This window comes from Monodelphis domestica, chromosome 3 (assembly GCF_027887165.1).
Source record: "Monodelphis domestica isolate mMonDom1 chromosome 3, mMonDom1.pri, whole genome shotgun sequence".
NCBI lineage: Eukaryota > Metazoa > Chordata > Mammalia > Didelphimorphia > Didelphidae > Monodelphis > Monodelphis domestica.
The window spans coordinates 94,885,565-94,940,414 of NC_077229.1; the positions used below are offsets into that span (position 1 = coordinate 94,885,565).

The 54,850-nt window shown below is 47.0% G+C and overlaps 2 protein-coding genes and 1 non-coding gene across 16 annotated transcripts; 2 read left to right on the top strand and 1 right to left on the bottom strand.

Moving 5' to 3' along the window:
- The first annotated feature begins 5,953 nt into the window (after window positions 1-5,953).
- On the top strand, window positions 5,954-41,126 carry RFX1 (regulatory factor X1). Of its 11 annotated transcripts, XM_056822605.1 has the most exons (23): window positions 5,954-7,257; window positions 10,900-10,989; window positions 21,269-21,684; window positions 27,689-27,798; window positions 28,106-28,189; window positions 29,665-29,757; window positions 30,723-30,890; window positions 31,216-31,311; window positions 31,625-32,026; window positions 32,470-32,564; window positions 33,517-33,817; window positions 34,220-34,401; window positions 35,355-35,474; window positions 35,582-35,697; window positions 35,983-36,101; window positions 36,206-36,315; window positions 36,533-36,684; window positions 36,772-36,869; window positions 37,812-37,961; window positions 38,215-38,423; window positions 38,504-38,657; window positions 38,772-38,817; window positions 39,012-41,126. In XM_056822605.1, the coding sequence occupies exons 3-23, from the start codon at window positions 21,318-21,320 to the stop codon at window positions 39,176-39,178; spliced, it is 3,339 nt and encodes a 1,112-aa protein (XP_056678583.1). In that variant the 5' UTR covers window positions 5,954-7,257; window positions 10,900-10,989; window positions 21,269-21,317; the 3' UTR covers window positions 39,179-41,126. The 11 variants fall into 11 exon arrangements, with proteins under 11 accessions (XP_056678583.1, XP_056678582.1, XP_056678584.1 ...); XM_056822604.1 differs by lacking the exon at window positions 10,900-10,989; XM_056822606.1 differs by lacking the exon at window positions 10,900-10,989 and having other exon boundaries at window positions 31,625-31,990.
- MIR12342 (microRNA mir-12342) lies at window positions 38,442-38,503 on the top strand. Its single transcript, NR_162891.1, has one exon. It is a non-coding gene; the product is annotated as a microRNA mir-12342 (primary transcript).
- Window positions 41,127-41,335: 209 nt separating the features above from the next.
- DCAF15 (DDB1 and CUL4 associated factor 15) lies at window positions 41,336-50,159 on the bottom strand. 4 transcript variants are annotated; one of them, XM_001366452.4, is made up of 13 exons: window positions 49,746-50,150; window positions 47,232-47,329; window positions 46,955-47,090; window positions 46,570-46,676; window positions 46,317-46,456; window positions 45,736-45,906; window positions 44,549-44,974; window positions 44,353-44,444; window positions 44,128-44,256; window positions 43,590-43,675; window positions 43,087-43,191; window positions 42,892-43,007; window positions 41,336-41,967 (listed from the first exon to the last, which is right to left on the bottom strand). In XM_001366452.4, exons 1-13 carry the CDS (start codon window positions 50,097-50,099, stop codon window positions 41,912-41,914), a joined length of 2,016 nt encoding a protein of 671 aa, XP_001366489.2. In that variant the 5' UTR covers window positions 50,100-50,150; the 3' UTR covers window positions 41,336-41,911. The 4 variants fall into 4 exon arrangements, with proteins under 4 accessions (XP_001366489.2, XP_007489135.1, XP_056678594.1 ...); XM_007489073.3 differs by having other exon boundaries at window positions 41,336-43,007; window positions 49,746-50,152; XM_056822616.1 differs by lacking the exon at window positions 45,736-45,906 and having other exon boundaries at window positions 41,336-43,007; window positions 49,746-50,158.
- Window positions 50,160-54,850: the final 4,691 nt, after the last annotated feature.

The window sequence follows — 54,850 nt, forward strand, 5'->3', positions numbered from 1 at the left end:
TGTATTCTTTTCTAAGTTTTCTAATCCCCCCCTTTTTTTAAACCCTTACACTTTCATCTTAGAATCAATACTGTTTATTTCTTCCAAGGCAGATGAGTAGTAAGGGCTTGGCAATGGGGGTTAAATGACCAGGGTCACACAGCTAGTAAATATATGAATCCAGATTTGAATCCAGAACCTCCCATCTTTGGGCCCAGCTTTCAATCCACTTAGCCACCTATTTGCCCTCTTCTGTTTTCTTTAGCAAGTAGCCAGATAGCATCAATGGGCTGTAGTTAAGAAAAGCCAAGAAAAGCCAAGTTCAAAACTAGTCTCACTTACTAGCTGTATGACCCTGATCAAGTCACTTAACTTCTGTTGAATTCAGTTTCCTCAACTATAAAATGAAGATTAAAAAACAGGACTTAACCACCACCACCACCACCACCACTCCCCCCCCCCCCCCGGATTTTGTAAGGATCCCAAATGAGATATTTCTAAAAACTCTTAGCACAGTCTGACTCAGTCTGATAGTAGACACTCAATGCTTGTTTCCTTCCAGGCTAATACTTCAAATTCTTCAACAAATCTTCTGGCCATCCTGGTTAACTTTTCCTGAATCCCCTTTGTTTGTCTAAGTTTTTCCCCAAACTGAGCAAAGTGTTCCAGATGTGGCCTGACCAGAGGATGTATATTTGGTAAAATATATTTTCCTCCCCCTTTCTAGACAATGGTATAACTACTCTATCCAGTCTAGAGTAAAAACAGCTCTGTTGGCTGCCCTCTCATCCTGATGATTCACTTGTGATGTTCCTAAAGTCCCTAGATTTCCTTTGATCTTCCCAGAGTACATAGAAACCGACTTTTATCTCTATTAAATGTCATCTTATTTGACCTGTTGGTTTGAACATGTTTTGAATCTGGTGTCTATCATCCACTAAGCTAGTTAATCCTCCAAAAGCTCTACTTCCATCTGCAAATGACCCACATATTGCTTACCTCTTGTCTCCATAAAGTTGGATGCACCTAGTAGAAAAGCTCCTTAAGACATCGATCATCTCCAATTAACAGGCACTTAATACTTGAAGGTCAATAAAAATAGCAAAAGACTCCCTGGGGTACTATTTGACACTAGAGACCGTTCTCTAAGGTGACCAATACTGACTCAATAATGACTCTATCACTAAATCAGTTCCAAACCTATTAAAGAGTTCCATCTGTATACTGTATCATCTAGGATAAAGATAGCTTCTCTATTTTATCTACAAACACAGCATGGAATTTTTGGCTCAATACTTTGTTAAAATCTATAGTTTTCCTGGCAAATGAGGAGGGCGGGGAAAAAAGAAATGCAAAAGTTGTCAAGTATGACATACCCAAGGTAGGCTTTAGTGATCACTGCCCTCCCTAAATGCTCACAAACCAACTCCCTAATAGTGTTTTCTATGATTTTTCCAAAAATAGAAGTTGAGTTTACCAGTCAATAATAGTTTACAGGCCCCACCCCTTTCCCTTTTTTGAAAATTATAATATTTTCCCTTCTCCAGTCCTGCAAGCACATTTCTTATTCTCCAAGTCCTCCAGGATTAAAGCAATGACAAAAAGAGAAATAGTCCTTGATTATGAAGCTTATAGTCTACTGGGAATCAGGGAAGATTAATGATTGAGGAACAGAGGGATACAAACAAGTCAGACATTTGAGAAACCCATTCCAAAGAAAAAAGAAGGCAAGAAGAGAATAGGGGATGATGAGAGGTGACAAACGTGAAACCCACTGGCACCTGTCAGTGTCAGTGTCAGCAATCACATCTGCTCAATTGATTAAGCTGTAGTTTGTTCAGGTCTGGTGATTTTAAATGAAGGCAAGCTACTTTATAACACCAGAGACTAGATATAGCTTTCCCTTTATCTTGATGATTTCCATTCCCTGCCAACCATTTTTGCAAGATCCTCATCCCAAATTGATATTTTACTCTAATGCAACACCATACTACTTGACTTGTGATACATGAAAGTAACATAGCACTTGGTCTTGGGAATTAAGATTGGATCAACAGATGTTGAAGATAATATATGATGATCACTATTTTTTGGATCATCAGACCCACCTGTAGTGGGAATTTGGGAGGTGGGTGGTATAGGTATCTGAAATTCTGTGCAAATAAAATTTCCCACTGAATTAAATGGAATTGATTCTTAGTTACATGTGAGGGGTGATGCAAGAAATGCTGGGGCATGCTCTCTGCCTTCATGGAGTTTATCATCTATAGAGAGATAAGCCACATGCACAGATGCGATCCAATGATCAAAATGATAATTGTTGCTCTTCTCCAAAACTCTTGCACTACTTTCTTAGATTACCAGGTGAGATTATCAGGATATATAAGTTTGCACTTTATATTATATAGGAATAGGGGACTCCGAAGATTTTTGAGCAGAGATAAATAAGTGTTATGTTGGGAAGATTCTTTTTTTTAAAAACCCTTACCTTCCACCTTAGAATCAATACTAGGTATTGATTGCTTCCAAGGCAGAAGAGTGGTAAGAGCTAGGCAATGGGGGTTAAGTGACTATCTACTGGGCTACTCAGCTGTCCCGGGGAAGATTGAGTCAAGGATGTGTGCAAGATAAATTTGAGAAGGAAAATACTGGCTTGGAGGTGAGGTGACCAGTTACTGGCTATTTTATTTAGTCATTTCAGTCAAGTCCAATTCTTTGTGACCTCCTTCATGATTTTCTTGGCAAAGACATTGGAGAGGTTTTACCAGTTTCTTCTCTAGTTCATTTTACTTTACAGATGAGGAAACCGAAGCTAACAGCATTAAGTGACTTTGCCCAGGGTCACATGAGTAGGAAGTGTCTGAGTCTAGATTTGATATGATCTTCCTGACTCCAAATCCAGGAGTTGAACCAGTTAGGAAACTCAAGTAAGAGGTGAGGAAAGGTTGAATTAGAGTGAAGGAAAAGGCACATAGATTAGGAGGTCATGAATTGAGAGCAGAGACTGACAAGAAGTACTATAATTCAAATAAGAGATGATGGATGAGGGCCTGAACTAGGGGTTTATGTAGACCTGGTAGTGCTTGAAGAGAGGGATTCTATGCAGAGGTGAAGGAGTGAGTGCATGCCAGATGAGTCTTCTCTTGCACATATTTGAGTATGAGATATCACACTGAGATATCTAGTTTGAAATGTCCAAGAAGGGTTGTAAAGAATGCAGGGAGATTCTGGGTATGGTATTGATCCATGTGAAAGATATAAATCTGCATAAACAGTTCAAATTCTAGTTCTGATTTTTATATGTCAGAAACTACATTAGTTGATGTTAGAAGAGTATAGGGGGAGCTTGGTAGTTCAGTGGACAGAGAGTCAGGCCTGGAGACAGGAAGTTCTGAGTTCAAATCTAGTCTCAGATACTTTCCTACCTGTGTGATCCCGGGGGCAAGTCAGTTAACCTCAATTGCCTTGACTTTACAGTTCTTTTTGCCTTGGTATTCATACTTAGTATCAATTCTAAGACAGAAGGTAATATTAAAAAAAAAAACTTTTTAAAGAAAGGTGGCCTACGACAAAAAGAGGAGCACCCACTGAGGGCAACATAATAATGATTTAGCAAAGAAGACCAAGAAAATATCAACCAGTCAAACAGGTTGGAAGAGAAATAGTATCATGAAAATTCAACATAGTATCCAGGGGCTTTTAGTGGGGGAGTCAACAACAATGTCAAAAGCTTCAGAGAGATCAAGAAGATGAGAACTGAGAAATTCCAGGTTTGACAAGAGATCTTCGGTAATTTTGGAAAGAAGAGTTAACTTCAGATAGCAGAGTTTAAAGAGAGGAAAGGAAGTGAAGGCAACATAATTATTTGCATGTTGTCTTCTCCAATCATTAAATTGTAGGAATTCCTTGAGAATAGGGACTCGGTTGTATTTTTGTTTTGTTTTTGTCAGTGCTCTAAGATAGCAACACAGTAGCAGGAACTTAAAATATTATTTTTAAAGGAGTTTATCAGAAGGAACAGAGGATGATAGCTAGAAGGTTTTTAAGGATGGGGCATTGGAGCTGTTTGACTAGTGGGGAAGGAAACAGTTCAGAGAGCTTGAATTTTGGAGAGAGAATGGAGATAATGGAAGCTACAGTCTGCTGGAGAAGAAAGGAAGCACTGGGATTCAAGGACCACTGTGAAGAGTTGGCTTACTTGGCCAGGTGACTGTAGGAAAGGAATGTTAGGGGATAATGTCAAGGTATTTTGAGTATGAGAGAGAGCTCACACATAAAATGGCCTCAGATTTCTCAATAGATATGATAGGTTCAACTGAGAAAGGAGGGAAAAGTGTAGGTTTGAAGAGAGAAGAAAAGGTTTGAAATAGTTTCTGAGGAAATGAGATATTCAATTAGAGAAGAACAAAAGAACTACCTTGTAGTAAGGGCTTGAAGTTAGATGACATGATTTAAAAAAAAACACACAACATAATTTGTATCTATTTCTACCCCACAGGTTTGTTTTGAGAAAAATGTCATAGAAACTGCTGGGAGCAGAGATTAGAGCCTATGGAGCTTCAGAGAGAGAAACTGAAGCAACATGATACCTATTGTTTAAAGAATTCAAAGTTATGTCAGAATGTCTCTTCCAGGAGACATTTGACTTTCCTAATCTCTTCTGGTGGTAAAGGTATTCCCCCCAACCCTAAAAATTACTTTGTAATTTTTATTGTATACATTTTGTACTTACTTATACATTTGGTACATTGTTTCTCCTCTGCTATTTATAAGATCATTTCATTTTTGCCTTTGTGTTAGGAGTCCTATCACCGGTGCTCTTGCATATGTTTTTTGAATTGAAGGCCATCTAACAGAGTCATCATTTTATAGAAGGGCCCAGAAAGAGAAAGTGACTAGGGGAGACACATAGTTAAGAACAGCAATCAAGGGCTTTGACTCTGAGCAGGACAATCAACATCTTCAAAGAACTGAAGTTCTACCATTATCCAAAATATTTATTGAAAGTAGAGTATGAACTGCAGAGTAGGGTGAGTACAGGCTTCAGCCCCTCCCAACCTAGCTTAAGTTCCAGTTTAGCATCCAATGCCATTAAAGTTCACTAACAATAGGAGGTACAAGAATCAGAGGAGTTCACAGCATCTTTTGGAGAAGAAAACCTCTCTTCAGATATAGGGCTTTGGCTGGTTTTGAAATGTTTACCAGGAGAAACTCAGTAAATTATACTTCTCCAATTTTAGAGGCAAAAGGGACCCCAAGAGAGATCTCAGACTGCTAAGAAGCTGGAAAAGTAGAAGAAGAAAAAAGAACTCTTATCTAGTGTAAAATTAACACTCTGTAACCCATAAATCAAAGCAAAGGGATGACCATGATATCAGGAGATATTCTGGTTCTCAGATTAGGTTCTCTCCATGTTTTGATATAAGGGAAGAAAGAGCAGTATGGAGAAATCTGTATTTTTTTTTTTGTTAAGGATTTTGAAATACAGTTCCATATATAATAGCTAACACTGATATAGGGTTTACTATGTGCCAAGGATTGTTCTAAGAGCTTTACAATTATTATTCTCAAATAACAAATGTTTCTCACAACAACTTTAGGAGGTTGGTGCTATTATTAACCCCATTACTGATAAGGAAACTGAGGCAAACAGTATTAAATTGCCTTGCCCAGAGTCACATAGTCAGGAAGTCTCTGAAGTCAAATTCGAATTTAGGTCTTCCTGACTCCAAGCCCAACTCTTTCTAACCACCTAGCTGCTCCAATAGTGGGGTCCAAACTTATCTTAGTATGAAACCATTAAAAGGCTCATTTATAGCCTTAAGAGCTGGAATAGACGTCCTTAAAACTAGGTAGTACAAACCCATGTGCACATATGGGGAAAGTGACCTTTGCTCACGATCTCCTACAAAAGCCTACAAAGGCAAGGATTTCAAAGTTAAAAAAAAAAAACAACTGGAACTCTGGATTCCAAAGGCAAGGGCAATAGGTCGGGGAGACACTGCACTTTATTCTACCACCTCTGGAGTATATAAGGAAGGCTTCTCAGAGGCGCCCCGCTGGCAAACTGACCCCAGAGCTGTCTCTAGGGCTGGGGGCAGCTGAGGGCGCAGACAGACAGGCCAGCGGGTTCCAGCAGTAAACTTTGCTTATCTCTCTTCATTACCGAATCCACTAATTAAGTCCCCCGCCCATTCGGAAGACCTTTCGGGAGCCGGAAAAATCGCCGCCTGCGAGGACCAGATATCAGCAGACGCGGCCTGACAGCCTTGACCTTTCCTGCCCGCCTGCCAGCCACGGTGGCTCAGCCCCGCGGGGCGAGGGAGAAGTACGCAGTGGGGCAAAAAAACCAAGATCCAAAGTCCCGGTTCCGCAGAACGAAGAGCCGGCGTCCCCCCGCCCCCACTTTTACCCGGCTAGCGCATTGTGACGTCACGAAGCCCCTCCCCGCAATTCGGCCGCTAACGACACAGCCCCCCTGCCTGTGACGTCACGAATCGGAGAAGGATGATGACGACAGAGGTGCAAGGCTGGCTTCTGGTCGCGTAGGAAGGGTGAAAGTAGAAACTCTGAGCCGCAGGAACGGACTACGGTTCCCGCCTGTCCCTGCGAGTCGCGCACGCGCACTACCCTTCCAGCCCACAGGCATGGCCCACTCCTTACTATCTCCTCTAGAGGGGGGGAGGGGGGGAATGCTCTCTTCCTCACCCCACCCACTTTGGGATGATTGACAGACAGCCTAGTCCAATAAGAAGACGTAATCTCAGCAGTAGTCCAATCGCAACCTTATCCATTCCATCTCTTCTACACCCAGCCGACTTCCAGGCTTTCTCGCGGGAGTGATGGGCTCCACTTCCAGTCGAAGTTCCGCTTGATGGGCGTGGGTGCGGCTGAATCGGGGCGCCGGGCGTTCGAGCGGGCACTGAAGAGCGTGCCTATAAGCCAATAGTGTTGAGATTCTGAAAAACGAGCAGCAACACCACCCAATCGCTTCCCGGGCCGCTTCCAATCAGCGCAGGCACCGCCCTCCCATGCCTGACGTAAGTAGGGTGGGTAGCAACAGTTGCCCCGGTGAAGGAAACGGAGGCGCCATAGCCACGGTAGTCGTGGCGACCAAGCAACCCGGCAACGCGAGTCAACAACAACAACCGCCCCGGCCGACCCCCCCCACCCCCCCCAGCCCGGCTTCGGGACCCTGGCAAATTCCACCCCCCAAAAAAATCTTCTCCGAGGGCCCCCGGAAACCTCCTCGGCGGACAGAAGAGGGGGAAAGCTGAGGTAACAGGGGCGGCCCCTGGGGCTGTGGGTCGGGCCGTGGGCGGAAGGACAGACGAGGTCTATCAGAAGGGGGTCCTACTGTAATTACAGTCCGGAGTGGGGGGAAAGGGGGCGGGCGGTCAAAATGGCGGCTGCGGCGCCCCGGCTGCGGCTTGTTGGGGCTGTGCCGTGGGGGAGGGGGGCAAGAGACAGCGGCAGCGGCTGCAAGGGCGCTGAGCTGGAGGGCGGACAACACCCCTTCCCCCTTCCCCCCTCCCCCCCTCCGCCCCATTGGGCCCGACCCCTCCCGGAAGGGAGGGCACTACCCGCCTCTCAGTGGAGACTGGCAGGGCGGGGCGGGGGCTTTTATGTCGGGAGGTGGGAATGGGCGGGGCCCTATAGGTTGAGCCAATAGGAGCGAGGGAGTGGTATGGAGGCGGGGCTATGGTCGGAGGGTGGGGCTTCCTGTCAGGTGTGGGCGGAGCCAATAGGGAAGTTGGTTGCTTGTGGGGGCGTAGTGGGGAAGTGTGGCGAGCTGAAGAGGAAGCCTAGGCAGAAGTTGGGTTGGCTCCTAGAGCAGTTGAAGTTCTCGCCTCCGGGCTCACTTGACCCAATGCTAGTCAACGAAGAGAATGAAACCCTTCTGGAAAATTGGCCTTGGCATTTCTAGTGACCCTCTAATTTGCTGCCCTTTAGTTCCAAATAGCCAACTATTCAAATTTCAAACTCTGAACTTAGGCAACGCTTTGCTAAGTCCCTGGGCCTCAGTTTCCCCCTCTGTAAAATGGATTAAATAATTCCTTTTCCCCTTCCCCCTTTCCATATATCCACCCTGTTGGTTTCTATCCCTCATACACAGTGGTTTTTCTCACGTTCGTTTTAAAAAACTAGTTTTCTGTTGTTTGCTTAAATTGTGTTGCCTGTGTATCCTCCTCTTAAATACTGGTCTCAGCTAAGACCTTTATGCTCTGGTATGTTTTTCTAGAGTAACATACTCTAGAAGGCCTTGAGAAGGTTAGTTGAGTTGTCATTGAGAGTTAGTTGTTGACCAAGAAAGGTGGTGAAAGGGACTTGGAGTTGGCTTAAAGGACTGGTGCAGTTCCAAGCAGGCCAGATGTAGTTTACTTTGCTTCCAGGGTAGAGAGGGAATGTTTCTAAAGCAAGAGAAGGTAAATTACTGGATACCTCTTCTGTTTTGTCATTGGTAAGACTGTATGCAGATGTGATGACTAATAGATGTGTCATTTGGAAACTACCTGCCTTCTAGCTTTCCCCATTCCTCCACCTTTTCAGAAATGAGTACTGAGTATTAAGTAATGCAGTATTATCCTGAAATTTCTGAGAGTCCTTGAGCTGCTTCTCATATCCAGACATAAGTTTTTTTGGTGTCAGTCAAGCTCCAGCCAATGTCAGCTAGGCCATTTTAAGCTAGTCACATGTCCCAGAAGAAGTGCCAGCTGTCAGTATCATATGTGCAGCTGTGGTAAAGACAGATTAGCCCAAAAAGTGAATTCAAACTCCTGCATTTTATGAAACCAGTTTCTTTCTGCCTCTCGGATTAGAAATAAAATATGTGAGTGCAGTATTTTGGTCTAGGAATTAATAACTCCTTTGGTTGGTGTGAATTACATTTGTTAAAGCAACAGAGATCCCTATAGCATTGTAGCATTGTATTTCTGATCACTTTGGGGCTCTTTATCAGAGATTAAGGTTGTTTCATTTAAGATGTGAGTTCCAGTTTGCTGTTTGTCTTATAAAAAATTAAACATTCATTAAACAGAACCTGACTAAAACTGTTTCAGCTCCAGTTTTTTTTTTTCCCCAAACAGAATTTGAATTTGGGATCTGAACTTTGTAAAGATTACCTTTAAAAGGGAAATAAAATGTACTTGATATAAGTTGACTCTGTCTGGAGCAAAAGACAAACCTAATAGATAGATGACAATTAAACAGGAAATGTATTTATATCTAGGAAAACCAAAAGGCCAAGGTGGCCATAGCATTTCTTGAAAGTGTAAACCTGAGTCCAAAATCCTGATGTTGCAGCATTAGCAGATATTGTATTTTGAGCTCATCATGACCTTACCAATTCAGTCTTCAATTTACAAGAGAACTTGGCTTGGGTAAAGCCAATATTATCAATAGCACATCTCTTAGAATTGTATTGTTTGGCATTTTTCTTTTTTAATTTGGGAATGCAACATCCTAAAGTAAAATTAATTGGTGATCATTTGATTTTAAAGGCGTTAGGGTGAAAATTAAGATGTATATGCTATATGCAAGGGAGAGAACTGGCATTTAGGCTATTCAGACTCGTGAAAGGTTGGCCACAGAATCTCAAGAGTTGAACACAGAAGCTCTGTGACCCAATTTGTCCCCGAACAGGAATCTCCTCTACTACATCTGCAATAAATAGCCCATCAGTCAGCCTCTGCTTAAAGACCTCTATAGTGATGCCTCCCAGAGTAGCTCAATCTACTTTTAGAAAGCTCTAATTGTTAAGATTTCACTTACATAGAACTTTTCTGCAACCTCCCACTGTTATTTCTAGTTCTGTCCCCTGAAGCCAAGTAGAATTCTCAAATTCTTTGGTGACATCTCTTCAACTACTTGAAGATAACTATGATATCCCTGTGCCTTTTATCTCTAAGCTAAGCATTCTCTTTCCTTCAACTGATCTTTATAGTTCTCCTGGATACATTCTAGTTTTTTCAATGTTTTTCAATTCAACAAAAATCATTTGAGCTCTTGCTATGTACAAAGTACTATGTTAAGAGCTGGGGTTACAAAGTTGTTTAGTTGTTTCAGTCTTGCCTGAATCTTCAATGACCTCATTTGAGGTTTTCTTGGCAGCAATACTGGAATGGTTTTTTTTGGTCTTCAACTTATTTTACAGATGAGGAAACTGAGGCAAACAGGGTGAAGTGACTTGCCCTGGATCACTTAACCTGTATCTGAGGTCAAATTTGAACTCAGGTTGTCCTGCCTCCAGGCCCAGCACCCTATCCACTGCACAACTAGCTGCCCCAGGGTTACAAAGACAAGAACTAACAGTGTCTAATTTAATAGCATTTGTCTTCAGACTTCTTAAAAGTTGCCAAACAAAACTGAACATAGTCACTAGAGATACATGGTCAGATCAGGGCAGATTTCAGAACTCATTCTGGAAAAGAGAACATTTATGAATATTGCCTAATGAATGTGGAAATTTCCCTTAACTTTCAGTATTAAGAACATGTTAATTCCCTTAACTCCTTCCTCCACCTTTAGAAAATAGAAATTTACCCTAGGAAAGTAGAGAAGGGTTTTTCCTCCCTATACTTTGGTTCCCAGGATGCTAAACAACTTGCTCGAGTGAAGAAGGTACAGAACCTATCTATACTATGCTTTGGGCTTTTCAAGATTCATCCTTGAGACACACATGATACCCAATGGAATTGCATGTCAGCTATCGTCAGCTAGGAGAGGGGTGGCGGGAGGGGAGGGAGGAAAAGAAAATGGTTTTTGTATTCAATGAATAATGTTTGAAATTGACCAAATAAAATGTTTAATTTTTTAAAAATCATCCTTGAGTTAGTAACAAAAGCAAAGCTGCTCAGGAAAACACTGGTAGGACCTGTCATCCTTACTCCCTTCCTTTGAACCACCCTGATTCCTGTGTAGGAGGAGGAAGAGGCAGGGCAGAACCACACCAGAGACTCCCAAGGATGTCAGACTCCTACAGATACTCCAGAATATTACCTTATAGAGACAGTAAGTGGTTTTCCCCAGAGCTCTTACCTAGGCACCTACTGTTTTTGGTTGCTTAGTTGTGACTGGCTCTTTGAGATCCCATTTGGAGTTTTCTTGCCAGAGATTCTGGAGTAGTTTACCATTTTCTTCTCCAGATCATTTACAGATGGGAAAAGTAAATCAGATAGGGTTAATTGACTTGCCTAGGATCACACAGCCAGTAAATGTCTGTGGTCAGATGTGAACTCAGGTCCTCCTGACTTGAGGACTAGAACTCTATCCACTGTGTCACCTCACTGCCCCAGGCATCTGCTATTAGAAACCTTTATTTATCCAGCCCAGCAATATAAGTCTGCGTGCCAGTTGCTCTGTAACCCAGTTATTGATATCAAGGAAGTTAGTCACCAATTCTGTCTGGGACTTAACTATCTCAGGCAGAAGAGCCCCAAGCACTAACTAGATGCCATTTGGTTCAGATGAAGACAGAGAGGGGCTACCAGAGAAAAACAACATGGCTGGCTTTCTGGAGCTGTTGTCCACCCAAAAACAATTTTAGCTCTAGAAGGTCAAGGTTTTTCATCTTAGGAGCTCCTCTAAAAATTCACCCATAAGATTCCCGTATTATGGAAATAAGACAGCTTTTAAATAGTGTTTGTCATATGCCTCTCTTTGTTGAAGTTTAGCTTTGGCAAAGTAGACCTATGTTCTCCTTTGCTAGACCATATCTTCCTATTATACCATCCATAGTATTCTCTCAGATTTTCCTAGAGGGAAGAGTTACTAGGGCAATGGATACTTCTATTACTGACTTTCCTCCCACTTTGTTTCCCCTTACTCACAACTCCCTTTCCTGGGTCCTGATGCCCTTCAAACTCATGCTTCCAAAAGAAAGCAAGGGATGGATGAAATATCTAAAAGCCTTTTGAGGTCAGTGCATTTGAGAAATCACTAAAATCATTGATTGAGGCTAATTTGCTGGTGAGCTGGAATTGCCTAAAGGTCAGATTCCTGGGCCAGCCAACATGACTTAGAAAGCCTGATTCATCTCCCTCTAAAAACAGCCATGCTTGTTTTCTGTGTTCCAAACCAACCAACCAAGCTCCCAGGAACTGTCAGAATGTGGCCTGTTCTGTGACATAGACAGATGGTGGACCAAGGAACAGAGCCTTCCTGTATGTGGGCAGAGGGTATCTCATTTCTGTGAGACTAACGGCTGGCCCCAAGAGAAAGCTTTTTCCCTGTGCCCAATGAATGCCAGACCATTTTGTTCTACCTGTACTAGAATCCATCATATAAAATAGATCACATTTATAAAGCCCTTAGCACAGTGCCTGCCACATGGTAGACACTATATAAATGCTTATTCCCTTACCTTCTGTTCCCCTTTATAGAACCCACCTTGAACCTTGGCTATTGCTCTAGTCTCCTCAAGGGAACAATTTGAGTAGAACTGGGAAGACTTCAAACTTCCCATATTTCCCTATCCACCCCCTTCTGGCCTATCACAACTATGTAAGGAGTATTTCCATATTTGAAACAAGGGATAGTGTGGTATAGTAAGAAAACAACTATATTTGGAATTAGACCAAGGTTTCCCATGTACTACCTATAGGACCTTGAAGGCTTTACTTCATATCTTTAAATCTTAATTTCCTAATTTGTAAAATGATGCTGCTGAATCAGATAATCTCTAAAGTTTCTTTCAATTCTCTTTTTATGACCCCATAAGAAGTATGTCCTCTTAGCTTCCCTCAGGACTCTGCTCAAAGTTCACATTCTTGATCCACCCCCTCCTTCCCTCCAGCTAATAAATAAGCCTTACTCTTTTACTCTCTTTCAGGCATGGCCCTAGTTGTTTGTGTGTCTCTCCAATAGAATGTAAGCACCTGGGCTGGAGCTGGTTTTTGCTTTTCTTTGTACCCTCAGGAACATGGACTCCTGAAATGGAATCAAAATGTTTGATAAGTGGTAAACTGGAGTGAGTCCTCAGATTAGAAATTTACAGTTGTTATTTTAAAATTTTAGACCTTCCAGATAGGAAAATCCTCCTCATCCTCATATCTATCAGTCTTCCACCAGAGGTGATGAAAGTTCTTGCTTTTTTCTCTGAGCATTTCCCCACTTAAAAGCATTTTCCTTCTATTCAAAGGCATTTTAACCAAGTTGAATTAAAGTCCTTGGAAGACAAACCTTTCTGTTTCTTTGGACTTAGCTATCATAATATTATGTTATATATTATATTATATATTGCTTCTACCCTTCACTTAATGACCAGCTTCAGGAAGAGAATAGAGTAATGGGTCACATTGGATTAAGCACATATGCTTTCCCAGATTTCTTTGCCCTGTGGCCCCAAAGAAATGGTTCAAGGTTGTTCTCTGTGACAAAATCTTAAAGTCCTGTCTGTCCCAACTTCTCTCTTTAGCCTTTTCTAGCACAGATGTAGACAAACCCTTCCTATTTCCTGTCAATCCCCCCTTTTTGGGAGCCCTAGATACATGGAGATATTTTCCACCTTTGAAAGGAAGGTCTCCTTTTGGTGATGAATTTTCCTAGTTAAATTTTCAAAGAATTCCTATAACCAAATCCATGGCTGCCTGCCTACATTTGTTCTGGTTCTGATCAAACCCCCACCCACCACCACCACCTAGCTCACCTTTTGCCTTTGCTAGCTGAAGAGTTCTTGTTTCTATAGTTAATCCTCAGGTGTCAGTCACTGCCCTACCTTCTATGATTCCTTCATTTTTTTGTGTTGCTATACTCTGGGTCTTCTCTACTTTCAGTCTCCCTAGATGGATGGGGCAACAGAATTTTAGGTGTGGATACACCATCGTTTTACATAAAGGTAGAAGCATGTTTTCTTATTTTCAAAAATCTTTCTTGATGATGCTCAACATTTTCTTGACTTTTTTGACAATAGCAGCACACTAAGTTAGGTCAGTGATCTCCCACTCTATTAATATTAACAAGCTGCTCTTTATACTAAATCTCTTCAACCTCTTTCCATCTTGTTGAGCTCTCTTCAGAAAACATATCTCTGGTGACTCCCTCCAGTATTAGTTGCTGCTCTCACATTCCCTAATATTCTGGGCTGGAAGGATGAATTCTCCAACTCTTTTCTTGTCAATGCCACTTTCAGACCCTCCTTCTGCCACCACTACTTAGAAAACCCTCTTCATTTAAGATTTACTCCATCTAGATTATCCAGCCCAAATTCTTGTTGCTTTGATTTACCAGTCTCATTATAGGATCACTTTTTAAGGATGAGGCAGACCTAAATATGATGTAGGTGCTGACAAAGGGGCCAAGAAGGAATGATGGATGGGATAAACTGGAGGAGAAGATGGGAAGGGAAAAGATTTTTTTCTTTGAGAATATGCACAAGTATTCTCAAATAATTTATACCAGGCTCATTCAATCTCTCTCTCCCTTTCTCTCTCTCTCTCTCTCTCTCTCTCTCTCTCTCTCTCTGGCATATGCATGCTCTCTCATAGTCTATATTATATTCTAAGTTCTTTATATTTCTATATTCTACATGTCTATTCTAGATATTTTTCTATATTATTCTATATCGTATGATAGTAGATGTTACTATAATTCTAAAATAATAATATTTTTTAAATTGTATTTAATTAATTTAGAGCATTTTCCTAGGATTACAAAAATCATGTTCTTTCCCTCCCTCAGCCCCCTCCCATATCCAATGCACAATTCCACTGGGTTTTGCATTTGTTTTTGGTCAAGACCTATTTCCATATTATTGATATTTGCACTGGGGTGATCATTTAGGGTTTATAATCCCAATCATATCCCCATTGACACATGTGATCAAGCAGTTGTTTTCCATCACCAACAGATACCACAGATACCACAATTTGTTCAACCATTCCCCAATAGAAGGACATCCCCTCTTTTTCCAAGAAAATAATAATATTAACTAATGTTCTCACTTTAATTCAATTTTATAAGCATTTATGCAGTACCAACTATGTGCCAAAGCAGCAGAGTTAGCATAATAGATGGAGAGTTGACCTTGGAGCCAAGAAGGACTGACTTCCATTCCTGCCTCTGACACATAATATCTAGGCAACTAAGCAAGTCACTTAACCTCAGTTCTATAGAAACTCTCCAAGCCTATAAGTAATAGAAAAGGTTCTGATCTACATGGGAATTCCCTATACCAAAATACAAGGAAAACTGAGGCAGGAGAGAACATTAACAAGTAGCAAACTCAGAAGGTGCCATGTAAGTTGAGCTTGGAAGAAAGCAGAGGTGAGGAGGGAATACATTCTAGCCTTGAGGATCCACATCCAGAACTCTGCCATCTTTGTGACACTGAATTCTAAAATTACTTGTTTCCAGTCATAAAACCTCCTTCCATCCATCTCTCCTTTGGCTTCACCACAGCATCCAACAAATATCCATCCTCTTCATCCCTCCTTGGTCTCCAGTCCATTACTCCCTATTGTGGCCTGTTTTGGGCTGGTTCTTGTTTGGCCTTTCTCTGTAGACATATAGCACAGTGCCTGGAACATGGGTGCTTAACAAGGGTAACCTTGACCTGACTGTAGAGTTGACCAGTTCAATTATGTTTTGTTTTCTACTCTGGAGTGCTTTGCCCCTTTGTAATACTGCTGTTCATTCCCTGCCAATCCCCAACCCTGAGCCACTCTTTCTGTCTGCCTTCTCCATTCATACTCCAGAACCACTGTCCACCACTGCAGAATGTTCTATCACAATGCCAACTTTGGATCTTTTACAAATTAGTCAACAAGCATTTTTTAAGCAGCTGCTATGTGCTGAAACTAATATTATCTAATTTCATCTGGGACTTTACTACTACTCAGCTATCCCTATATTCTTTCTTGATTAACTATCCTGCTCCTTTTAAAGCATATTCTAAATCTTCTCTCTTTCTTCCAACTCCTAAAACCACCCCTTCTGTCAGCAGATACAATTGCCTCTTCCTTTTCTGAGAATACCAAGGCTGTCTGTCATGATCTCCCACTTCTCCCCTACTAGATTCCTCAAAACGCTTCTACACTTTCGCTCATTCTTACCTTGTGTAATCTGGTCTGTGAGGAAGATATGGTTCTTGTCAAGGCCAGTTTTTAAATTGCCCTTCCCCTATATTCTTCCAGGAGTGCTCCCCATCCATCATTCCTTCTTTTTTGTCTTCATTGTCTTCCTATTTACTTGCTCCTTCCTTGGTGTCCATATAGTACTTAGGTCTGCCTCATCCTCAACCCTCATTTAATCCTTCCATCCCTTCAAAATTACCACCTCAGGGCAGCTAGGTGGCTTAGTGGATAGAAAGGCCAGGGATGGGTTCAAATCTGGCCTCAGATACTTCCTAGCTGTGTGACCTTGGGCAAATCACTTAACTCAGATTGCTTAGCCCTCATCACTTCTGCCTTGGAACCAAGACTTGGAATCAATTCTAAGATGTAAGGTAAGAGTTTTTGGAAGAAAAAAATGCTAAATAGAGGATGCAGGGAAGGCAGTTTTGCAAAACTAACCAATACTTCAACTGATTTTGACAGTGTAGGCAATGTTCCACACCCATAGTTCCCCATATTTACAAAGAAAGGAAGTACATCTTCTCTCTTCCTAGGGGCCAAGCTTGATCTCTCATGGACCTTTAGCTGCTAAATCTCATGGTCTTTTTCTTAGCTTTCCGTCTTCTTTTATATTTCTACATTTTTGACACCAGAACACACCCTCTTTCTGGATATTTTTCCCCTTGACTTCGTGAAGCCACACTTTCCTGGTTCTCTAATTTATTCTACTATTTTTTGTCAGTCCCTTTTGGTGGCCCATCATGTCTCCTGACTCCTTATTTTGGGTGTATATCAAGGCTCTATCCTGGGCTTTCTTCTTCTGTGTTCTCTCTATACCCTCTTCCCTGATGCTTAGTAATCTTATCTGCCTTCATGTTTCATTTTTGGGCAGATGACTCCCACATCTATATGTGTTGCCTCTAAGCTTGAAATTTCAACTTCAGGCCAACAATACAAAGCACCTGTTAAACATTTCCAGGGTGTCCTTTAGTTATCTTCAAAATAGAACTCATCTTCCCCTAAAACTCACCCCTCCCAGCTTCCCTATTTCCATCGTAGGTACTATCCTACACCTGTTCATCCAGGGTCATGTTGTATCCTTCCCTGTCCTCCATTCCCCAGAACCAGGCATTTGCCATGTCTTGCCATTTCTGCTTCCACATCTCTCATATCTATTCCTTCTCCTCCAGTTGGTCAACATTACACCCCTCCTAGGGTCCAGGAACTGTAAGTACTAGTGATACCAAGAAAGGCCAACAAGGCTCTCTGGGAGCTCACATTCTAATGGGATGATTTATAATATCACATAAATAAATGGAGTTCCTATTTCTAGATCAGACCTCAGTGCCTTTGCTGGACTATCATGATTAACTGGTTTCCCTCTTTTCTTCCCTCCCTTCTCTTATGCATCCTCATCCTTCTGCTAATATATTGCTTTTCTGTCCCTCAGAACCCTCTCATATTCCCCACTCCCTCTGAGAGAAAATACAAACTTTCCATTATGGCCGGTGCCTGCCTACCCACCTTTTTTACCTTACTTCAAACTTTTGTACTTTATTAATTTGACATTCTAGCCAAATCAGGTTTCTCTTCTCTTCTCCCCAAGCTCAGTATGTCTATCACTTGACTCTGTCTCTGCACTTGCACAAGTAATACTTGGACCCAGATACCTAGAATGAACTGCTTCCTCCTCAATGCCATCAGACTTTGAGGCTCCTTGATAAAGCCTTACCCAATTTCCCTCCTCCACCCTCTCCCCTCTCTCCAGGCATTAATATTTTTTCCTCTTCAATTAGTTTGCATCATAGTTATTTTTGTACATATATCATTCCAATAAAATGAAGACAGACTTCTGAAAGGCAGGGACTATTTCATGTCTGTCTTTATATCCTCATGGCCTTTGGCATTTAATAAACGTTTGAATTAAGTTGTTAAGGAACAGGTCACATGGCTCCAATACCCCTTTCCTGAATTCTATGGATAACTCTGAGAGTCTAAATGAATCCTTTGAATTTTGGAGAAGAGAAGCTGATTTTTTCTGTAACTGCCCCCAAGGCAACTTTGGAAGCTGCCTTCACCTTCAACCATCTCATTGGACTTTGACCGAATATCAAGTACTTTGTTCTTTTATTGGTGCCACGTTTTGAGATGGATCAAGAGAACTTCAGAAGAAAGTAGCTAACAAAGGGAAAGGTCTAGAAACTATATCATATAAGACAGAGTTGAAAGAAGTAGGATCTTTAATCAAGAAAAGGGAAAGCCAAGGGAAATATAACAAAAGCCTCCAGATCCATCAAAGGTCATGTCATATCAAATATGAAATGGGATTGTTTCATGCTGTTCCATAAGGCAAGACAAGAGAAGTGGATGTTACAGGAAACAATAGAATGCCTCCATAAAGGATAACCTAGTCGCTGGAAGCATACAGCCTAGGGTTAAATGATCTCTGTTGTTGTAGGGAAAAAATCCAATTTTGGAGAGATATTGACATAGGTAACATTTAAGTTCACTTCCATTTTTAAGAGTGGATTCTCTGACTACTTTTCCCCACCTCTAGGCTCAGAAGAATAACTAACAGATGCTTTCTGGGCTGTGGGTACTGCTGCCTCCTTAGATGGGGATTGATGGATGAATAGAGATTGAAGGAGTTGTATGTGAGCAAGCCTGCTCCACCATTTTTAGAGGGAACATATAAGAACAATCTGACCATGGATGCTAAATTAGAGGGTCAAAGAGGTACAGGTATACCTCCTCAGGAGAAATAAGAAAGGAAAAGGTGATAGTTTTACAGGCCTGGAGTCTAGGCCTGCTGGAAACAGAAATGGAATGTAGGAAATAGGCAGCTCTTAGCCAAAGACAAGACGGAACAGATGTGACTGACTAGCTCTATCCCTAATGGCAGCAAGTAGTAGGGGATCAAATTAATGGCCTTCTTCCAAACTAGAGTCTGATTTGGGAGGTCAGACACTTTCTTTTACCTTTTAGTCACAAATTTTCTTTCCCTTTCAGCCCAATACTTATCGAAACTGTAACCGAACCTCCCCTCATTTCCCACTCCATTCAGAATCAGAATGATGTGTTACAGGTTATCATCTTAGATGCAGGAAGAAACAGAATTTCTAAGTGACCTTTCCATAGGAGAAGCAGAATGAAATTAGAAAGCACTTTTAGCCACTGAGTGGGAAAGTCAGACTGGGAGAGCTAGGTGTGTCCCCCCATACACACACACACCATCACCACCACACACACCACACATACACATACAATGTTAGGCTTCAAACTATCTTCTAGTTTGTAATTGGTCCTATAGAAAAAGGAGCCAGTAAGTTGCAAGAACCTTCCCATCAGCAGTTAATGGGCCTCTTTTGTACTAGGAAGTCAACACCAAGATGATTGGCCACTCTCTATTCATAATGAAAAAAAGCCAGGTTCTAGCAGGTATCAATGAAAAGCTTTCCAGCAATCTCAGAGTAGCTATGTAGACTTGTGACTTGGAATTGGCAAGTCTCATTTCAGACTTGGGACAATAGAGGCCAAAGAAAAGTGCTTGATATCTAGGTTAAGATAAATAGTACCTTGGCATCCTCTTACATCTTTCTAGTTCATGGTGATTCATATGTGCTCTTTTGCCCTACTGTCCTCTGGGGAAGGTTAGGCTAGGGAACTTTATTGAGATAGAGCAATAAAGAAATTATTTTCTCTTTGTAACAGTGGGAAAATGAATTACAGTGAGCTGCTCATAGCCTTACCCCTGTGGACTTCAGTGTCATAATTGGGAATTGGTTCCAAGACTCCTGTTTCTAAATCCTGTGATTCTGGATAGCTAAGAGTCAAGAAGACTTGACCTTGCCTAGGCAATTGCCAGGAATACAAGAGGTGTGCAATGTTCCCATTTCAGGAGAGTAATGGCTAGAGAAGAGTTGCTGGTCAGAGTAAGAACAAGAGAATTTATTTTGTGGTAGAGACCACTGCTACAGACAATATCTCTTTTTCCCCATCAAACCTAGAGGTGTAACATCTGTCCCCTTTCAGAAAACGGTAGAAAATGGGGCTCTTGATCATATGCCCCTTTAATTTCTGCACTTCAAGCATTTCCTTGACCAAATATCCTGCTATAGCCTCAGGACCAGAATCCTGCCTATTTAGTAAATGGGAAAACTTGAGGTTCCAGATGGGCAGTGGCCTTGTGGCCCTATGAGTAGGGTCCAGAGAGGTTTTCCTCAGATATAGGAGCAGGTTTTTCCTCTAGCCATTAGGAAACTGCCTTCTAGAAATGGCCTCACATCTTGTTGCTAACAAGTCAGAGCTTTTGTCAATTAACAAATCAGTTTGAGTAAGGAACAGAGACTTATAATATTTTCTTTGGCCCTTCCAACCTGCCTTGCTGTCAAATGCCTTAGGAGGCAAACTGACACAGTGTAAGGAGTACTCAATGTCTCAGAGGATGTGGGCCTAAGTTCCACCATGGGCACTGTCAATGGGACATTAGAAAAATCCTTCAGCCTCTCCAGCTAGAAAATGATGAGATTGAATTAGATGGCCTCTGAGGATCCTTCCATCTTCAGAGCTATGACTCTGTGCACTTATGCAGCTACCATGGCCTTGACAATTTTACAGGTTGAATTGACTCTTTTTCCCTATCTGAAGTCACCTGGAAATAGTAATAAACCAGGAGTGCAACAGATGTTCCCAGGATGCAAATGAAGAGGACTCTGCTGTGGAAATGTCTCAGCCTTTTTCCAAAAGGAAAACTCAAAAAAACCCTTTGTCATGGGGAAATAGGGTGGCAAGGACCTCTTGGTATATAGAAGGCAAGAAAGGCAGGACTCCATCAAACATTTGTCTGCCAAGGAGGACTCAGAGGTGGTAGAATATGGACTAACTAGGTCTCCCTGGGCAGCAGTGGCCACCAAGTTTCAAAGGACCTAGAAGGCCAAGGCTAGATACAAATGTAGGATCCTGGCTAGAGTCCTAGTCAGTAGAGGATTGGCTGAAAACAAAAGATTGGCCTTAGGGACCTTAGAAGAATCAGTTCCTGGTATAGTTTTGATAATGAATTCACCCATGGTCCCCACCATGCACCCATACTATAATGGACTCTAAATGGTTATGGGAAATGGGGTCTAATTAAGTTAGTGGCAAACCCAAATGACTTCTGGGAGCTATATGATGTCTCTGATTTGCTCTACTGTGGATTAATTCTTGTTTTTCCTTCTTTTGTTTTTTTTCCTCTTCCCAAGGAAGCAAAAAAAAAAAGCCTTATTTATTATCATTTTCCCCACTGTTGGCATGGCAACACAGGCCTACGTTACTGAGCTTCAGGCAGCCCCTCAACCACCACAGCCTCAACAAGCCCCTCCTCAGGCTCAGCCCCAGCCACCACCACCACCACCACCACCACCACCACCACCACCACCAGCGGCCCCTCAGCAGCCAACACCACCACCACCACCACCACCACCACCACCACCACCACCACCTGCTGCTGCCACCTCCCAGCCACAGTATGTTAGTGAACTGCAGAGCCCACAGCCCCAACCTGCCAACCAGAAACAGTATGTGACTGAGATCCCAGCCCCCCCAGCACAGTCACAGCCCAGTGGCCAGCCTGCCCCAGCCCCGGCCCCCCAGCAGTTTATCGTGGTGACAGTCTCTGGTAAGTACAAGAAAGAAAAACCTGGCCTTCTAGTCCTTATATAAGTTGGTTGTCCTTGGAGTATCTGTGAACATCTCACCTATGAAAACCATTTGGGATTAAGCTCTCACCTAGCAAAAGTTTCAAGGTTCCACATATTTAAGATATCTGGTTCTAATGCCCCATAATCTGTGATTTGGGGGGCAGTTAGGTGGCACAGTGCTGGGCTCGGAGTCAGGAAGACGCAAGTTCAAATCAGGCTTCATACTTGTATTGGCTGTATGATCCTGGGCAAGTCACTTGTGTCCCAATTTCCTCTCTTATGAAATGGGGTTACCTCCTAAGGTTGTCTTGGTGACAAATGTGATAACATATGAGGTGCTTTGCAAACCTTAAAGTGCTATATAAATGCTAGTTACTATTATTATTTTATTATCTTTTTTTAGTTGTTTTTAATCATAATAGTAGCAGTAGCAATAGGTCAACCCTGATACCTCCTCATGCTATGGAAGTGATATTAGTTTTTCAAAGGCTGTGCCAGAAGGCAAGCTGGAGTAACACCAAGTGTAGGTCTGGTGATATATCCTGCGGCATTCATTTAAGGACCAACCCAACTAAGTTTGGAGGATCTTTCCACCAGAGGATCAGCTATCGGGTGATGAATTATTTTGGGCACAGCAACTCACAAAGCCTTCCTAAACAAGAGAAGCCTTAGGATGAACATTATCATTGGCCTAAAACGTTTGAAGAGTTCTTATTTGGAAGAGAGATTCCATATGTACTGCCTGGCTCCAAAAAATAGAACTAAGACTAATGGGTAAAAGCTACAAGGAGGCAGATTTTGGAATTTCATTTCTTTTGACATCTCTGTCAGCTTTGATTTGGTACAACCCAAATTCAAGTGTTACTGAGTAGTGAACTTGCACCCCAATAATACCCCACTGTAGGTGTTACTGAGTTCACCCCACCATAAGTGGTTGTTAATATTGCTTGGTTGAGTGCCTCCTTGGAAATTATCGTTGACTGTTCCAGTCAGCATTGTTATCATATCATTGTTATTACTGACTAGGATGAGGGTCTAGATGGTTTGAAATGAAGTTGTAGATAGGCTGACTATAATAATATAAAAATAATGATGTTCAATAGGGAGAAAGTCCTACATGTTTTTTTTCCCAAAAATCAGTTACATAAGTGATCAAGGGAACTATAAGGTAGACTTGGACCAAGCTCTGTGCAAATCCACTATAATAGCCAAAAATACAAAGATTGGCCTCAGGGATCTCAGCACCTCGGGTTGCATTACCAGGCAAAGAGTCCAGGAGTAGAGGGCAGATGATGCCCCTGGCCTCTTCCCTGGTTAGACCACATATATAGTAAGGGATAAATGGAACAAGGAGAGTTATCATAATGGTGAGAGAGCTCATAACCATGCTGGCCAAGGGTTGATTAAAGGATCCCTTTCCTTAAGAACTCAAAGGCTTTAATTGGAAATCTAATCCATCCTCATAACCTTCCTTCACTGCAGGAGTCATTCCTTATATTCACATAAGGCACCAGGGGTCCATCTAGGGCACACAGTAGATCAATGGGAAAGCTAAAGCAAGAAGACTCCTTAATATTGAGTGAGAAGAAATCCAGTGCAGTATACTATTGTGACAGTCAGTACACTAGTTAGAACTTCAAGACTTGAGGAATCTTGGTGGAAGTCCTTTCCCACAAACCTCTATCCATATTCTTTTGTACACAGGAACAGAACAATATAGATAGACTTCCCAGACACATATACATAAAGGAATATGAAACCCCAGAGTATGTACAAGAATACATAACTATAGACCACAGAATTGCAGAATCTCATATTTGGAATGAACCTCAGAGTCAGAGACATAATACCTGAAGAGGAATTCTTTCTCCTATTTCTGACCAAGAATCATGCAGTCTCTACCCAAAATCTTCCAGCTATAAGGAACCCACTAGTGCAAAATAATCTTCCTAGTGCAAAATAATCTCCTTTTGAACTGCTGTAACCACTAATAAGTTTTTATTTTCATCGGACTAGACTACTCTGCAGATGCAGAACAAATGATGGCTTCTTGTTCTGACCTCTGTGGCCAAGCAGGATAAGTCTGATCTTTCTTCCATATGACAGCTCAGCAATCTTGGGAAGTTTGAGCACTGATGTGAATATTCACAGAGCTAGCGGTCTACAAGGGAGGGGTCAGGAGACTGAGAAGAAATACCCTGCCTACCCCAAACCCATCTCCATGGTTCTAGCAAAGATATTCAAACTATCCATACACACTCACAAAGCCCCAGAAACATACATCAGAACAAAGAAGGATGGAGTCACATATCCATGGCCACAGAGGCAGACACACACACACACAGGCATCCTCCCAAGCACAGCCACACAGATACCTTATGCACACATGTACAAACTAAAAAGCCCGAAGTTATTAGGAAGTTCACTTACTGAGTGGTGGCTTCTCATGTGGGGGCTTTTTAGTACTGCTAAAAAAAACAAACCAATTATAGCTTCAGCCCAGGCCTAAGGACTCTGGCCATCAGCCTGGCAGCAGTGAGTATTCCCTTCCTGTGCGCCTTCACTGAGGCCTTGTGAGAAAAATGACAGTTTCTGATAACGTTGGATCTTGCTTGAGGGTCCCTCTTGTTAAAACTCTTCATGCCACCAGCCAAGGCACAATATTGATCAGAGCCAGAACTCCATCTCTCTCTGTATCTCCATCTCCCAACTCCAGTGGTTCAGCTTAGTCGATGTCTCATCCTTTAAGTGGGGACACAGTTTGGTTACAAACTGGATACAGTTTGGTTACACAGTTACTCAGCTTAGGTTACCCACACACCTAAGTGTGTTAGGAGCATCACATGGCATGGTCCTTTCTCAGGTTGCTCTTAGCTTTCCCAGTTGGGCTGGAGTCATTTAATGCCTCCTCCCTTGAGGCCCCACAAGGATGCCAAGGGAGGTCCAAATTAAATCCAAGAGAAAATAGTTAAGTTAAACCCAGAAATTGATGACTTTGTATGCTATGCTGAGGACTCTGGCTGCCAGAATTATTTCAATAAGCATTGCCTGGCATCATCATCCCCTGGAGAGAATACCCCTCCCTTACCACTGAGCAACACTGGGGTTTGACTGCTCCCTTTCTCCTCCGATCAGTATGCAAACTATCTTGGAATCAATATTGTGTCTAATTGGCTAGGACTCAGCTTTGCAACAGCTTCCCAAAGTATTATTCTCAGAGGTCCTAGTTATGCCAGAAGCTAGAAGGGCAAGTCCAAAGATCCTGAACTTTTCAATTTCTTCAGACTCTTCAAAGGCTTTAGCTGTGGACAATACATATTGACCCTGCGCTGGGCACTTTTATCCTGTCTCTCTCAGGAAAATGATCAGGGAATGATACCTACCTCACTGTCCCTTCAGCAGGTTCATGGTCCTTTTATTCCTATCTATTGCTCCTACAAAGAGCAGATAGAATGCTTTTGGCCTCATTTTACCTCAAAACAAAATGTCCCCTCCTTCCCCTACCCCTGCCCGCTTGCCCTCCAAGCCTTCATCCTGCTGAAGGCTGCATCTTGCAAAAGAGCATCTTCGCTGTGGATTCTAGCTTATTTCCCTGAAGTAGTTGGGGCCAGAAGTGCCATCAGCACGTGGGGACAGATGCCTTTTAAGGCATCCCACAGGACTTGTTCAGAGGGTTGGGGGGGGGGGAGGGCCCCTCCTCCTGTTCCTCACCTCATAGAGACTGCACGAAACTTGGCCTCCTTCCTGATAGCATCTCCCCAGCCCAGGTGCTGACCTCTTCGTGTTCTGCAGAGGCCCCTCCTTGTTTTGTACCTACCATGAGGGGGTGTTTATTCAGAGAGAGCCCACAGGAGCTTTGGAGCAAACTGGAGGGGATTAGTTCACCAAGGCTGCTGGTATAAAAGCTGCCCTTGTTCCCACCTGCTCCTGCAGAGAGGCGTCACCAGGAGCTGGCCAGGCAGGCCATCCCTGGGCTGCATCATGTTCTATGATTGCCTCTTCACAGCTCCCAGCCATCGTGAGTACCCCCTCTCCCCACCCCTTTGTGCTGAGATGCACACTGCCCACTGAAGGACTGTAGAAGGGAGTTGGGTGAGATTGAATGGAAAGGAGGTTGGGAGAGAGATGGCCTAAACAAAGGATTTTGAGAGGAGGGGATAGCATACATAGATCTGTTGCCTTCTGTTTTTTCACATGCAAAATAGAGAAGCTAGTCTTCAGAGTGCCCTAATGAGCATAGTGAGAATCATTAGTAAATTGTGCTCCCTTTGGAAGTGAGACCAAAGGTACACCCCCCAGCAAATCTCCATCCTAGTCAGAGAAAAAGTCTACATGCACACTTGTTTCTATCTTGGGTCAAGGAAGGTCTCACCCTCCTGCCTTTCCATGGGGTCTCTGAAGCAGATGTGGTAAAAATTCAAATCAGCCTAGTCAGGGGAACAAGTATAGTGATGGATGTCGAGAACATTCAGGAGAAAGATAGAATAAGAAGACTGCAGATTAGATTATATGAGAAAATAAAATTTTTAACCCTTACCTTCCATCTTAGAATCAGTACTGTATATTAATTCCAAGGCAGAAAAGTGATAAGGGGCTAGGCCAGTATTGGGGAATGTTTTTGAGTTCGAGTACCCAGGGGCAAATTTTAAATGTTTGTGAGCCCCCTCTTCCTCCCAATTTTACCCAAGAGAGCGGATGGAGGGAGCTTTGGACAGCTGGACAGAAGAGGGGTGGGGCATGCAAAAATGTCCTTGGGTTCTGGGAAGAGGTGGGGAATGGAGCAGCTCCCTGAGAGCTGGCTGGGCATAAGTGCCAATATTTCACCAATGCTGGGCTAGGCAGTGGGGGTTAAGTGACTTGCCCAGGGCCATACAACTAGGAAGTATCTGAGGTCAAATTTGAACCCAGGACCTCCCATCTCTAGGCCTGGCTCTCAATCCACTAAGCCACTTTTTGCTGCCCCCTGTAAATAATTATCAAACCTAGAAAAGGGAAGACTGAGTAAGGACATAATGGCTTATATTTCATTATTTAAATTTAAAGAGTAATTGTATAGAAGATGGCTTAGATTTGTTCTGCTTGACCCTGGGGGACATAATTAGGAGGGGAAGTACTATAGGGAAGTTGCTGGGTTTATGTTAACAGTATAAAAGGAAAAACTTAAAATGTCCCCCAAATTTACTAACACTTGTCTAAAAATGAATTTTACTTCCTCAGGACGTAGTGTGAGTTCCTCATCACTGGAGGTCTTTCAGATTGGAGATTGAGTGATTTTTGTCATTCCTTGTAGAGAAAATTCTTGCTCAGAGTTTAGACTAATGACCTTCCACCTCTGGCATTCAGAGCTTCTGAGCTAGCCATCCTCCATTAAAGGAGAGGTTGCTGGGGCCTGGTGTAAAGGGAGAGGGGAAGGGCATTGGAGTTTGAGCCTCAAGCTCCTGTTTTCCTTCAGAGCCAATAAGTTCAAGAATTTGTCTCATGAGACCTTCATTGCTCTGATTCTCTTTAGGCTTCCCTCCAGCCTTCTCTCTCTCTTTGCCCATGTCTCACTAGACTTTATTTAGAATCCTTCTTTCATGCTAGTCACAACACCACACAGCCACAGCTAGCCACAGCTTTCCCCTGGAAATGAAGCTAGGTGGAAGAGTCAACAGAGGGGATAGTTGAGCTGAGCCTTAGGGGTCCTAGATTCCATTGCTGTCCACACAACCACTCCATTCCTACAGGTTCCACACACATGCAGTTGACCTGGGAGGTGATCCCAGCCACATTCAGAAAGACAATCTATAGCAGTAAGTGTAGACCCTCCTGGAGTGCTGGTGCTACTCACATCTATCCCCAAATATCTCTGTCCTCTTACTAGCACTTTAGACTTCCTCAGACCCTCAAACTAAGCCCAGGTCCTAAGCTGCTGCCTCCTAGCACCCTAAGGACAGTGCTTGCTGCACAGGGTGCCTGATCCTGCCCCCTTCCTCCCTACAGAAGGGGCCATGAGGGCCAGTGATACCGTCTCAGAAGCCAGCCCAGGCTCCACTGCCAGCCAGTCTGGAGTGCCAACACAGGTGGTCCAACAGGTCCAGGCCACACCGCAGGTATGGGGCTCCCAAGGTAAGGGTTCCTGGGTCCAAGAGAGGCTATCTCCAGCCATTGGGGGTTTGAGTCTTTCACCCCCTTAGAGATGAATGTGGACTGCTGCACTGTGCCTTCTCTGCTCCCTCCCCCACGGCTGTCCTTTAGCTCTGCCCCTCACCATCTGCCGGAGCCATCTGTTTGCCTTCTCTTATCAAGATGCTTTGCTCCATTCTGCTCAGCTTTCTTTCCATCCTCCCCTTCCCTTATCCCACAGTTTTGGGGGTCAGGGCCAGCCCCCCTTCACCTCACTGGGCTTTGTTCCAACAGCGGCTGCTGGTCCAGGCAAGTGTGCAGGCCAAGCCTGGTGCTGTGTCCCCTCTGCAGCTTACCAGCATCCAAGTGCCCCAGCAGGTAAGGCTGACCTGCCCAAGGGGTGAATATCATCTTTTCTGGGACCTCACAGGTCCCACCATCTCTAGCCATGAAAACCCTGAGATTCCCCCAAGGGGACAGTAACATCTCCTTTACTAACATATCTCCCTGTTGCCTGCCCACTGAAATATTTTCTGGACTGCCCAGGTCCTGTCTATTTCTAATCAGGGAAATCAGAGCTGCTAGACTGTTGGCTATCCTTTTGGTCAGGGATCTCCACTGGGAAGAGCTACACTAGTTAGTCTGGTTTTTTACCTCTCCAGAAGATCCTGGTCTCGGGGAAGAAACACTAGCCCTGGGAGTCAAGATCCCTGTGTCTCTATTCCCACGTTAGTGTAGTCTTGAGGCAGTCACCTGAAACCTCCTTGGATCATAACATCTAGCACTAGAAAGGACCTTAGAGATCCTCACGCCCTGATGCTCAGAGAACTAGCTTAGGAGGCAGACATCCTGGGTTCCAATCCCCCTTTACTGCTTACCTACTGTCACCTCAGCAAAGTCCCTTCCCTTTTCTGGGTCTTGGCTTTTTCACCTGTGGATGAGGATTGGACTAGGTGATCCTGAAGACTCTTTGAGCTCTAAAAAGTCCTCAGAACCCTCTGAAGGTTAAGGGAAATCGAGGCTTTTTCTCATTCTACTTGGCTGCCTCTTGAGTAGCAAGCCTCTGAGATTAGGATTCCTCTGACTCCAATCCAGAGGCCCAGGCTTCTCTTTGCGTACTCTACAGAAAGGAGGTTACCAATTCTACCCAGAGATCTTAAATCAAAGCAAGTGCAACAGGAGTGAGAGACAGCTCAGAAACCATGGAAAGAAGGGAGATTCCTGGTCTTGCCCTGGTTCCCTCCATCAGGCCTCCATTACAGAGAAACCTTCAGGGTTTACATAGAACCCAACTCCACCAGCCTGGGGCATAAAGCATGGACTATGGGGGCAAATCCATACTTCCCACCCATCAGGGTGAGCTAATAAAAATGAATCCCACTGCCAAACAGCTCTTCTAGCCACATGGCAAGCATGCTGGAAATAGGCCCCCAACAGGTAGCTAATGGATAGAGAGCCAGGCCTGGAGATGGGAGGCCCTGGGTTCAAATGTGGCCTCAGATATTTAAGACAAGTCACTTACCCCCTCTGCCTAGCCCTTACTGTACTTCTGCCTGGGAACTGATACTTAATATCCATTCTAAGATAGAAGGTAAGGGTTTAAGAAACAGACTCCCAAGAAGCTTAAAGTAGTGGGGAAAGCAATGAACTTTGAGCCAAACAACTGGGGTTTGCGGCATAGTTCCCCATTCCCCCCACTGGGTCTTGGATTTCTCACTGCACAATGATGGGGTTGGATTGAATGGTCTCAGAAGATCCTTCTAACTCTAATTCGCCTTGACTGTAAAAGGCTAGCCCCTGGGATCTCTGGGATTGGGTCATGCTCCTCCTAATCACAAGCATTCCTCATGCAGCGACTTGTGGTGCAGAGCTCAGCTCAGGCCAGCAAAGGGGGCCCAGCCTCGCTCACTGTCCATAGTGTCCAGCAGGCGCACTCCCCCCCAGAGGTAAGTGCAACTCCCAGCTCTCCTGCCCATTTTGGCCATCTTTCTGTCTTTCAACTGTTTCTCTGCACCTCTCTCTTCCCTTGCCTCCGGCTCTCAGACCCAGGCTTCTGCAGGTGACATTTAATGAGGTCAGGGTGGCCTCCCGCCAAGGTTAGCAGCAAAGGCTTTTTATCAGGGCACAGAGGATGTCTTAGCCCAGCCCCAGCTTTAGCAGAGCCCAGGCTTAGAGCCTGGGAGGCTGGATATTGCATTTCCTCCCTGCTGGGTTGCTGTGTGTTGTTTGAACCCCACCCCACCCCCCTCAGTCTCATTCCCCAGAGCCAGCTTCACTTTAGAGCTCAAAGCAAGTTCCCATGCCGACCCTCACTCCAGGATTTACAGGGATTCTCCAGTCTTGGAGTAGAGGACAGGTAAGACCTGGGGGGCTTTATAAACTAAGGCATTGGAAGTAAGGGCCTAGGCCACTCAGAGGGCATCACTCCACCACCCAACCCACCCCTCCCCCCCAGACTGGTGCCCATAAGAGAACCAAGCTGTATTCCTGGATGCCCTAGAGTAAAAGCCCTGCAAGGAGAAGACAAGATTTCAACCTCCCTTTGCTGTCTTGTAATTATCCTTCTAACAACATCCGTCTGCTCCATCCCAGCATTTCAGTGCCAGGCCAGGGCTGTTGAGTGGCTGAGGACAAGTCCCAGGAGCTGGCCTGAGAAATACTGAGTAGGACTTTAGAGGACTCCTTTGAAGAGAGGTTTGGGGGCAGCCTTTTCTAGGGACACCTTTTTACGAGAGAGCCAGCCAGGGCTGGGAAGCAGACAAAAAGTTCAGGACTTCTCTTTCCACTACAGTCTGCCCTTCAGCAGATAAGGGGAGCTGCTGGGAGGGAGTCCTAAGAAAAAGCCTACCCGGGACCCATCCTGGCCATCCCTGCTGTGTGTCTAAGCCTGTCCTGGCTTCTCTCCTGACAGCGTTCACCAGGACAGGGGAACAGCTCCACCAGCAAAGCTGGCTCCGTGCAGCAGCTCCAGGTGCACAGCGTCCAGGCGGTCCCTGCCCCACAAGAGGTACCCGAGCAGGGAGGCGCCCGGGAAGTTCCACCTCCAAAGGCCCCGAAACAGGCTGAGATCTATAACCATGTTAGCATCCAACTAGCACTGACCCTGTATGAGATTTGTAGTGGAACCCCAGACTCCAAGTCTTCCCTTTGCCAACTCCCTGTGAGACCTTGGGCAAGTTCTCCAGCCTCTTTGGGCCTCAGATCCTCATCCTTTCTGGTTCTCAAGTTCAGTGATTTACCCAAGGCCACACAGCTTGAAAACAGGTCTATCAGAATGGCCAGCCCCAAGAACGAGATCACCAGGCCATTGCCCTTCCACTTGCCCCACACTGGCTCACTCCTTGTAAGAACAAGCAGTGTCCCAGCTCTTTTCAGTAACTTTGGGTGATCTGTGTCCCCCCTAGAGATCTGTGGTACAGACTGCTCCGCAGACATCCAAATCAGGCTCAGTGCAGCAGCTGACAGTGCAAGGGTTGCAACCGGTCCACGTCACCCAAGAGGTCTGTGCTTTCTGGGCCACTGACTCTTCTTTTTCCTTCCACCCCTCTGAAGTTTTCCCTGCCCCAGCTGTGACCTGGATGGCAGTTTTCTGGGCACCAAGGCCTCAGAGTGAGGGGGCTGAGCCCGATGCCCCCTAGATCCCTCCAGGCCGTCACCCCCTGCCTCCCCACTTTCCTAGCGGAGACCCGCCCCCAGCAAACCCCGCTCTCCCGCCACCCCCACCCCCAGCCAGCTCCCCGGGCCGGTGGGAGGTCCCGCCCCGCCCCCTGCCGGGCCGCGGGTGATGGGCCAGTGTCTCTGTTTGTCCTCCAGTGCTCAGGCAGTCAGTTCCCCGCTAGGAAGGGAGAGCAGCAGGAGCCAGCAGCAGAGCCGCCCGGGGTGCGGGCCGAGCCGGGCGAGCGGGCCGGAGAGGCGCCCCTGTTGTTAGAGTGCAGTAGCGAGGCCCCGCAGTTAGGCAGCGGCAGCCCGGAGCCCCGGCTCCATTACCTGCCGGCGGCAGCGGCGGCAGCGGCGGCGGCGGCAGCGGCCGAGCCGGGCTCCGAGCAGTGGGTGGAGCTGGTGCGCGTGCTCCCCCAGCAGCTGCTCCTGCCCCAGCAGAAAGTGGTGATCGAGCCCCTGCCGGGGCTCTCCTCCCGGGCCAGCCCCGACCAGAGAGTCAGGATCCAGAGAGTCCCCCAGGTGCTAGTGTTCGGCACTGCAGCCACAGCCCTGAAAGTAGGTGGGGAGAAGGGGGCGGGGCGGGGCTGCCTCCTCCTGCCCAGAGCCTGCCCCAGGGCCCGCCTCTAGAGGGCTGTTCCCTTGGCCTGGGCCCCTCTCCTGCCCCCTCCCCGGGCTCCCCCCGGCTCCCCCACACTCGCACTCGGGCTTCCAGCCCCCGACCTGACTTTATTCTGAACAAGAGTTCTGGGGGGCCAGAGCTGGAACAGATTCTTGTTGGGCACCAGCCAGCCCTCCCGCCTTGCTGGGCTCTGAGGGTCCAGGAGAGCCAAGTTCTTTCAGGAAGATGCCTGGCTTCCCTGGCCTTTAGAAACTCGGCCCTGGACCAGTCAGAAGCCGGAGAACAGCCCAGGCCCAGGGGTCCCTGCCCTTTTGTAGCCTCCTCTCCAGCTCCAGCCCAGGTTCGAGGCCTCCCCATAACCTTTGGTCTCTTGCCCCAGGTGCAACAGCTCCAGCAGGTGCCTGTGCAGCATGTGTACCCTGGCCAGGTGCAGTATGTGGAGGGCGGTGATGCCAGCTACACAGCCAGCACCATGTGAGTACATCTGGGAGCAGATCCCATCCTTCATCCTGGCTCCCCTGATGCCCCAACTCCAGAAGCAAGCAGGGCTGCCTGCACTGTAGATGGGTGAAACCTTCACAGGCCCGGCTGGCCTCTAGCCATCACAGGATCATTTCTATAGGCAGGAGCTGCTGAAGGCCACCTAATCAGAACAGTTCTGGCCAGCAGAGAGTGGGGACAGTCAGGTTAATTGTGGTCACAGAGGAGGTGACTAGGGTTCAAATGGGCCACAAGAGGGAAGGAGGGCATCTTGGGTGGGGGAGAGGGGAATCTGGCATTGTAGGAGAGACCCAGCCTCCTGGCCCCAAAGGAGTGAGACCAGATTGTTGAAATCAGGCTCCTGTAGAGCTATGGGCACTTTTGACCTGGGGAGGAATGGCATCAGAGCTGGGCTTCAGGGAATTTCATTGTGGTAAGATGGAGGGGAAAGGCTTGAAGTGGGAAGGTTTTCATCAAGGAGACAAGAATTCAGGTGGGAAATGTAGGACTGTGAGAATGGAAAGGAGGAAAGAAATCAGGCCTTGACAACTGATTGGTTCTACAGGATGGGGAGATAGAGTCGAGAAGACCTACTCTGAGCCTAGAGTGACTAGGAAGATGACTGGGCCGTGATAGAAGTTGTAATATTGTAAAGAATCTTCCCCAAGCTTCCCTGTTAGCTTTTCAGTGCCATTTCAAGGGGAAGCGTGACATTCAGCTTGGGCCCCAATTGGACCAAAGCAATTGGGCAGCACTGGTGGGAGAAGCTCTTAGACACTGAGCGTCCCCTCTAAGGCAGAAGAAAACACTGACTCTTGGGACAGCCGCCCTCATGGCTTGTGACACTGACTATCTGAGCCCCTCCCAGAAATAGTTCTGGGAATTCCCATCAGCTCTGCCACAGAAATGGCCACCCAGCCCTTCTTGTTCCCTGCTTCCCTTACAGCCGCTCAGGTACCTACCCCTACACAGAGACACCACTATACACCCAGAATGCGGGCACCAGCTACTATGAGTCCCAGGGCACAACCGCGCAGGTCAGCACACCTGCCACCTCACAGGCTGTGGCGAGTAGTGGCTCAGTGCCCATGTATGTGTCGGGTGGCCAGATCGTCACCAACTCTAGTGGCTCAAGCAGTGGAGGGGGCGGCGGGGGCGGCGCCGGCACCTACGTGATCCAGGGCGGCTACATGTTGGGCAGCTCCAGCCAGTCGTACTCACATACCACCCGTGCCTCACCAGCCACTGTAAGTGCCCCTGTGCCCTTCCCCCAAAGAGAAGGGGTGGGGAAGAGGAACATCACTTGGGGCAGAAACAAGACTAGAGCCTGGGGAAGAGTTTCTACAACCCAGTTCTGTCTCCTGCCCTCTAGTGACTACCCTGGGTAGTGACTGCCCAGGTGAGGGATACTGGCCAAAAGGATCAGAATGGGGGGGTGGGGAGGTGCAGCTAAGGACATTTCATATCCCCTGCCCAGGGGCATCTGCACTGGTGCCTGTCCACTGAGACCAAGCAGAAGGCACCAAGAAGCTTTAGCTCTGGGACCTCCTTTCCATACAGGAATGTTGAGCTAGGATCTTAACCTAGGTGGGGGCTGGCCCCTGGGTTGGTTCCCTTTCTTCTCCCCCCCCAACTTCTCTTCCCCCTAGGTCCAGTGGCTGCTGGATAACTATGAGACGGCTGAGGGGGTAAGCTTGCCCCGCAGCACCCTCTATTGCCACTACCTCCTGCACTGCCAGGAGCAGAAGCTAGAGCCCGTCAATGCTGCCTCTTTTGGCAAGCTCATTCGCTCTGTTTTCATGGGCCTCCGCACTCGCCGACTTGGCACGAGGTATGCCTGCCTGATATCTTGGGGTGTTGCTCCTGCCCCCCCTAACCTCGGGGATGCTCACTCCTAGAACAGAGCCCTCAGACTCACTGGGACCCTCCCTCCTTTCTTCCTATAACTTGACCTGCTTAGAGCCAGAGCTGGCCCAGAAATAGTAATTATTAAGACAAAGCCTCACCTACATCCAGGCAAGTGAAGAATTTCTTCTCTTTATCTGGTCCTCTTAGGTGGTAGGTCACTTTTTAGTGATATCCTTAGTTCTTTCTTTGAAACCTCCCTCCCAACCATATTTACTGTGAGGTAGATTCACACACACACACACACACACACACACACACATATACACACTTTCTCTCTCTCTCTCTCTCTCTCTCTCTCTCTCTCTCTCTCTCTCTCTCTCTCTCTCTCTCTCATTAAAAAGAGTTCACATCATTTAATAGATAGAGTCAGCTCAGAATCAGGAAGGTCCACTTCTGACACCTGAGATCTTGGCCAAGTCATTTAACCTCTCACTGTGCCCTGGGCAACTCTCAGATAACAAATGGCAGAGCAGAGGCTAGAATGCATGACCAGATGGAGGGAGGCCCACATGGTATCACCTGGGCCTGGGGTCCTTCAGTTAAAAAGCAGAATGAACTCACTGTTTCCCACATCTTCACCTCCCCAAGCCCTTGGAATTTCCCAGAATACTTTTTTTATATGCTCTAGTGCATTTATCACATGATGTCCATTCTAATGGTCTTAGCACAGTCTCTCTACTAGACTGTGAGCTTCACGAGGACTATTTCTTCTCCAAACTTTGTACTAAACACACTACATACTCTGCAAATAACAGGCAACAAATAAACATTGTTCAAATGAGCGAATGAATCCCTCCAAGGTAATACTGGGGACAGCCCTAGCCTGAACCACCCCATCTCTCACTTTCCTCTTTTTTTTCCGGCTCTCCTTTCTAGGGGGAACTCCAAATACCATTACTATGGCCTGCGTATCAAAGCCAACTCTCCACTGCTACGCCTGATGGAGGACCAGCAACATATGGCCATGCGGGGCCAGCCCTTCTCTCAGAAGCAGAGGTAGAGATGCTCTGCTGGCTGGCTTAGGGTCTCTGGCTGGCAGAGCACTAGGGAGGGAAGACATCTTCTCAACCTGGGCTCTCTCCTTCCTTCCCCTGCCTCCCTAGACTTAAACCAATCCAGAAGATGGAGGGTATGACCAACGGTGTGGCAGTAGGACAGCAGCAGGCAGCAGGCCTGTCTGACATCAGTGCCCAAGTCCAGCAGTACCAGCAGTTCTTGGGTAAGGACCTGTTCCCATGCAACCTCTCTAGGAGGATGGGCAGGGCATGGGAGAATCTAGGGAGGCCCTGAGACCTGCAAAGCTCTGGATGGAGACCCTGAAAGCCTGTGCTCTAGGCCTGGCCCTGCTATGGTTAGCATGTGACTTTGGCCATCTCATTCAGTGGCCCTGGGCATCAGTTCTCTCAGCTCTAAAATGACATATTGAAATTAGATGATTTCTAAAGTCCCTTCTTAGAAATACTATATCCCTCTGGTCCATCCTGGCTCCTTTCTACCCCCATAGATGCCTCAAGGAGCCTGCCAGAATTCACTGAGCTGGATCTCCAGGGCAAGGTGCTACCTGAGGGGATTGGGCCCGAAGACATCAAGGCCTTCCAGGTCCTGTACCGGGAGCATTGTGAGGTATGGAGCCAGGCCGAGAGTCGGCAGGAACCTTGGGGGGAGGCTCACTCTTTCTCTGTCTCTCACCCTGTTCAGTCTGGGTCACTCTCTTCCCTCCTTGCCAGGCCATTGTGGATGTCATGATTAACCTACAGTTTACGCTGGTAGAGACCCTGTGGAAGACTTTCTGGAGGTACAACCTCAATCAGCCCAGCGAGGCCACCCCCCTGGCTGTGTGAGTATGGCAGGGAGCCCCAGGCAGCCCTAGCAAGGGAACCCTGAGGAAGGGGCCCTCACTTCTGTCCGGGTGTAACTGTCTCTATTCCTGTCTGTACATTGCGTATCTGCACGTTTCTGTGGCTATCCCTGTATACATGTCGTACCTTATCTGTGTCTGTATGCCTGTCTCTGTCCGTGTGCGCGTGCACATGTGCGTGTGCATGTCTGTACAGCCACGATGAAGCAGAGAAGCGGCTGCCCAAGAGCAGCCTGGTGCTCCTCTCCAAGTATGAGCCTGTGCTCAAGTGGACCAAGGACTGTGACAACCTGCTGTACCAGGGCCTGGTGGAGATCCTTATCCCCGATGTGCTGCGGCCCATCCCCAGTGAGTAGGGCATGCTTGGGGACAGCCAGCCCAGGCAGGCGCCTGCTTACCATCCCTCCAACCTCGCTGCCTGTCTGTTCTCCTTAGGTGCCTTGACACAAGCAATTCGGAATTTTGCCAAGAGCCTAGAGAGCTGGCTCACCAATGCCATGATGAACATCCCTGAAGAGATGGTTCGGGTGAAGGTGAGGGAAATGGAGATTCTTGACCCGCTTTGGTTCCTCTCCATCCCTGAACCCCAAACCAGAGGCTTGTGGGACTTAGTATTAGAGGGGGTCTTACAGATCATCTAGTCCAATTCCTTTATTTTATAGAAGAGGAGGTAGTCCTAGAGAAAGGGACCCAGTCACAGTCATACAGGTAACATGTAGAATTGCAATTTGAACTGATTCCCAGACCCAATGGAACCCATAAATGCCAGACTCAGGAAGTTAGATTTGGCCCCAGAAATAATAGGGAGCCCCACCTACTTAGAGGAGACTGGCAGGAAAAATGATAGGGGACAGGCTAGTGAGGTTATTGCAGTGTTCCAAGGCGAGAGGAGGGAAGTGAGAGAACTATGGATTTGTATGCAGCCAGAGACATGGATTCAAACCCAGGCTCTGCGACATGTTCACAACCTGTGGGATAACTCTTCTGTGAGCCCATTTTTGTTTGTTGTTCATTTGTTTTTAGTGGTGTCCATTGAACCTTTATGACCCCATTTGGGTTTTCTTGGCAAAACCCCATTTCCTTCTCCAGCTCATTTTATAGATAAGGTAACTGAGACAAATGGGACTAAGTGACTTGCCTAGGGTCACATAGCTAGTGTCTGAAGCCATATTTGGACTAACATCTTCCTGAATCCAGGCCTGGTATACTGCTCTCTCTATCCACTGTGCCACCTAGCTTTACTCCTCTGTAAAATAAGTCATGTTAGAAAATCTCAATACCTCCAGATAATTTAGCACTAGGTCTTGGGACCCTGTGAGGTCACCTCTCCTCTCTGGTCCACAGTTCTCCACTGTTTAAGGAGGTTGGCCTAAATGGCCTTGAAGGGTCTCTGCACAGGCTGGACTTTTCTAGGGCCCGTCTGGGTGAGGACAGGGGACGGTGGAAACATGGGCATGAAAGGGCTCTGCCTACAGGTGGCTGCAGCCAGTGCTTTTGCACAAACACTTCGGCGCTATACCTCCCTCAATCACCTGGCCCAGGCAGCCCGGGCCGTGCTTCAGAACACGGCCCAAATCAACCAGATGCTCAGCGACCTCAACCGCGTTGACTTTGCCAATGTGCAGGTACTCAAAGCCCCTGAAAACAGCTGAGGCCACCCTGGGGCAAGGGGTGGGAGTGTCCTGGGCAGTCCTGTCCTGACCATCCTGTCTCCTGCCCCCACTTCAAGGGTGTCTGGGGATGACATAGTGGCATGATGCAAGGAAGAAACCACTTGTGGATGTAGACTCAGGGCCAGGGTCAGCCTCTTTATTAGCTGTGACTTTGGGCAAGTCACAGCCCCATCTGTGGCCATTTCCCCTGCCTCCTCCACCCTAGGAGCAGGCCTCATGGGTATGCCGCTGTGAGGACCGTGTCGTGCAGCGCCTGGAGCAGGACTTCAAGGTGACGCTTCAGCAGCAGAACTCGCTGGAGCAGTGGGCAGGCTGGCTGGATGGCGTGGTGAGCCAAGTGCTCAAGCCCTATCAGGGCAGTGCCAGCTTTCCCAAGGCTGCCAAGCTCTTCCTTCTCAAGTGGTCTTTCTACAGGTGGGTGGTGCCTGATGAACAGGGAGAGGGGGCAGCCTGGCTCAGCCCACCAACCCCAGGTCTGCCTCCTCTTCCTTCAGCTCCATGGTCATCCGGGACCTGACCCTGCGCAGTGCGGCCAGCTTCGGCTCATTTCACCTGATCCGTCTCTTGTATGATGAGTACATGTACTACCTGATTGAGCACCGAGTGGCCCAGGCCAAGGGAGAGACCCCCATCGCTGTCATGGGCGAGGTGGGTACAGGCGGTAAACTGGGGAAGATGGGGGGAAGGGACAAAAGGAGGCAGCCTACCTGGCCTAACCACTCCCCTGGGCCTGCTCTCCCGGGCCTGCTCTCCCCTGTACAGTTTGCCAACCTGGCCAGTTCCCTGAACCCCCTGGATCCTGACAAAGGTAGGAAGGGCCTCTCCCACCTCAGCTCCTCCTGGGGCCTTGGATGCCTGGGTCCCCCACCTTGTTTGGGCACCAGCTGTGGGGCAGGGTGGGCAAAGGGCCTGGGTTTTCCAGCCCCATTGGAAAGGAGTGGGCGTGGGGAGGAACCCCCTGTCTAGATCAAGTCCTGAACTCAGACCCCTCCATGAACTCAGATGAAGAGGAGGAAGAAGAGGAGGAGAGTGAAGATGAACTGCCCCAAGAGATCTCTCTCAACTCCAGTGAGTCAACTGCCCTCAGCTCAGAGTCCCTGGAGCCTCCTGCCAAGCTGGCGAGGACTGAAGGACGGGGCATCTTCGTGCAGGCCCTGCCCTCAAGCTAAAAGCCCTGGCTACTTGCTGGGGCTCCCCAGGACTCTGGCCCTCAGAGGGCAGGGCAAGGGCTGTTTCAGGGGCCACCTACCCCAAACCCACCTTGTAACTGTGGGAATCCCATGAGCCCAGGCTTCCAGCAAAGGAAAAGCTTGGACTCACCAGCCTTCTACCCTCCACCCCTACTCTCCTTCCCCTACCAGACACCAAAGTCCCAGCCAGACTCTAGGCTTCTCTGTAGCTCATGGGACTTGGTGTTTTTGCTCTGGCCCCCATTGTGGGGTAGGATGCACCCCCTAGCTACTGAGGGGGGAGCAGGAGAGCTCCTCAAGGCAGGGAAGGCATTGCCTCTGCACCCCCTCACCCCTGCAAATCCGCCCCTTCCTGTGGCCTTTGTTTGCCCCTGCAGGGTACAGGGGGTGGGTGGCAGCACAATCCCAGGGCAAGAACCACTTGGCTGCACTGGAAGGATTTTGGGGGGGAGGGAGGGAGGGGAGCTGGCTCCTCAATACTGCAAACACTGACACAAAAGACAAAAGACGTGCCTTAAGGAACAAACTGAGCGTCCTGGCTGGTGGCAGGCTCCCCAGGGCAGTGGGCACGGCCCGGAGCAGGACGGAGAGTGGAGCATCTTCTCTTCCCCTGGCCACCCGCACAGGCCCAGGGCTGTGCCAAGCCTGACCCAAGGGGGCTGTCTGCCTTGTGGGCATGGTGGCTCCCAGGTTCCCCTTACCCTCTTCTACTCCCTGGAACTGACTCCAAGCTCTGGCTTTGCACAGTGGCTTGCCCCCTGCCTCCACCCCAGGCTACTTGGGGTGTAAGGGGGTATTGAGCTGCCACCTCAGACACAGGTAGTATGGGTGGGGGGGAGGGGTTGTTGCTCTTTGCAAGAATGCTTGCTAAAGTGCAGAGGTCCCTGTCGCCACCCAGAATCCTCCCCCCAGTCCTCCTTGCTTCCCTTCTTGGTTTAAGTGCAATTAAAGCAGTTCCAGGCACTGCTTTAGGTGAGGGCTTGTGGGTCAGGGCCCTGCCCATCAGTCTCCTCCCCTGACCCCAAACCCAGCACCCTCTGCTGTGAGGGAGCATTGCAGGCCTCCATCAAGCCTTGGGAGAAGCCCTCCTTCACAGGCTGTATCTCCACCTCAGTACCCTTCCTCTGCCCTATCCCACCCAGGCCTGGAGTTGTGGCAGGACCCTCTCCCTCCCCAAGGGCAGGGGAAAGACAGCTGATGGGAGGGAATGGGCAGGAGAGGCCTCCTTGTTCCCTCCCAGCTTCCAAAGACCAGTGCTAGACTGACACTGCCTGGAGAGCTGCCGGCCTACCCCAGCTCAGGGAGAGAAGGCCAAGGTGCCTCCTCCCAAGTGTGGCCAGCCTCCCCTGGAGCAGGTAGGCAGGCAGGGTCCTGGGTAGCACTCACTCATAAAGATCACCCTCACCCCCACCCCCACAACAGCTGCCCTCTAAGATGCTGGTTTGTCATGAAACCTTCTTAGCTATTCTAGTTTTCAGAGATCTGTGCTTTTGTAATGTAATGATCTAACCCTCTCTAAACCACATAACTATTGTGCGATTTGTGAGCGATATCCACTCAGAGTCGGTAGCTGTTGGGGTTTTTCCAACCATCATGGCCTTATTCGTTCCAATTTTTTCAGTGTTTTCAACATGTGAGATAGATGTTTATGGCAAAAACAAAAAAACAAAAAACAAAAAAAAGATCCTGACCTTATTGTATAAAAAAAAAATCACTATTTTGTGTGCTCCAAGTGCAGCGGCTAAGGGGACTGGCCCCCCACTCTGCTGGTGGCTGGTGCCACCTTGGGCCCCAGGCAGCCAGGCCCTCTTCCCCGTGGTGGTGAAAGTGTCAAAGCGTGTGGTAGTCTAGAGAGCCCGAGCTGTTTTCTACCTTTTTGTAGTCTTTCTTAAAACACAATAAATTCTGCTGTGTTATTTGGCTACCAGCTGGCTCCCTGGGGCCTAGTGTCTGTTCCACAGCTTTGTCCTGAAGCTGCCTCTGTCTCTGGCGAAGGTCAGGGCACTGGTTGCTGACCACTCACTCACTTTGTCTCTGCCCCAGAGCTCAAACGATATTCTTGACTTTAGGGTGAAAATGAGAGGCAGAGCCAACTGGGAAGAGGGCAGTATAATCCTGAAGGGAGTTCACACAGGCTCAGAAATTAAAACATTTATTACATGAATGGGGGGAGGGGCAGGGGCAGGGGCAGGGAGAGGGGTTGGCTAACAACCTCCTCAAGGAACTGGCATCCACAACTGGCAGCCAAGAAAACTTTTAGAATATACATGAAACCAAAGGCCCCAGCTTAAAAGGGAGGTGGGGGTGGGGAGAAGCTGAGTCTCTTGAAGCTTCTCTTGGCCCTCTTCCCTGTGTCCAGGGCTGACAGGGCTCTCTTTGCCAAGAAACTCAGCAGCCTAGGTAGCCCTGGCTACTTAATCCCAGGGGTCCCTCCCCTGCCCCCGCTTAAATAGGCATAAATAAAAGGGATCTGGGCTCCAGGGTTCCTGGGGGCCTTACCTCCCCTCAACCAACCCCACCTTCCAAGGGGGCAGGGGGAAGGCCTTCAGGACCCGAGCCTTCCCTCCCCCACCCCCCCATCTCCCAGCCTAACACTAGGGGACAGGATGGGAGAAACCAAAAGCCCCCAAGTAACAACAAAATCCAACCCAAAACGAGGAGGTAGTATCGAGTCAGTGTCCAGAGCAGTGGGTGCCATAGCCCCCGGGCTCCTCACAGCACAATCCATGTGTACCGCTCGTTGTCAGCCAGGACCTTCAGGGAGCAGCCTGGAGGGGGTGGGACACACACACACACACACACACACACAAGACAAGTACATCCCAACTTCTTTTGGGCACCCTTTCTGCCTCTTGTTTATAGGCTCAAAGGAGTTAAAACTGGAATGGCCCTCAGAACATCCAATCCAACCCCCTCATTTGACAAAGGAAACTAAAGCACAAAATCACACAAGAAAGATCACAGGATTTTAAGAACTGGAGGGGCCATTCTACGGCGGCCCAGAGGTTAAATGACATGCTGAGGTCGGACAGTAAACAAAAGAGCCAGCATTTCAATCCAGTGCTACTTCTAGGATAAAGGATATGATACACACTAAATGTAGCCAAACCATTAGGAACCAATTTGCTGTGTGTCACTGACAGACACCTCTGGGAGGTCCCAAATCCCCATTAAGTTAATTCCTATCACAGGAGCAGGGTAGCCCTTTGTCCTAAAACCATCTCATAGTGTGAAAACAGAAAGGCTCCTTACCCTAGCGATTTGGGGATTTGGTGACCAGTCAGTGTAGGCCACTCCATCCTTGCCCTCCATGATCTCTTTTCCCCCTCAGACTTCCCTCTCCAGACTGGAGTCCTCTTTAGTCTGTCCTCAGGAGCTCTCCCTCTCTGCCCATCCCCTACTCCTCCATTGGCCCCCTTCTACCTGGGCTGCTGTTAGCTTTGGGGCCTCATCTAGTTCCATTCTATCTGGAGTTGGGACAACAAGTCCTAGGCACAGTCCTAGTGTTGCAGTTACAGATCAATGATAACTTGAATGATTGATACTTGAATGAATGGGGCCTTTATATGAGGGGAAGGGCAGATTTTCAGGTGGCCTCTCTGCCCTCAGAAGTCAAAGCCAGATAAGAAGACCAACAGGCCAAGCAAGCAGAGGAAGAGAACGCTGGGTCGTTGAGACTGCCTGAGCCCCACCTTTGTGCAGTGCCTCATTGGTCATCCTGTTGACATAACGGCCACTGTTCTCAGGCACAAGCCACTTCATCACCATGTCCACACAACTCTTGCGATAGGAGCTCCAAACGCTGCCACTGTGAGGAAAAGGGAGGCTTACAGAGGATTCTGGGGAGGAAGAGCCCCCCCCCCTTTCCAAATCAGCCTTGGCCTCACCTGGTCTGCCCTTTGACCTCAGTGAGATCACCCACGCTGACTGTGACGAAGATGCCTGTATTCAGGTCCCAGGCCACCTTCAAGCTGGTATGATAGGTCTTTGGTCTAGAGGGCAGGACAAAGGGTAAATTTTGTTTTTGCCCAGGGAAAATGGCCTAGACTGTTGGGGAAGGGGCAAAGTGGAAAAGAGTGGAACTGAGAGGATCATAGGATTCTGAAAGGCAAGGAGCCTTCTTACAGATGAAGAAACTACAATCTTGAGGGAAGCACTAAGCCCAGGATCACCCAGCTACTAAACAGCAGAAAAGGAATTTGAACCCAGGTTCTCTTGACACCCAATCTACTGCTCTTTCAACTAAACCATCCAAAGGGTCATGTGGAAAGCTAACAGGCCTACGGGGGCAGTGTCATTCTCCTCCTCCTTGGAACAAGAGGTCTGTGCTTGGTTAGTGGCAGGCCTGGGGGAGAGACAGGGGACAGCATTTTCCTCCCCCCTCCCTCACCGGAGCTGGGCCTCCTCATTGGGGGAAGGGAAGGCCAGGAGCAGCAGGCCAATGTTGATGAGGACCTGGTTGGTTTCAGGACAGACCTGGTAGGGGAGAGAGCAGGGGAGGACAATGAGGAGAGTCCCTAGAGCATGGGAGCATCACAGGCTAGAACCCAATTATAAAAGCTTACATTTCTATAGCAATTTAAATCTTACTACAAAGTACTTAATTCACAACCCTCAGTTGTGAACAAATAATATTCCCATTGTAGAGATGAGGAAACTGAGGTGTCCTACAGCTAAAAAAGTAAGACAGCTAGGACTCAAAACCCAGGTGCTTTTGTCTCAATCTAACACTCCTTCCTCTTTCAATAAGTATTTACTCATCAACTGCTCTGTGGAGGTTGCTGTCTTAGGCACTGTGAATGCAAGGACAAAAACGAAATGGCCCCTGCCCTCAAAGAGCTTCCATTCTATGAAAAAGACAAGAAGACCCATACAAAGTAGACATGAGATGGTCTCCTTGCCCACTCCTGACTCCCCGGGGCACATACCTCCAAAATGACGATGTCGTAGTCACTAAACGAGCAGAACTGGTGACTCCAAGTGGCATCATTTCGGATGACTTCATTAATGACATACTCAAAGTCCAACGTAAGCTGTTCCACTGTCAGGTACTGACCCTTTAATGGACAAAGGGCCACAGATCTACATATACACACACTCTGCCCTCTTTAGCCCAGGGTGGCCTTCCTCCATGGCAGCCCCTTGCCGCTTACCTGGAAAACTGCCCGCTCTCTCATAGGTCGAAGATTCCTGCCTCGGAGATCGGTCACCACGAACGGAAGGGAGATCTTATCATCCTCAAACCCTGGAGGTGATGGTGGAGGGGGACAAGAAGATGGATGGGGTGAGATGTTGGGGTCTAGAGCTGACCCCTGTTCTGCCCTCCCCCCACCTGCACCATCTCCTCACCGTCCTCTGGCTCAACCCAGTCCCCAGGCTCCAGCACATAATGGAGCTTGGTGTAGTTGACATAACCTGGCTCCACAACGGGGGGCATTGTGTCAGGAGGACTGTCCCGGGGTCCCAACTCCCCATCCAGGGGTGGGGCCTCACAGGGCTGGCGGCAGCGGCTGCCAGAGGCCCCCAGGCAGGGGGGCTGTCGGGTCTCTTCCACGACACCACCCTTTGCCTCCTTGGCCCTCCGGAAGATGTCAGCCACAAATTCCTTGGCTTTGGCAACAGCTGGTGAGGGCTCTGGAGGTCGAGCAGGGGTGGCCTCTGGGCAGGGTCCTCTGGACACTGGGGGATCCTCTCGACTCGGGGGCCCAGGAGGGTCAGGTGGGGCTGGTGGATGGGTGGTTCGATCATAGAGAATTTGGCAGAAACTGCTGTCACCTAGAACGGAGGGATGGGAGTAGAGAGAAGCAGATTGGGAGGAAAGGGTGTAAGGTTTATAACTTACATAGGCAAAACCGAGAGCTCTGGGTTAGAACCTGGGCAAGTCATTTCTCTCTTAGTATGTTTCTTTAGATGTAAAATGGGAGAGGGAGACTAAGGTAGCACTCACTACACAGCAGCTAAGGCTCCTTCCATTTCTACATTTTATGACTCGTGTGAGGGCAGATCAGTCTCTTCTTCTTGCTACGTCTCAATTCTTTCTCCTATAGGGGATCAGATTAGATAACCTCTAAAATCCCTTCTGGCTATAGATCTGATGATCCAGTGCTCCAAGGGAGCATGAAGAAACATACACTGAAGAAACATTTTCTCTAATGCCAAAGTCTTTCACTCAGTCATAGGATGGGGAAAAGAAAGCCAAATCTAGAAAGAAGGGAAAGACATCTTCCACCCTGAAGGGAATGGAGTTGGTGCCTAGAGATTATCATTCTAAGGAGGCCCTGTGCCAGCAATCAAATCCTGGCTCTGATACTAGTAACTGGACCTTGGATTAGTCATAACCTTTCTGAGCCTTGCTTTCCCCATTTGTAAAAAAAGGACATTAGACTACATTAGTTCTAAAGTCCTTCTCACTCTCCAATCTCATGATTCAACAGGACGGACTCCAGTACCCCACTAAGGTGTCTTCCAGCTCTATGATTGGCTGAGAGAGGGCCAGGCAGCCGGGCTGAAGCCAGGGCTTGGGGCTACAAGCCTACCTGCTGAGCAGACAGAGACTGCACAGGCCACCAGGGAGTAACTGGTGTTGAGCAACACCACCTGGTCCTTTTTGAGCTGGAAGGCTGGCTGGAAGGTGGGGAAGGGATAGACCACCTGGTACTTGGTGTGCAGCATGAACCCGTGTCTCAGGCAATGGGCACTAGGGTCTCCTGAAACACACACACAGACAGCTAGAACAAATGCCTATGGTACATGCCTGTGACATACTCCCATATGTGCTACATGCAGAAACATGAATGAAACACATTGATGTAAGACACCCACCCCAACACACGACTGCAGGACATATGCCTGTCACAAGACAGAATGCGTCAGCCATGCAATAAGCACCTGAAAGTGCACAGGCAGCACACGGGGCACATTGCAGAAGACACCCATGATACACCACATACACATTACATAAGCGTGCTTACAGCACATGCCTGTGTCCATTCCAGGCCTAGAGCACACTCTTATGATTCTCTGTACACTAATGGCAATCCTTCCCACTAACACACAAGTGTCACTTGCAATCTTGCAGCCCTTGTCCCTAGCCTGTGCCACATGCAGGTCCACTCACCTGGGTGGGCAAGGCTGGCATCTTGGCAGCTAGGGCAGCGGTCTCGGGGTGGCATAGCTACAGTGCTAATGTAGATGTCCCGGTGGTTCTCATCACTCATCATCATCATGTTCATAAGGAGCCCATTGGCTGATCGAGTGCTAAAGGGGTATGGGGTAGGGGCTGAGCCTAAATCAATCCCAAGCTCCTCCTCCTCCCTCCTCCCCAGCATCACTTCCCAACTTCCCCTGTCCTCCACCCCACAGGCCCTCACTTGAAGCCAAAGACGATGACTTTGGAAGAGTCGCTGGGCCACTCGCACACAGTTAGATACAGGTCACTATAAATCTCTTCATCCTGGAAGAGCCGCACCTGCCTCACCTGTGGGCAGCATTGCACAGCAACCATGAATAGCATTCAATAACTGAAGGTCCTTTGTGAGCACCTCGTCCAACCCTCTCATCTCACAGAACTGGTTACCAAGCCCCAAGAAGGTGAGGGACTTGAAGTGTGGAGACTCGAACCCAGGCCCCTTTCCTCTTGGCCCAGTGTCATAGACTGAGAGCTAAGTGGGACTGCCTGGGCCCAGGGAAGAAAAGAGGGGATGAGAAAGTGGCGAGGAGGCCCACAGAGGGGTTGCTCCAGCCCCGCCTTCCTACCAGCTTCAGCTTGCTGTGGACGTTGAATTCCCACCAATACAGGTGGTAGATGTAGAAGGAGAAGTCATCATCACCACTGTTGCTAGTATAGGAGAGTACGTATCGGCCACACTTGGAAAAGCCCAAGAAGATGTGCCTGTGGAGGAGGTACTTTTCTGGCACCTGACAATGCTCTAGGTTTCCTTTCCTCCTTTCCTCCCCCCCCCCACCTGCCCCCAACCTCCCCACTAATTCTGACACCCATCCCCTCCACCCCACAGCCCTGTGCCAGCCTCACCCTGCACAAAGGAAGTCCTCATCCACAATGCTCTTCAAGGATACACAGACACGAGGTGGGAGCTTACGGAAGAGTCGAGGGGAGAGCTGCCCACTAATCTGGGAAGGGGAAGTGAAGGAAGCCAGGGATCAAATTGCTTCTCTCCACTCCTGAGGCAGTCAGTCTAAAGCTGCCCTCTTTCTAAACCTATACTCTCCTTTCCCCCCTCAATTATCTCTCTGACTCTCTGTCACAGCTATCACCCCATTTCCCAACTTTCTTCTCTCTCTGCCTGTAAGAAGTAGCTTTCAAAGTATAACCTGTATTGACTCAACCTAACTCACCTGCCCTTGTGAACATCAACTGGGCTTTCCTCCTTCCATGCCTTCTGCCATTCTCACTCACCCACAGCCTGCTGCTTTTATTAATGGAATGATCCAGATCCCCATCCCCAATACCCAAATACAGAGAATCATGGAAGCTCAGCGATCAATCATCCAGGCAGCCCATACCTGAACTGGAAACCCCTCTAAAATATCCCTGACAAGAGGTTATTTAACAGTATCTTAAAAACACCCAGGAAATGAAAGTTACTTTCTCCTAAGGCAGTTCATTTCAACTTTGGAAAGCTCTCTGTTGGGAAATGTTTTCTTACATTAAACCTAAATCTGCCTCTCTGCAACTCCCATCCTCTGCTCCTACTTCTGCCCTCTGGGAACCACAGGGAACAAATCTAAGCCTTCTTCTACATTATATCATCTTTGAATATTTGACTATCAAACTCTTTATAGTCTGTTTTCCAGAGTAAGCATTCCTAATTCCTTTATGTGATTCTCAAATGCCAAGGTCTCCAGAATTAGCTTTTTTGGCAGCCGTTTCACACTACTGACTCATATGGAGTTTACAGTCACCAAATCCCCCATATGTCTTTCAAATAAGCTACTGTCCAGCTAACTCTCCTTCAATACTGTCCTGAAGTTGATTTTTTGAACCATATGAAGGACTTTCCATTTATCCTTATTAAATTTCAACTAATTATATTTGGTCCAATATTCTAGCCTCCTGGAAACTTTGGGGGATAATTTCATTTATGTCAATTATCCCTCCTCCCCTTCAGATGACTGGCAATGCTATATTTTAATCTAAATCAATGACAAAAAAAGTAATACATGCCCCCACCCTCATGTGCAGTGTTCAATGCCATCGTTTTTCTGTCTTTTCAGTCTAAGCTCAAGAAACACTCATTGCATGAAAAATACAGTGATATATATTCAAGCTATACACACACAAGCTATCTCCCCCCAAAAGAAAGCAAACCTTTGCAGGTTGTACTCTCTTAGTCATTTAACCCCTCTGAGCCTCAGTTTTCTCATTTCAAAAAAGAAGGGTTAGTTTAGATAACCTCTAAAGTCTCTTCCAGTTCTAAAGCTATGAGTCTATGATCCTTCCCTGGCTCTGAGCTGGGCTCAAGGAGAGATTTCATAATTGTCTAGGAATAATGGACTGCTTGGACCCTAAAAGTGCTGCTCAAATTGCCAAGTTTCCTAGGCTTTCATTCTCTTGTCAGGCACTGAGGGGACAATGTGTGTGAGTGAGCATATGAATGAGTAGGAACCTAGAGACAGAATCTGTGGGACAGGCTAAAACTAAAAGGGACAAAAGATGACTAAAACAAGTTCTCTGCCTTAATGAAGCTCAAGCCAGTAGGGGAGGCAAGATATGTACATATCAATCCCAAGGCTTTCAATTACCCCTTCTCACACACCAACCTGTCCCCACTCCCCATTTTCCTGAACATCCATCCACTTCATAGTTCTTTTCTGCTTTAACAGCCTCTCTCCATACTAGCACCCACTCCCACATCTCTAACACCAACTATAAGGTCTTATTATTCTCTATGATGTATTCGCTTCTTTTACGTTTTTCCTATAACACCTATGCACACTAATACTCTCTTATGCCCATTCTATGGGTTTCAGCTCTCTAACCTGCTCTTCGCCATCACTTCTTTCCTTCTCTAATGCTTTGCATTAGAGGTCTCCCCCCACTCCCTGCCATTGCAGAAGCACTCTCTCATTAAAGCACCCCTTCCTTCCCCGGTCCCTGGAGAGCCCACTCCCAAAATACCTTCTCCCACCATCACCCCCTTTCCTCGGTACCCCTTCTCCACTACCAGGTCTCCATCACTCTTCCCTGTCACTCCTCCCATCCCCTAAGGCCTTCCTCCTCTATAAAGCGCTTTCCTCCATCACCTCCTCCACCTCCGACGCCCTCGCCTAGCACGACCCACCTCCCCGACCCCCGTAAAAGGGGCCTTTTTCCCCCCTCCCTTTCCAGGGCCCAGCCCCTCACAGCTTTCTCCCCACAATCCCTTCCTTCTCTTCCTCCTCCCCCAGCGTCCTCCCCTCCAGGCCCTTTCCCCTAGAAAGCACACCCCCCCAGTGCCCCTCCCCCCCGGACGCCCTCCCCTCTCCGGTTCTCCCCTCGGGCGCCTCCTCCCCCGCCCGATCCTCCGAGCCCTGGCCAGGTTCTCACCCTGACACGCTCCAGCTGCTTGAGGACATGTTCCCGCCGCCGCCCTCCGGCCCGCTTCCCTCCAAGGCCTCCGCCGCCTCCGCCGCCGCTCCCGGCCCCGCTGTTCCGCTCCGATTTCGAGCTGGGCGCCATTTTCACCCCCTCCCTCCACTTCCGGAGCAACCGGCCCCGTCGCCCCACCCCCCCTGCCTCTTCATTGGCCCTATCCGAGGGATGCGGGGAGCCGGTTGGAGGGGAGTCGGATCTCGGAGCTTCTTCCCGCTCGTCTTGTCCATCAAAGTCATCCCGATTAGCGATTGGTAAATCTGGCGCCGCAGTCGCATTTCGGTAGGCCGCATGCGCTGCCAGTTCCATTGAATCCGCCTTTCCCTGGATATTAACCAATCATAAGCAGGACATGCTCAGACCCGCCTCCTGCAGACAATTCTTATTCTATGGGCTGTGGGGTTTGTCAATTTTATTATCGAAACGCCCCCATGAGGCCGCTAGGTTTCCATAGAGACCATAAGAGGCCTTGGCACCCAGGGCGCTCTGTGGTCCAGAGAGGGGCCTCGTCGCCACTTCTTTGGGGTGTCTGTAGATAGTGCCTGACTGACAACACCCAAATCCTGTTACCGTGGCAACAGAGAGGAACCTTCCATTCATTTTTTTTCCCCCTCTGAGTACCTACTGTGGGCTGGGGAGGGAGAGATGAGATCCTGCCTTCAGTGGAGAATGAGATAGGGTCTGTATAACATCATAATGAAGTTCTGAGCAAGAAGAACAGCTCCCATCTAAGCACCAGGAAAGGTTTCCATCATACTGACAGAGGCCTTGGAGAATGAAGAGGGCTTCCAGGAGTAAGCTATTGCCAAAAGATATAAATGGGAAAACTTGAGGGCACGTAAAATGGTGAGATGGGTGGGCCAGTTTAGAGAGGTCATAAGATAAATAAAGGGGAGGTGGGGAGTGCAAAGAAATGGTCTGAACCGGGAAAGGAAGTTTGGAACTAAGCCATGGAGGACCTTGAATGCTAATATCATCAGTGTGGATTTCTTCCTATGGGCAGTAAGGTTACTGAGAAGAGGAGGGACATGGACATTATGAAGATAAGTCTGGTGACTTGTGCAGGAAAGGTTGGTTTTAGGAGAAAGGATAAGAAGACATTTACAATAGCCTCGGTGAAAGGAAAGGAGACTCTAGACCAAGGTGATAGTGCTGAAAGGTGGAAACAAATGTGAAAGATATTGTAGAAAGAAGAAACCAGTGGGATAGAGTGGGGAAGGGAGAGGATAAGGAAGGAGTCAAAGATGACTGAAAGGTTAGGAACCAAATAGAAAGTAAGATCCCTGAGAGCAGGAATTGTTTATTTTTATCTTTGTAGGCAGACATAGCATATTGTAAGTATTCAATATTTATTGAATTGAGTAATCAGTCACCAGGGAGATATCTGCTACTGGTTGTTGTCCTTCATATTCAAATATTACCAAAATGACATTACTATATCAGTGTCAATGTTCATAATGTCCAAGGGTACCTGATCAGACCAACACAAGCTGAGAAGGCTCTGCCACAGATAGGACAAAAAAGAGTCCATATTAACATTTGTATGGATATGTCTCTAAATTTTTGTACCTCACATTTCTTTTGAGCTATTGTAATTTTAGCAAAGCACCTTCATTGATACAGCTAGGTGAAGCAGTGGGAAGGGTGTCAAGTTTGGAGGGAAGACTCCTCTTCCTGATTTTGCATCTGGCCTCAGACACTAGCTGTGTGACCCTGAGCAAATCACTTAAACTGGTTTGCCTCATTTCCTCATCTTTGAAATGAGCTGGAGAAGGAGATGGCAACCCATTCCAGTATCTTTGCCAAGAAAACTCTAAATGAGGACATGAAGAGTCGGACATGACTGAACAACAACAATCGAAGCAGTAGCTGACCTTAATGTCATTTTTGTTCCCATTGAAGGTGTCTGACATCACTAAACATGTCATGCTAAAAAAGTATGGAAGCAAGTACATAGTCCTGCTTTACTCTACTGGTGACTGGGAAACTCACCAAGATCATTATCCATTTTCCAGAACCCATGTAAGTGTACCATCATGGAACTGGCATACAATATTGATGAACTTCTCTGGACAATCAAATGTGCCATGATCTTTCACAAGTCCTTGTAACTGACAGCATTAGTGGCCTTGGTCATATCAATGAATGTTGCTAATATCATCAATTTGGATTTATTCCTATGAGCAATCTTACTAAGAAGAGGAGGGATATGAACAGACTTCTGTTCTGCTCCTGGCATTCTCAGGCAGAAAACATATCAACTATTCCTCAGCCCTTTCTGCCACATTGGTTCTTGAGAAGATGACTATCTTCTATGTGAAGGATCAGCCTATTAAGGAGGATTCTGGCAAGAATCTTGCTGGAAATGACTAAGAGAGACCCCCATGATTGTCACAGGATAATCTAGTTTCTTTTTCTTTTTTTTGTTTTTTTTTTAAAATATATTTTATTTGATCATTTCCAAGCATTATTCGTTAAAGACATAGATAATTTTCTTTTCCTCCCCCCCCCACCCCCCATAGCCAACGCGTAAGTCCACTGGGCATTAGATGTTTTCTTGATTTGAACCCATTGCTTTGTTGATAGTATTTGCATTAGAGTGTTCATTTAGAGTCCATCCTCTGTCATGTCCCCTCAACCTCTGTATTCAGGCAGTTGCTTTTTCTCGGCGTTTCCACTCCCATAGTTTATCCTTTCTAGTTTCTTTTTCTTTATAGAAACGGACAGTGGTAACATCCTTGATTTCTTGGAGGATAACCTCCTCTTGCTTCTCTTGCCATAAGATTTCAGTCAGCTTTTGTATGAGTAGTGCATCCCCTGCCTTATATATCTATGCTGAAATGAAGTCCACACCAGGTATTTTGCCACAAGAGGAGCTTAATGGCATTCAAAACCTCTTCTTCAGGTGGAATTTCAGCAAGAAAAGGATCTATCTGAGATATATTGTTTATATATATATATGGCTTCAGCATTGGTTGATGACGATTTTTAAGAACGATATAAAAGTGTTTCATCCATCTCTCTACGATCATGTCCTTATCACTGATAAGTGTGGCTTCCTCATCACTGAGTAGTTTGAGATGCACCATAGTTCTTTGACTCATAAATAGCCTTTAGGACATCAAAAAACAAAAAACACTTTGGGTTGTTACTATCAGCATAAAACTGAATTTTGTCTGCCTTCTTACCTAGCCAAGAATCCTGCATGTCTCCAAGCTTTGCCTATACTTTACCTTTTATTTTTGATTCAAAGATATTTTCCCAATTACATGCACTAATAATTTCCAAGATATTTTCCAAAATGTTTTTTTCCAAAATTATAAGATCGAAACCATCTCCCTCCCTCCCTTCTCTCCCCCTACTCAGAGATGGTGAACAATTTGATCTGGGCCATACATGTATTATCATCTCATATTGGTCATTGTTGTAAAGTGCACACTGCTACCAAAAAAAAATCATAAATACACTGATGTGAAAGATAGTATGCTTTGATGGGCATCCATCTGACTACAACAATTCTTCCTCTGGAGTTAGATAGCATTCCCTATCATAAGTCCTTCAGAATTGTCCCAGATCATTGCATTTGCACTTTACTTTAATTGCATGTTGCCTTCTTAGAGAAATATAAACTATCCTGCTGATAGGCTTTGGTTTTTTCATTTAGTAGTTTTTCTTCTATTATTCTCTTGGTTTTAGGAGCAACCCTATGTGTTGGCACACTCCTTAACACTAGCATTTTAAAAGCCTCCACTGGGGGTACTTCCCTCTAACTACAGTCAGTAGATTTAGCTCTTTAGCAAAAGAGCTACCAAAATGGTAGTAATAAAATATCTACCCCTACCATCCTGAAGCATTCTCCTACATAAATACACTAAACTTCTTGAGAGGGAAGGGGTAAGAGAAAGTACCAATAGTGATGAGATACTGTCTATGGAACTACATAGCCATGGCAATTCATAATTCTGGGACTGCAGGGCCTCAATATTCTTTCTCTGCAAGATCCTCACAAGATTTACTGAGACATAGCAGGCTGGTGAAGAACGAGTCACTCCAGTGTTCCAAGCTGTTTCTCAGCCAACTGGATCAATCCACCATTAGACTAGTAGTGATAGTAGTAGTCTCTCGGTGACCGAAAATGACTATTATCTTTGTGCAGTTTCATCTATGGTGTACCCTCGTGTGGCTTTGAAGTCCAAAGACTGAAGCGCAAAGTTTGTGGCACATGGGGCATGGGATGCCAGTTGTTATGGGAGGTGCGGTTGTGGTCTGGTGTCGGCCTTCACGCGCAGCGGCAAGACGTCGACGTCGCTCATCTTCAAAGGTGGTGGCGGCATGGTTAATGTGGGTTTGCCAGCTGCTTCTGTCAGAGGCAGCGAGTTCTAGTTGCTTTGGTGTCATGCCAGCCCACTTCAAGTTTGACTTTAGCTGATCCTTGAATCTTTTCTTGGGTCAGCCTTGTTTCCTGAGTCCAGCTGACAGTTCACCATAGAATACCTGTCTTGGTATTCACTGTGGGTCCATGCGGATGACGTGTCCAAACCATCGTAGCTGGGTTTTGAGGACCAGGACTTCGATGCTGGTGGAGTTGGCTCTGTCGAGGACTTCCTGGTTGGTGATTCGGTCTTGCCATCGGATCCTCATGATTGACCGGAGGGAGCGTTGGTGGAATTGCTCCAGCTGTTTCATGTGCTTCTGGTACAGTGTCCATGGCTCACAACCATACAGGAGCGAGCTGAGGACCACTGCGTTATACACTTTGAGCTTCGTCGCAGTGCTTACACTGCTGTGTTGGAGGACTTTGGAGTGCAGCCGCCCGAGTGCCTGGCTGGCCTTTTGGACCCTGGCATTAATCTCAAGGTCTAGGGACCCGTCGTTGGTGATGGTGCTGCCCAGGTACTTGAAGTGTTGACTTTAGAAAGCTGCATGCCATCGATTGTAATGCACGGCTGGTTAGTTGGCTTGCCTGGTGCAGGTTGGAACAGCACCTCTGTTTTGTTGAGGCTGATAGTCGGGCCAAACAGTTTTGTTGCAGTGGAGAACCTGTCCACAATGGTTTGGAG

Bases quoted from the DNA above. Each gene is read 5' to 3' on its own strand.
- RFX1 (XM_056822605.1), top strand. From the start codon at position 21,318: ATGGCAACACAGGCCTACGTTACTGAGCTTCAGGCAGCCCCTCAACCA. The intron at 31,312-31,624 runs GTCTGTGCTTTC...TTTGTCCTCCAG, and splicing joins CGGTCCACGTCACCCAAGAG to TGCTCAGGCAGTCAGTTCCC. The intron at 33,818-34,219 runs GTAAGTGCCCCT...TCTTCCCCCTAG, and splicing joins CCCGTGCCTCACCAGCCACT to GTCCAGTGGCTGCTGGATAA.
- DCAF15 (XM_007489073.3), bottom strand. From the start codon at position 50,099: ATGGAACTGGCAGCGCATGCGGCCTACCGAAATGCGACTGCGGCGCCA. The intron at 43,192-43,589 runs GTGAGGGAGGGG...CCTGCCCTCTAG, and splicing joins AATGAGGAGGCCCAGCTCCG to ACCAAAGACCTATCATACCA. The intron at 43,008-43,086 runs GTGAGGCCAAGG...TTTTCCTCACAG, and splicing joins GAGGTCAAAGGGCAGACCAG to TGGCAGCGTTTGGAGCTCCT.